Source organism: Osmerus mordax, chromosome 1 (genome assembly GCF_038355195.1).
Source record: "Osmerus mordax isolate fOsmMor3 chromosome 1, fOsmMor3.pri, whole genome shotgun sequence".
In the NCBI taxonomy this organism is placed as follows: domain Eukaryota; kingdom Metazoa; phylum Chordata; class Actinopteri; order Osmeriformes; family Osmeridae; genus Osmerus; species Osmerus mordax.
The window spans coordinates 11,178,580-11,239,527 of NC_090050.1; the positions used below are offsets into that span (position 1 = coordinate 11,178,580).

A 60,948-nucleotide genomic window follows, 5' to 3' on the forward strand; every position below is an offset into this window, starting at 1 on the left:
AACCATGTGTTTGGTCTTTCCTATCTACGTCTTGATCTAAATACTGTGAAATAAAAGGTGCGTGCCGTGCTCACATGTTCCAATCTTTCAAGGGTAAAATCCCCATGAGCACTCTGAAGTGGAAGCTCTGTGTTTAGATTCCTTATGTGTATGTGTGTGTGTGTGTGTGTGTGTGTGTGTGTCTGTGTTTGAGAGTGTGTTGGTGTGTATATGCTGAATCCATGATGCATATTTTTTGATATTGTCACATGGCAGGAACCATTATATACTTTGTCTCATCCAGGCTCTGTATGCCTTTGAAAAAGGAGGACTGTACTTGTGACAGTCTTGAGCTTTTTCAACCTTTCTTTGAATCTTCCATGTGGCATCTGAGGCACTTTCGTACCTCGTCTCATAGCATCAGGACTTGAGAAGGCCTTTTTGTCTCCATCACTTGAACCCCCCTCTTCTTTGTAGAATTGTGTTAAATTGAGACATTCATCTTGATCAAGCACATAAATGCTTTATATAATATGAAAACGCCTTACAAAACTTTAAATAATAAAATACAAACGCTTCAAAGGAGAGAGAGCGGAGATGCCAGAAGTCAGTTTTTTGTTGACTTGTATGGAGAGATGTCTTAGTGTTCCCTGTAAAGGTAACATTTTTTAATCAAAAAACTCAGAATGCAGTATTTTTGGTAAAGCTGAGTTTAGTAATAAACATTGAACATGGCGTTCATGTGATAAACAACAATGACAGTCAAATAGGCTCAGCAAGGTGATGAAAATTCAGCTGCATATTTCTCCTCAAGGGTTATTAATTCTCCTTAGCCAGATTTTTTTCAAAAAAAATTAATTCTGCTGACTGATTTGTTTTTGTAATAACCTAATAGTATGCCACTAGCCTGCTCATTCAACTGGAACTGATAGAGAAGAATATATCGATTCAGGAGCCTGCACTGCAACCGGTATAATGGAGAGATTTAATTTTGTTTCATTTTTCAATTTGTGAAAGCGTCTTTGATGAGAAATAAAATAGAAATATCACAAAGACCAAACATTCTCATTCTAATCATAGGGGAACTGTTATGTTGTGGGCTGTATTCTTAGGGCTTGATCACTTTCATTCCAAAATGCCCAAATCCTTTTATTTATTTTCTGCTATTTACAACAGCAAAAATAGTACAGTTGGTTAGTTTTAAGTTACAAGCCTGTGAAATATTTCAGCCCTTGGGCCAGCTTGGTTTTAACACATGACAGAATGACATCAGATGATTAAATGTGAGCACTTTAGCTTAACAGTGGATCAGCTATATCAGAAATTACAAAATATAATTTTAATTCTGCATAATTCTAAATGTCCATAGACTAGAACTGAGCATGCAGATGTATGGTATTTTGTTGACCAGGATCATCTTGATGAATGGAATTGGAACTACTTTTATGTGGAACATTTTTAAATCATTAAACACTTCACCAGCCCCCATACTGAGCTGAGTAGGTTTGTCTGATTTGACTTGAGCAAAGGTACCTTTTTCTCAAGAAACTCTTTGCTATCAATAGGCACTTGTGGGTTAAAGTTATCTAACTGTATTGTTGAAGGAATTCTGAAAATTATGTAAAAAAAAAAAAAATTCTCTAAGAGTATATCTGAGTTTAAGAGGTTTGAATCCCATGCCACCAGCCCTGTGTAGTGTATTTCAACATAGCCACAAAGCTGAAATGGGTGTAGCAGCTATGTGTTGGATAAACCTTGGTTGTGCATCAGTGTTTGGATTGCTCTCACTTAAACGTCCTTTCTTTGAGGCTTTTCACAAACATGAACTCATCACCAAACACAAAGTGTACTGAGTACATTTACATTACATTTATTCATTGATAAGATGTAAATTCTGGAGAAGGCAGGCCGGAAGGAGCCAAAACATGAAGCACACATTGTGAACAACCAAAGTAAGTGCCAAAGGGAAGAACCATAAGAGCATGTAGTTAAACAAGTTACAATTAAACAACATGAACCGCTATACGTGCAAGTGTACCTGTGGAAAAAAAACAAGCAACAATAATAAAAACAATATATCACAGCGAGTACAAAAAATGTAAATCAGTTACCACTAACCACAAGAGCAACAAGTCTCTGAGCAAGAGTCATTGTGATCCTTGAGGAAACTAACATCGGGTCAAGCGAACCATTCCTAACTACCGTTGTACTCCAGGAACAAGTGCGTCTTGAGCCTTTTCTTGAAGGTGGAGAGACAGTCAGTGTCTCTGATGGAGGTGGGGAGTTGATTCCACCACTGGGGGGCCAGACAGGAGAAGAGCTTGTGTTGGGACCGGGCGGTCTTGAGCGGTGGGACCACCAGGCGGTTGTCTGAAGAAGACCGTAGGTGACGGGTGGGGGTGTAAGGCTGCAGGAAAGACTTGATGTAGACAGGTGCAGTCCCGTTCACTGCTCGGAAGGTCAATACCAGGGTCTTGAATCTGATACGGGCCATGATAGGTAGCCAGTGGAGAGAGATGAGGAGCGGGGTAACATGGGAGCATCTGGGTAGATTGTAGACCAGGCGGGCCGCTGCGTTCTGAATCCTCTGAAGAGGGCGGGTTGCACATGCTGGGAGACCAGCGAGCAGCGAGTTGCAATAGTCCAACTTGGAGAGGACAAGTGCTCGGACTAGCAGCTGGGTCGAGTGCTCAGACAGGTATCTCCTGATCTTCCGGATGTTGTAGAGGGTGAATCTACACGACCGGGAGACCGCAGCAATGTGGGCCGTGTGGGAGAGCTCGTCGTCCATGGTAACCCCAAGGTTCCTGGCAGAGGATGAAGGGGTCACCGTCGCAGATCCAAGGGTGATTGAGAGATCGTGGGAGATGGAGGGTTTAGCCGGGATGATGAGAAGTTCTGTTTTGGCGAGGTTCAGCTGGAGGTGGTGCTTGGTCCTCCAGGCGGAGATGTCTGTGAGACAGGCCTCTAGTAGTGACTAGGCCCTAAGGAAAAATGAAACTTCCCACTAAAATGTGAACTGAAGACTTTTATGCCAACAGAGCTGAACCCTAACTGTAACATTCACGTAACACTGTAGTGTGACTTGTCATAAGTGAAATGTGAAAATGGTATTGCTCTCATTTTCCCCTCTAACACATTAATTTCATGCTTATTTTCAACAGCCATGTGACTGCGACATAATATACTGTAGTCTGTTATGCTTCTGGAGTTCTTACCGACTTACAAAGACAGAGATAAACACTATCAGAAGCCTGTGTTTTTAAATGTTGATCATCACAGCATGAATCCCTGTCTATCATTAAACAAATTATAATATTAGCATAAACCCATATGAATATGATCCCAAATCTACACAACAAAATGACATGTATTTATAAATATAAGCATCTAAAGGTATGTTTTTCTTTTAGAATATGTTTGCATGTGTGTATTATTAGATATTGAAAAATAACAGTATTCATCTCAGCCACTTGGTCTATCTGGGCCACAGCATACCTGGAATCACCTGTCATTTGAAAGAAATGCCTTACAATACCACAGTTCCTTGGCAAACCTTCAGACACACCTGCTCACAATATCCTATTCATAATTTTTCATTTGGACATACCATTTTTAATCCTGGGGATTGTTGCCTGTTTATTCAGTGCAAGGTACAATACTGTACTTTTTTTCAAATCTCTCCATCTGTCTGCAGATCAATCTGTCAGGTTGCCCGCTCATGTCAGCCTGTCGCACAATGGCCATGTTTTGGATGAGCGATGGTTGTCTGTGGCGCCGTGAGAGGGAGGTACTGCCCAGACGGACCCGGTGTGGTGAGAGTCAGTAATCACACACGTCAATCAGCGCTGCCTGTGACCTTGTGTCAAATCAAACGCAGCTGCCATGGTAATACGGAAGCACTCGCCTCTGTAGCCTGTCCTTTACAATCCACCTCTGCAGACAAGGGTGAATTTGTTCTGGATTAGTGCTCAGCCCCCTCCTTGAACCACATCACACAGCATCTTCAGTGGAGAGCATGCAGGAAAGGTTGGTATTGGAATGGTGTGTGGTCCTTGTGCTCCTTAGTGCAAAGTGGAAAGTGATTGATGAAAGTAGTTGGGGTTGAGGCATTGTGGGCGAAGAAGATGTGCATGTGGGCGATTGGAAGCGTGTAGTTTATCTTTTTCTATGCCGGACCGGAGGACTGGAGGACCTGAGAACCTGAGAACCTGAGGACCTGAGGACCTGAGGCCCAGCTAAGAATCAACAGACTCCCCTAGTCTGTATTCTACTTGACCTCTCTGTGACCAGGTCATGTGGAGAGGAAGCCTGTATAAGTAAAGCTCTCTGACCACTGCTTTACCTGAGGCTTCAGGAATCAAAATTCCTTGAATCCCTCCCCCGGTTTGCCTCCCTACTCAGACCTCTGCAACGTATCCAAAACACTGCAGTCAGTCTGGTGTTCAAGCTCCCTAGTTTCTCCCACATTACCCCTCTTCTCAACTGCCCCCTCCCCTAAGGACATGCCGTGTGCCATATCAGAATTGTTATCAAAGAAGTGAAAGTTTTTATCCAGGTGGATTTAAAAAAATATTCCCCATCTGTATGAACAGGTGGTGATAGATCCTGTCTTCTGTCTCCAAAAAGAATGACAAAATACTGTAGTCTGGAGGAGAATAGCAAAACCTGTTTTGGGTTTGAGAAAACTGTTGAGGGAAAACACAAATATAATGTTTGGGATCACTTGTGGAAACAAAGTCTTGCCACTAACAACAACAAAAAAAGCTGACAGAACCGCACAATAAATGATGACAGTGTCTGTTCAAGATGGAACATGTTGAAATGAAATCCCTTTTCACTATCTCTGACTTTAAACCGAGTCCAGTGTTTTGTTGAACAGTTCATGGCCATACCCTTGCATTTCTGTAAGCGTATATACTGACACCTACAACATAGACATTCTGTGTCACACTGCTGCAATAATCTCTGGCCAGATTCCATTACTGAGCCCAGCCAACAGACACTGTGTGAAAGCTGTCTCTGCCACCCTGTGTCTATCAGTCCCCACCTGTCAATAAGCAGCAGCCAGTAGATCAAAGGCTACGTGGGGCTCTGTGTGCTGTCAGATAAAGAGGGGCTCCTCCACCCTGACTGGGAGGTGGAGCTCGCCAGCGCTACTACAGGTACCTCTGCTTATTCAGCTGCACAGGTAGTCCTCTAACTGTCGGATTCACCAGAGCACCAAAGGGATGGCTGAGAAGATCCTGTTACTGCAGTGCAGCAAGCAAGCCAGCTTGAATGAGCCTCATTCGTCTGTTATAATGAAGCCCCTCCCCCTCCCCCATGGTGCAGCCTATCAAACAACAGCCTCTGTTGAATTATTCAAAGCAACAGTGAAGAGCCACAGGCGACTGGCCCAGTCAGCCAACAGTGGCCAGTGAATGAACATGTTTACCCTCAGATACACCCGTGCATCATGTCTAAATTAATGAAAATGCTACTGGTTACATTGGCTCAATTTTGGCTCCAGTAGCTTGGAAACGGCAGAATTCAGTCAACCTGCTGTATATTTTGCATATTTGTCTAGAGGCAATCGCATAAAATGAATCATGAATTATTTTACATCACCAGGCAGCTCAGATATGTACCATGTGGTGACATCTTAATCATTTTGATTCAACTGTACTAAGAACAAGTGTGATAGTACATATTATGCTGTCTGTATAATACTAAGAATAAACTTTTAATAAGGCATGGAATTTTAAATGTGTCTGCATTACCAAGTCTGAGGCATGGTCTAAATTCAAAGTAAACTTTAATATGAATATACTTTTATTTGAGAGAAACAAACATTGGCAAGTATTATAGCCTACTTATGGTTATATACTGTATATATGTCCAATATTAAAACTGTAAAGGCTTGGCTGGTGATGTGTAAGAAGAATTATCAAACTTTCTAATAACTACATTTGAGTAGGATGTGACAAAAGCAGTTATTTTCTTTCTGTTATGATCTAAATTTTTTATTTGATATTAATCCTAGAAGTCGGAGCCTTAGAAGCTAAAATCTGCATTATTATTTGTGAGTTCCTCCTTTTACCAAATTCAACTAGTACATTTATAGCTCAAATAGCCTTCAGGGTGAATATCTCAAGGTCATCACCAACTAAATCTAGCAGATAAAAAATACATTTTATACAATATGTCTATCAAACAGAATTGTTTCTCAGTAATACAGACGTGAATGACCGAGGATGGGTACTACGTTTTGACCAGCGAGGGATCTGTGGGAAAGCTGTCTAAACAGACTACCTAGACTCTCATCAAAGTTCAGAACTACATAATTGCCTTTCATGAAAAAGGGATGACCCCGTCAGTCCTGTCTTTCTCTGAACAATTCAATCCAAAAATGGACCCTCTTGCTAAAAGAATCACCGGAATAATGACGACCGTAATTATTTACAATTATTTTAATGCTCTAATTGAAGGCAGTGAAGCAGTGTGCAGCTCCGTGGCAGGTCTTTTAGGAGAGGCAGAGAGGCCGGTTGCCTCGATTGCTACTCAGAATTCTTGCTACTTTAATTAACTGTGGCGTGGATCTTTGGTGCTCCAACCCCAGCATTCAGTCAACGGCACTATTCTCTCTGACCTTGCTTTGCTGAGGCAGCGTCCTTATCTTCTGCCATCCTCCATCCTATAAGACTCCAGATGGGTCTAATAACTTACGCTGGTGGCATATAGGACTGCCTGAACTTATTAGTCAAGAGAGGTTTTAAATCCAATTCTACTTTTCAGGAGCTGGTTGTATGAAGTCCAGATGGATCATTTTATGTCTACCTCTTTCAGGCGAAATATTGCAAAAGTGCCAACTTTTCGGTTGTTTTTATTAATGTCCAGCAAAACAGTCATCAACAGCTATACAATGGGAAACCAAAAGTAAATTGGGATGATTCCCATTTCACTCCGCTAACAACATCACTTTCAGTCTTACATGCGATATATATGTACAGTAATTACCGTGTCAATACAATGTTTGATTGAAGACAATCATGGCGAGACCGTTGCCAAGATCTGGGATTGATCTGGGTGCCACACCCTCGTCTGGGCACCAGAGGGGTTACATGCTCACCCTGGACATTCCCAGTGGTGATACAAAAGCATCTTTACTAGAGTAATTCTAACAAACCTCAAACACAGGCTACATTTAGAGAATCATTAAAGGTGGCAGCGACCAACACCTAATTATTTATGAAGGTATTTCACGAGAAGCAAGTCGATCCTGCCGTGGAGTAGTTTAATGTGTGCTGTTGGTCTTATATCTGGGTCTCAATTATTCAGCGGCCAGCCAGCCCTCAGAGAGGAGAGCGCACATTGGGCTTTACATTACCTTTCGGCTGGGGAGCTGTGAGATGGCCGCTGTGCACCTGAGCATCTGTGTTGGAGCTGGTTAAAAATGTGGCGAGGCGTCGGGCCGCTAATGACATCATCCATTTCTGGCTTCCTGATAGATGATTATGACTCTGAATGTATCCTTGTCTGCTGTTTGCTTTCTGTGTTGCCGCGAACCTTTAGCAGGCGTCCGTAGGCTCTATAATTCATAAGGCTATAAACCACCGGATGAAATGCACCTTTTGTGAATAGTGCATTTTCCCAGTTAAAAGCACATATATGTTTTATTTTTTATCAGTTAGGTGCATCCACTACATAGACAGGTCTAAACCACCTTAGTCTGGTTCCTTTCTATGACACATCATGAACCAGGTATGTTCGGCTGACCCAGCTGAGCCAGGAGCCATCCTAAACCAGAAGACATGCATGAGATGACCTTAATGTCAATTCTAACATAAAGTCTATAATCCAGGGTTTCAATCTGTCTAAATAACATGCATTTGTTTTTCAAGATATATTTTTGGGGGCATTGTTCATGCTGTATTGGATAGTTTGTAAGTGAAGTGTAACAGAAAACGCTAGGAGAGAGAGAAGGGAAGGAGTTGGACCTAGGCCGCCACAGTAAGTCCTCTGCCTACATGATACATGCACTTATCCGGTGAGCTACCGGGGCAACCGGTAACATGGATTTGTTGCACTGTATCAACCCTCAAAGCACCTGACTCACGATACCATTAAGTCACATCCAAATTGACAGCAGATGGTGCGCTAGTCAAGATGTTCCTCCTACAGGCAGTTCTAATCAAGACAGCCGTGTGTGTGTGTGTGTATGGCTACACCATGGCGCTGCAGAGTCATTTGCATGTTGTTGACGGCAATTGTGGAGTTCACCTTGGGTGACCTCTGCTGTAGAGACTAGGGTGGGCCCCGCATCAAGTCTAACGCACAACACACACGCTGGCTCTCGTCCGAGACACCAGGGCCAGTTGGTCGATTTCAATAATCTCCATATCTTTCTCTACACTGGCCAGCTACAGTGCATTACAGTAGGACTGAGTGATGTGTAGAGACTGGTGCAGAACTAATTTATATTTTCATATTGCAAAGTGGAATGTGAAGGCACCAAGCCTGGGGGTTTAGCAATGAATACCAAATTCATCTGAGGATGTACCTCATTCTGTACACTTATTTCTACTCCCTTATCGCCCTGGCTGGAACTGATTGGTTAAACGGGCGTGCTGACTATACGTTTGGGAAAAGCTGTTTACGGCATGCAGGGAAGCGGCAGGCTCATTTCATTCTCCCCAGACACTCGGGAGGAACACGAGGTTAGAAATGTAACACATGGCCCAGATGAACAACACTAAATGGATAAAGATATTATCAGACATGTGAGTCACACCCAACCTGTCCGTAACCATTTATCAGCATTCAAGAGGGAGATTGTTTGAAGGATATCTAGGGGATATGGGCAATCATTTTTAAACATTTATTCTACAGCCAGCAATGTCAGCCTGTGTCAGTACAGGACTGTAGGGATTGTTTCTCACTATTTTAGTCAGCATATAAAGGACCACTTTTGTATCTCCTGAATGATTTTAATGAGAGAGTCATTGTTCAACTCTAAATTGTAGAGGACGACAGAATTTCGATGACATTGGTATCATTGCAACACTGTTTCATGTATTTTCTCCAAAGGGGCCCAGCCAGGCTACAAAATCTAAAGTTATGAGATGGATAGCACAGTTGCTCTCAGTCCAGAGTACATGTGTGTACTGTAGGTGTGTGTGTGAATGTGTGTGTGTGTGTGTTGTGTGTGTGTATATGTGTGTGTCAGTAGCGGCTGCACACTTCAAAGAGCAGTGGTGGGGCTCAGCAGGGAAATGACTCAGGCTCCACAGAGACTGCAGGAGGAAATCAAACAGGCTGGCATTTCCTGTCCAGCCACCCGTACCAGAGGTTGCTTCCCTCTCTCTCCTCAACGTTGTGGCACCAGTCCCAAACCGAGCACGGCAGATTATCTCCCCAGCAGGGCCCTGTGGAAAATAAGCACACACAACCAGCGGTGAGCTCTAGAGTTTCACATCACAGTAAAAATGTAGGTTAAAAATCATTAGATGCTGTCCTGAAGTCTTCCCTCTGACCTCCCATCAACCCACGAGGGGCTATGCCGCAAGTGATCTTCATCCTGTATAAACCTTCCGGGTTGTTCTGTCATCAATTCCCCAACTGTTTCACTGTATGTAACGATGATGATGCTCTCCTCTAGTCGACTTTGACCACAGACATCCAGCGGAGAAGAGTACAACCCCTCCGTAGATTTCGGCTCCATAGGGGCGGCTCAGGTTGCGTGGTTTTCATCCAGTCTGCTGTGTTTTTGTCAACTAAGATTGGATGAGTCCCAACTAGCTTATTAAAATTCACAGGCATGGCATGCACTGGGAGGTATTCCATTTGAGGAGCTAAATCATTTCTAGCCTTTAATGTCTGGGAACAGGCAATGCTGTGCCTTTGATCATTGTAAGTGGGACCATGCGTAAATGCCAGCAATAAATGAGGTAAAATTATTTTCTCAAAACATGTTGTATTACACACAAAATATCCAGGCCTATATTGTGCCTTGGATATAAATTATTAAGGAAGACTCCTTCAAACATTTAACCTGAACTAAAATATGCGTAACTCAAGTGTTCCTTTTATCTTTCAATCTCCAATGGAAAGAACTTTGCTCAGTTGTCTCTTAGAAATAAACAACTCTCTCTCTCTCTCTCTCTCTCTCTCTCTCTCTCTCTCTCTCTCTCTCTCTCTCTCTCTCTCTCTCTCTCTCTCTCTCTCTCTCTCTCTCTCTCTCTCTCTCTCTCTCCTTGGATGTCTCTCTCTCTCTTTCTCTCTCCTCTACCTTGCCTTACATTTTCTATTCTACCTCTCCATTTTGCCAGCCTCTGAACACCTGCCCCATTCTGCCAAAGAGGGCAAAAGAGGATGCACTGGAATTATCTCCGTCAAGCAGATACAATTAGTATTGATAATAAATATCCACCTGCAGCCCCGGAGTTTCTATTATCCTCAGTCCTCGATGCTCTCTGCTTGTCCCTGTCCTGTCAGAGGCACACAGGGAGTGTGACGCGCTGATTGGCCAAATGAAGATAAAAGCCCCGGCAATCACGGAGGGCCTCCGACATTAAAACCTTTTATGGATTTTTCGCATTTTAGTCATTTCTGAGAGAGGGGGGGGGGGCATCTCAATGGGGTGTGATTACCTCTGTCAGAGCTTGTGAAGCACAGCTTATTTTTTTACTGCATTCAATTGGATCATTTCTCTGTCCTGTGTAGGGTGTCTGTCCCTTCTGTCTCTTGAGATGAATACTCAAGATACCCAGACAATACTCGCACTGACGCCAGAGAGTCTTTTTGCTCCCCATTGCTCTAGTAATCCACAAGTAAGTCTGGAGAAAAGCAAACAGAAGTCAGCGCATGAGTAGATTAGAAGTCTCCTGCAAGGCAAAATTATTATTCAATTGCACGTTGCCATGGTAGCCATCCCGACACATTTCAAGGATTTTATAATTAATGGCTTTAAAGAAAAATGTGCTCCCAGGTATAATGAATATATACAGTATACATATGTATGTACTTTAAGTACAGAGTAAATGTATAAATGTTGTATATATCTCAGCCTGTTTAATTTACTTTTCATTTGACAAGCTTGTTCCTTGGCAGACCCTGAATTAGCATTGAATTCCTTCTTTCTGTCGATGCTGTACTGTACACGTGGATATTGTGGTAAAAATAAAGGCTGTCCTTGGTGCTGAATTGGGCAGACCAAAATAAGGCAATTGTGTGGTCAGAGTCACTGGACTGAAGCAAAGAAGACGCTGAGGGGGAAATCTAACTGTAGCATCAATAACAGTCAGACTCAGTCACACATCAATGAATGAAATGCCCTTTGGAACTTCAGTGAAAACATTCTAGGGGGAGAGGTGATTAGGGCACAATTACACTGATTGAGTCTACAATTTTACTCGGAAAAGCAAAGGAAAACACAGCCTTTGACGAGTGACGCGTTCCTTATGCCAGAGCGCCATGTTTCAGTCCTGACATTCCTTTTAAGGCTGGTTGACTAAGATCAAAGTTCTGCTCCTTCTACTCCTGCTCCTTCATATTCCCAGTCACACAGAGCACTGACAGTCAAGACACTCCGACAGAACCAAGCTCAGTAGCCGGTCAAACATATTCACAGGCACTCAGTCACTCCCTATTGCATTAGTAACTCCAGAAGATGCATCTTGATTAGATGAGATTAGGGTTTTTTTCCCCCAACAGCAAGATAGTCATGAGAATACATGAGAATAATGCGAATGCACTTTCAATGTCAGTAAATTCATTAAACATTCCTCTCCATTGGGTGCTGTCCACATTCCTTTTCTCCTGTCTCATTCGGTCTCATTAAAGCTGTCAGAATCCCTCATGTGTTATCCAGCACTTCAAGTGGAAACCCTGTGAGTCTGTCTGGATCCCTGTTAAGTGTAGGTCTTCTACCTTCTCATCCTCTCTGTGTGCAGACTGCACAGGTTCAACTCTCGGACGGGGGGCATTATAGATAAAACTCTACTATGCTCCCTCCCTCTCTCTCCCTCCTCCCCTTCCTTCTTCCTTCTCCCTCTCCGCCCTTGCCCCTCCCTCCCCTCCACACTGGGCCCCAACCCACTGATCCTGAGCTGTAATTCCATATGGTTCCTCCATATGCATAATCCTCACGCTACCCAGGAGCCCATTCAGGAGGACTGGGGGGAGACGAAGCTGTAATCTGCGCTGAATGAGTGGGGCTCCTGTGTGTGAAATCCTCAGACGCCTCGCAAGCACAAGGGGTCTCTTTATCTCCACCGCAGGGGATCCGACCGCCCGCCGATGCCAGCCAGCCCTTATCAGTGCCTCCTGAGACCTGAGGTCAGCGCCCGACGGTGTCCATCCCCAGATCCACTGGAAGGACTCCAAATGTCACTCTCTGTCAATAGGAACCTGTCCATTACCACGGTCCTTTCCATGCCCCTCCATGCCGAGAACCAAGGAGGCCATTCAGGCTGGTAAGGCTGTGGCAGGGGTACCTAAACCCAGGACTGTGCGTCCAAAGCACCTTCGTCCCATTTGGACATGCCATTGCCTCATTGTCATTTTGATAGCCTCATTGACCTCGCACGGTAAAGGTTTGTAACTTGCAATTTTACTCAGGCCCACTTCTGTACTTCACCTCATTTAGAAGGGAAAAGTGTCCAATAGTGTAATGTCACACAATGCCATAACCTTCTGCAGAATCTGTCTGCTGTGTCTCTGTTTTAAAATGTTTATTGTGTGTCTGACAAAAGGGTTTGTACGCCAAAGTAATCTGGGGGGTGAGGAGGGCAGGGTGATGCCATGGTTACGAAGCTCTCATAGACATGGCCCCATGACGCTCCCCAGAGAAGAAACTACTCAGAAGCCATTCTGAGTAAAAAGTGTTAAAACTGTTTTTCTCCTCTCTTCCTCTTCAAAACTCTTTCATTGAAACTTTATAGGTCAGAGACGGAAGGTGAAGAGCGGCGCTGGCTGTGCTGAAGCATATCGCAGACGAATTAGAAAGAGCAGGGTACTTTTTTGGGGTTTCAAAATATGGGCGTAAATAGCAGCCCACTGCCAGGAAAATATCATCACTTTGTTAGATGAGACATTCCTTACCGTCTCTTATCTGACTGTTGCTGAGTATCTGGTCGACGCTGGCGTGCGAGTATGTCGACGTGAGATGATCAGGACTGTCGTACACCTCCCTCTTAGCCGTCTGAGGGGACTGCATCCTCATTTCTGGAGGGTACGTCCGTGCTACACCGGGGTTGCAATGAAAGAAGAGCTTGTTCTCACGTGGTCCATACAGTTCCGTAACATAACCGTGTGATAGGACACATGCCAGGAACACATCACCGGTCAGCCTTTTGTAACACGTTGGGTTCCAGTGGAGCATGCAGAGGGCTCCACTATCTGGCCAGAGTTGAACCTTTCCACTGTGTGCCCTGGGGCCCACGAACCTGGAGGCCCAAACACACGCATGCACACGTGCAGACACAACACACACATACATGCACACACTCTCACAGACACACACCTCAAGGGTGAATACACAGTCACTACAAAGTGATTTCTTTTAACACTGCGAGTGTGTGCAGCCTAAACTGCAGTAGCCTGGTGTGTGTAGTGGTTCCAACAGTTCCACACCAGGCAGCAAGCCTTCAAAGGCAGCTTCCTGGGAGGATTGGGAAACCCTGTGTACTGCCCAATATCCTTACTTCACATTTCGGCCCGCGAAGCTGCAGTTCATTCCAGGATAAAAGCAAAGCTACTGTGACTCCTTCACTGTGTTGTGTGGCCTGGTACACACAACACAGTGAAATGAAAGTAGTGAATTCTGTCATCTTCCAAGAGATCATCGTCAAACGGAATCTTTCTTCATTTGATAAGAATATCCCTCATGATAGTAACAGTTAGTGAGTAACAGAGTTTCTTTTCTTGAATGGTAAAGTTTCGAAGGCATCTTCTCGTGACAACTCATTCTGCACAGACAGAAAAGATAGCCTCCAAGAAGGTTTGGGAGCAAAACATACATTACGACAGGAGCCAGCACAACATGAGTTCAACAAGGGTGGAGAATTATATAATTGTTCATATTATTAGCTAGACCTCCTGCCATTTCACTCCGATCCATACATCCCATTCACTGGGAGGTTTTAGACAAATCAATATGAACGATATGCATTTGGACTTCTCAAGACAGCGTAGCGCCTCGCTTTTTATCGTCAGCATCTCCTCATGGAGAGCAGGTAGAAAGATCATTCGTTAGCCCTCAATCGCACAGCCAGACAGCCGGTGGAGGGTGGAGGGAGGAGGAGGAAGGGTTAAAGTGGGGATGAGGTATGACGAAGGAAGTGCTTTTAATATCCCGTACCGTCTGCTGAGAGCTCCCAAGCATACGAGGACTCCTAAGATGGATGTTGGTTTCCAGAGATTCAGCGAAATGTAAACAGGCCGCCATCCACCCACCCACCCACCCACTCTCTCTCTCTCTTTTTCTCTCTCTCTTTTTCTCTCTCTCTTTTTCTCTCTCTCTCTCTCTCTCTCTCTCTCTCTCACCAGGAAGTGATCAGGAGGTCTCGTGAAGTCCCTCAAACATTACGCACCCTCTACAGCACACCAGACAACAGCAAATCTTGTTTCTTCCATTGGACATAAAGTAACCTATTGTGAACTTTTGTTTACGTTTGTCTGCTGGTGAGTTGTGACAGTTTGAAGAAAAAAACTGAGCAGTTCTGTTTGGGTCTAGTTCTGAATGTGGTTAAGATTGAGAGATTGACAAGAAATCAAATCAACATTTGATTATATCATATAATCAAATGTTTCTGTTTTCACTTCCAACCACATCCTGTCACTTGACTACATTTAATAACTGTACAGACCCGCTCTTCATCTTTTAATCTGACTGAGGCTTGATATTCAAAACACTTGACAATTTACAGTAAAGAGTTACAATTTCAGTTACAAATGATTAGCATTTGTCTTCACTGTCTGAGATTGACTATACAGTCTGGTAAATTGTTATGTAAACACTTCTGTATAACAGCAAAGAACTGCTACAGAAATCTTTAATGCCACTGAATGATAATACTGACTCGTAAAATAAAGTGACAAATGAGCTGAGTGGCCAGTCAAGCGAGAAGGCAGGTCACAGTTCAAGTGAGGTGAAGCACCAACGTCAGACATACAACACACACACACACACTCATCCTCATGGACATCTTGTGTAGTTATTACTCTTTACTGCTTTTCAAATGGATGGGATTCAGTTTCTCCCCCTCCAGTCGACACTTCTGTGCTGCATCTACAATATTTTATAGTGACTCGTAGGAACGAAATAAAATGTCTTACAATGAGTAATGGGAAACCAAAACAAGCAACAAACAATTCGGTGGTGAGTCATTTCTCAGGCCACGGCTTAAAAGCCTCCATCCGGCCCAGGACACTGCTCTGTCACCTGCAGTTTAATCAGACCTGCAGAGGCAAGCGGCGCGCCAAGAGAGAACTCAGACAAATGTCTCAGTTTAGCATGATTGCGGGGAAATCTGCCGGCATCTTTGTCTCAGAGCAACTTCGCCTTGTTTCGCTGTTCCGAGGATTAATTAGATGCCCCGTACAAAAGTGAAAGGGAAACGCTGCAATATAAATTACAATCATCCTCTTGCACATCTTGTCATTTATCTTTTCCTTTCAGGGTAAACACAATGCCTGGAGACCCAGTCTGTCCATGGTGTAGCTCTGAAGAACGGAGCATGAACACACACACACACACACATTGTATTTTTATACTGTATTTGTACAGTACATAGTATATATACACATATACATACACAGACACACAATATGTCATCTTCACGCTACATTATGTATTCAATAGAATGAAAGATGTACATGTTATGATTTTGAGTCGTGAATATTAGCTTTCGGTGAGAGGAAACCCCATGAATAATCAGCATCTACGCTCTCCATAAAGCAGTGCTTAAGAGAAGCATCTCAGGGCATCAATCATTTTGTACTTGTACTAACTAAAAAACTCAACCCCGCTGGTTAATTAACAAGATGTGGTCTGATTTACACATGCACACTACCATGCACACATAGAGCAAGAACAGTCGGCTGCATGGAAGTATGACTAGTGTTGGCTGTCAAGGCTGTATTGTGACTTTATCCCATATGATCTGACTGTGTCAACTCTTCCTGCCTCTCCATCTGCCAACCTGGCCTACTGTGAATAACTCCAGAAACACAGATCTCCTTGGACGACAGAGAGCAGATACCAACTCCCTCCCAGATCCTAATCTCTAGCTCTCTGTGCCCTGCAGACAAACTAGCTTCTGCCACAGCGCTAAGCAGCTCAAAAGCATCTGACTGGCCTTAGTAAAAGAAAGAAAAAGAAAAGGAAAAAGGGAAAACCACAAACAAACAAATGCACAACTAACTGGTCCTGCTTTCCTAAGCACATGAGTGCCAACTGCCTCCAGGAGAGTGGGACTGAGGGATTCCCTGGTTGCTGTCAAAGACATCTATCAAGTCTATTTTTAAGGGACTTAGAGCTGAAGCTGAGAGGGCCTGAGGGGTTTCCACCAGACAAAGTAAGCAGGGGCAATTCATTCATTTACTGTAAGAGCACATTGGCAAAGCGGCAATGAAATGTGAAATCTCGGGCTTTTGCATTTCGTCTCGCATTGTTCACCTCTAAATTAGTTCTGCGTTGCATGTAGTATCTCCCTGTGTATATCTGCTTCAGCCCTACAGTCCCACCCCGAACCCAGACATTTTGTAGTAATACCAAAGTAATGTCAGACAATACATAGGCTATATTTGGTACAGTATGTATGGTATATTCTAATCTAGTTTGAGGATAGAAATGTTTACTACCTGTAATTACATACAAATGCTGACCCATGAGCAAAAAAAGGGATAACGGAGAGGCATGAAGGCTATACTTCAACCCTGCACAGATGTTTTTGAAGCCTGCGGCGACACTTTCTTATGAGAATCCTCTGTAGAGCAACTGTAGATGCTCAGGTCATTACCACGTGTGAACAGAATGTCAACTACTGCTCTGCTAGTGCTCAACAACACATTAGTGATGGGATTAGTTGGTAGTCGTTTACCGTTTATTCATCGTTTCGAAAGGATATTTTGTGACATTTTGGACCATCAACAAATGAACTGAAAGGAAGTGTACGAACAATGTAGTTCTGTTGGAGACGCGCATGGATTTGAGCAACGTGAGGCAGGGCCTGTCGATCCATCAGTCCATCTGGACAAGCGAGCAGCTTCAAAGAAGGGCAGAGTGTCACATCAAAGTTGCCTTCATCTTCTTGAGGTTTGCTCTTCCTTGTATGGTCCGTGGTAAAAGTGTATGTTTTAATCTACAGCCCTGAAATTCCCCATGCTATATTCTGGATAATTAAGGGACTTTTGTGTTCATTGATATGATGTTCAATCAGAGATTCATCAAAAAGACCGTTTCCATTTTGACATGTCACCAAGCATACACAGTTCTTAGAATTGAGAATCCATATCTGATTGGATAATAATATGAATCTAGGTGTAAATACTACCCCCTGTCCTTCTTGGTTGAATTGGAAATCATGTCTGTCCTTTGGCAATGTAATTATTTCTGATTTGCATATTAGTGATTATGGAAGAACACGTACTTGTCGAATTGGCTTGTGAAATGAAATATTCAAATAGAATTTACGATGGACAGAACCTGGTTTCAATCCTTTATTGTATTGTCCTGAATAACAAAACAAAAAATGCATCTACAAAGCAATAGTAGCAATTCACCAAAAGCTAACAAAAACAACAGAGAAAGACATTTACAGCCAATAGACATTATAGCACTAAGCTAATTAATGCTTAGTTAATGCTTAATTAAATTAATTTGTCATTTGTAAAAGTGAATAGTTAAAAGCTTCAAATAAAGCTGAGCGGACAGTCTGTGCAATTGCATACAAATTGTGTCCAGATAGCTGAATAGAGACAGTATGTGGATGGACACAAATGATTCAGCCTCCCCTGTATCAAGCAGCATAAGCCACATACTGCTCCTGACAGAATAAGCCTCTCACACAGCCTAAGCATGTTCTGATTTTATCGGTGATTTGGAAAAAAGGCACCCTTTGATTTGATAAAGGATGGAAAGTATTCATGTGTATAGCCTACAGATAAGGGGATCAGTATTGTGTTCGCAAACGCTAGTTTCCTTTACCACATTAAGTCCATGTTTGGATCCTTGAGCGGGCAGGCAATATAAACCAATGTAGGTCCTAAATATTTGGTGTCAGAACCTTTCCTTTAATACATAGCAGTTGCAGACAGGGAATAAATCAAACAATAAATTTAACATTCTGGTGTCAGGCCATGAACTCATTTTACACAGATCCAGGTAGATTAGAATTCAACCAGTGAACAAAGAAAACCATGAAGCCACAGTTCCACAAACAGACTTGACATGTTTACAAAAGCTGTTTGTTTCTGTCAAATATTGTGAAGCAACAGCTGGCTGAAGTGCTGCTGACTGCTAGCTCTCAGGGGAAGTGTCATTCTCTCTTTCCAACATCAAACCAGGAAAAAAAAGATACCATCCGTGGTTGCAGATGGAGTAATTGTTCTTTGCGTGGCAAACTTGGATGAACAACAATAGCAAGATGGCTAACTTTACACACAAGTGTAATTGTGTGGCCAAACATGCCTGCTGTGTCGTACAGTAGGTCTGTCTAACTAGTATGAATGTCCAGTGAAAGGTCCGATCCCGGTGAAGACTCCCACACTGTAGCAGGACCTAGAGGAAATAGGATCCATACAGGTCTGGCCTCCATTGTTCCCTCAGCTGTCGTACTGGAGGGTATAATATTCCATTATTTCCATTTGAACGCTTGCTTTAAGATGCAGACTCATTAACAGACCCACAGGAGAAAGTCCCTCTGCTTTATATTTATATTAATATTCAAGAGGCTTTTTACAGGCTCTGCTTGGGTGAACGTGCCAGATAGTCCCTCTCTCCCACTATGAGCCGTACAAAAGAGACATTAATTAATGGAACAAACAAGCTTTTTTGGCAGGATATGGCCAAAATAACATTATCTCTATGGGAACAGGCCATGTTTTATTATGTTACTGTAGGGGGGAGAGAATGTTTAAAATGAATGTTCATGAGGTGTACAGTATCGAATACATGAATGTATACTTATTGATGTATTTAATTTCCAATGTTTTTAGATGTTCATAGACCACTTGATGGGCTATATCACGTGTCAAGCACATCAAGATTGCTTTTCGGCAATCGGCTGAGATCAGAAACATATTCTCATTTGCTTTCTTATACCATAACAGACTCTCTGATATGAGCCCTCACCCTCAATACAGGGCACTTGCATTAGGGAAGCAATATGTGGATATTGCATGACGACCGGAGGATCGGCACAACGCAATCCAGGCAACAACACACACCACGGGCCCCACCCACTCCATAGAGCCAAACCTTTATTACTCCAAGATTCTCTGGGCCCTAAGTGATTTCTGCAGTGTTTGTCATTTCATTGACATGAAATGTCAACACTCTTCACAGTCCTCCTCCATTCTCCCAGCTCTCCACCGCCGCGTCCCACCCCCCTCCCAAGGTCACAGCTCATCCAGTAATCCAGGAGGAAGGAACAGCAGAGTGTGCCCTGGTAAGCAGCCAATCCAGTTAGAGACCCCCTTGTCTTCCAGGCAATTTACCTCTGATTAAGCAATTCATCTCCGGGACCATTTCTGAGCCGTGCATCCCTCCCTGTTCTGCCATTCCAGGGGGGAGAGGGGGGGGGGGGGGGGGCGGTTAAGTCCTGTTGCCATGAGTAGCTCTCCAGAGAAGTGTTACAGAGAGAGACAGGGGGCCTACCTGGGGAGACAGGCCAGGATTTGGGGGCTTATCTCTGCTCTCCTCCTTCTCCTGGCGAGGGGGAGACAAGCAGGGGAAAGCTTTGAAACATCCCTCAGCCGTATGGACGATTGGAACTCAAGTCTCAATCAATTTGCTTGGTCTCCGAGAGACAAAACTTGCAGAAATACCAGTGTCCTCCTCGAGGAACAGTTGCACCTTCCTCTCTCCTCAGATCTTCTTAGTTGTTTGGGGCAGCTTTTTCCACTTGCAATACATTGCCTATTCACGGCATGACTCTGTCAGTTGTACAAATACTGTTATTTACTTATTATGACTTTTGAATTGGGAGTTATGGTTGTGGAGTGCTTTGTGACCCATAAATAACCCCAAATCAGAACAGCTTGGAGATATCATACCAAGACAAGTTAGTGGACTTGTATCCCAATAGTATCTTTGCAAGCTGTTCAATAAAACAGGAGTAAAACAAACCAATACTGGGGTAACACTGTGTAGTTATTATAAGAAGATTACCAATATTGGTTCTTTACAGACACTGCACAATTTCCTGCTGGGAGTGTGGCTTGATACTACATGTGTTGGCTAAGTGGCACACTGTACACATCAACCAGCTGCTGGTCTGCCAGATCCAATCGCTTAGACGAGCCACGGGGAGGCTGACTGCACAACTCGTCCTGCAGCTCCACCGTGTTACCAGCCCTCTGAGAGGAGCCGCTCCTCCGCTGGAATCCTTTCCACAGAATGGAAAAAATGAGGGCAGTATTCTGAACAGTTTTGAGTCCCAGAAAATGAAACGAGTAGCAAAAAATGTTTGCAGCTGTAAAAACAAGTGAAAGGAAGTGTACAACAAATTGAACAAATCGAATGACTAACAGGGTATTTTTGTTTGCAAACTATTTAGGCGTCTTTTTTTTTTGTCAGACAACACTGAACCAAATTGCGGTCTTTTCCTACCCCATAACGATGGCGCTCTGTACAAGAGTATTTCATCACCATTTAACAAAAGCTAATGTTTGATCCTGTGTGTTCAGAGAAGTATGGTCTGTTCTATGGGGGCGTCAGATGGCTGAGCGGTTAGGAAATCGGTCTGTTAATCAGAAGGTTGCCGGTTCGATTCCTGCCATGCAAAAAAATGACGTTGTGTCCTTGGGCAAAGCACTTCACCCTACGTGCCTCGGGGGGAATCCCTGTACTTACTGTAAGTCGCTCTGGATAAGAGTGTCTGCTAAAAAAAAGAGCGTCTGCTAAAGAAAAAGAGGCTAAAAAAAGATTCTCGGCTATAAAGAAGCTACCTAAACCCGCAGATCACAGCCAATTCACGAGGGTGGCTTTAGGAAAGCAAACCCGTTTAGGTGCATTGACAGCTACTTGTTGGTTTGGGGCGTGCTGTTCTCTCTTGCTGCAGGGCCCACGCGGGACACTGATGAGCTTGACGCTAATTTTCCAATTATGAAAGCAATATCTTAAGAGCTGCTGAGCTCCGTTTAGAAAATCAATACAATGCACTTCCATAGCAGTGTGCCTCATCTCACATCACGTCTCACAGTGCTACCTTCAGCAGGAGATGTCCATGGTATGTCGGGTAGAGCAGTGCGGGTTATACAGCTGGTGTGGAGCAGGGGCGTAGCCAGGACATTATTTCTGGGGGGGCCAGCTCTGGCCAGTCTTTTATTTGGGGTGGCACTTGATTGTCAAAAACTACTATTTTAAAACTCACACACTGCATCACTCAGAGCAGCAGTTTTCTAACGGTATCCAGTGGTTAGCTGCTAGTCTCCATTGAAGCACTGTCAGAATGCAGGCACGTTGGTTTGTGTCTTGCGCTGTTGATGGGGGCGTGTCCCAACATGTTGCCCAACATGTTGCGAAAATGGGGCTTTTAGTGTAAGTGACAAATTACAATATAAGACGACTTAATAAAACAAAATACTAATGCATTTATTTTAGCTTTACACCGTTTCTGTTCAGGAGGTTTTTTTGTTTGTTTTTTTTGTGCCGTTGGGGGGAGGGGGGGGCGGGGCCGACAGGGTGGCCATTCTGACCAATGGTGGCCGTGGCCCCCCCTGGCCACCATGTGGCCACGCTCCTGGTGTGGAGTCTGCCGAGTAGCCTATCAGCGTTCAACAACTAGACACTACACTGTCTGTACTTTGATTTGGAAAAAATATGATATCCCACAACCTGAAGCAAAACGCTGAAAGTTGACCACTTCTCAAAAGCACCAGCTTAGCCAACCACACTGACAGCTAGTCCTTCATTCTTTCATTCATTTATATTATTATTAATATTGTGTATTGTGGTGTAGTCGGTATGCTGTGGAGTGTGTTTTACTACAGCATTATATTGTCAGTATTAATGCATGCATCTCTATACTCATAACTCACATTTAACCATTCATCCATCAAACTATCTATTCATCCGTCCATCTGTAAGGCCAGGTGCTGATTGGTCAGACAACTACTCATGGTGCCACCATGGCTATTAAGGAAGAATTATTTGAACTGTCAAAAAGACAGCGGGTCAGATGGCTGAGCGGTTAGGGAATAGGGCTATTAATCAGAAGGTTGCCGGTTCGATTCTGGCCGTGCGTAAATGACGTTGTGTCCTTGGGCAAGGCACTTCACCCTACTTGCCTCGGGGGAATGTCCCTGTACTTACTGTAAGTCGCTCTGGATAAGAGCGTCTGCTAAATGACTAAATGTAAAAGTAAAACCAAAGATTTCAGAATTTCCAGCAACCTCATCCATCCTTCCGTCCTAACTTTCTTTCATCCATGAACTAATCCATCATGCATCCATCCTTTCATCCATCCATCCCTGAAGAAAAGCATTACCACGATGGGATAATAACCCAAACTGTTGATAAATATAAATTGGGCCTTGCCTAGAGAAAGGGAATGGGTTATACTGGACGGCTTTCGAGTTTTGTTTTGTCCTACTGAGCCCACAGAGCAGTATGGATGGCATTGTCAATACAACCCACTCTTTGTTATATTGCCATAACATCTTCTCATCCATCCTTTGCTAGCAGGTTATTGATCACCATACAAACAAACTCAACCACATGTGAATGAGCCCTCCTTCAACAGATTGTATGGACCTATTGGTGGATATCTATTATGCAAGCCCCAACCACAGTACAGACATATCCAAAGACAAAATAGAATATTGATGCACTACAATAATTTAACACGTGTCTTTATTCTGCTCTGGATATTTCATACTGAAAGTACATTTTGAGTCCACTTTTGGGGACTGGTTTGATTATACAGGATTCTAAAGCATGATACTTTTTTCCATCTTTGAAAGCAGCATGTTATGTAGATCAGCCCCACACTGCAGTACAGTGCGGATTCAGCAGATTCAGCACAACAGCCTCAGTCACCTATAAATCACACATTAAGGCAGCTGGTTGTAGGGCCTCTACCAGGCCAGAAGAGAGTCACACACAGGGACATATGCGCATGCATGCATACAATAAAATCCTGTAAAGTAACAGACTTGGCTACATCTGTACACAGTGTTGGAACACTGACTGGTGTGGCCCTCCAGATGGTAACTGTGCCCCAGCGAACAGCTCGGGCAGGGAACTCAAACTTTTGTGTGTGTGTGTGTGTGTGTGTGAGCCGCGACGCTCAAGGGAACGTGGCGAGGCTGCCACCAAGGGGACCGAACCACCTGTGCGGGCGTGGCCAGGGAGATCCACAGTGATGGGTATGTTGAGATGCACGGCACAACAAATGGGGAATGTCGCCCAAAGCCTCAAACCGAAACAGTGAGAAAACTGCAAAATGTACTGTATACTTATAATGTATACATATAATATTTGGGGATGGTAACTCTTTCTGTTTGGAGGTGTCATAAAGAATGCAACATTCTGGTAAGTTGATCAAAAGATTTTTGTACATCTTTATGGATGTGAACTGGATTTCAATTAGTTTGTTATGAGGTCTAATCAGCTCTAAACGAGTAGAGAAATCGAGCTATAACCCAGCACAGAATCAATACACAGTTAATGTTTCAATTAAACTGCAACTATTTGCGCAAATGAGCACACACAACAGGAAGTGAGCACAGATGGGTTTCGAAAGCAAGGGTTATACACCTCCTCATCTGAGAATCACACCATGCTCTGTCAGGGAGGAGGAGTGGAGGTTTGGCTTCGTTTCAATCCCTCAGTCCACATAGACCAGCACAAAGAAGGTTCTGTCGTCCTCCTCATCCAAAACACTGAAAGAAAAACGTTCACAGTCAAGGCCATCTCTTCCTCTTTCTCCTTCTCGTTCCTTTTCTTGTTTCTTTCTCTCTCTCGCTCTCTTTCTCGCTTTTCTCTCTCCTTCATTTGTTCGGATAAATGGGGCAGATTACGGGCTACGCTCTGCAAATGTAAATCAGCTGGTGGGGAGATCAAACGTTGAGAGTTGATTTTGCCCTTCGGTCCACACCACTTGCCTCATATCAGAAATTAAATTGTTACAGTTATTCCTCGGTAAACCTCAGGAGAATAAGAAGCAGAGTTGGCTGGAACTCAGAGATCCTAGGGCAGCTATGGTACGCTATGCTATGGTTCTTTCTCTCTCTATCTACTAGCGACCCGACCTCTCTAGCTTGAGAGAATGGTCGAAAGAAGGGGGAGATAGATGGAGAGATTTTGCTTCCTTTTATCTGGTTCCCTTAACTAAAGTATTCTGAACAGAGCGAGGTGAGTTTGTTTGTGCCAAATAGAGTTGGGGTCAAGCATTCATTCAACGGGGTAAAAAAATAAATAGACGAAATGCAGATAATTGTGTGTATATATTTGCGTGTGTGTAGTATGAGTGAGCATGTACACGTGTGGTTTATTTTTTTATTTCTCCATTATGTTTATACTGTGGTTTTACTTTTCTTTTTGCTTCTTACTGTTGGGAGCATTTGATTTGCTGTATTTCTTCCACTGCCATAAGTATACAACCAATCAATATGCTCTAAACAGAAACCAGCAGGTGCTAGGCTCAAGCACAGGAGATGTAATGAAATGTGATGCATGGAAATAGAGAGATTTGTCATAGGCATGACCTCCATTTACTAGGAGTCTGTTTTTAACAGCATTAAGTGTGGAAAGTCACTAACTGCCAAAACAAATAATCATGAAATATGAAAAACAAGTGCCTCTTTTCATCAGCATGAAAAGCATCGTTACTTATGGTTTGTGCAGAGAGATGGGAGAGATGTGGATGTCATGTGTCTAGGTGAGGTGACTGCAAAAGGAAGTTGCTTTAGCAGTTTTCCATAGCTTGGTTGTTCAACAGTCGAGCTGCACCAACAATGGAAGATATTATGTTTGAATTATTCTTTCGTTTGAGCAAGTTTTTCTCCGCTCCGTTTTTTTTGCCAGGAGTTGCTGACTTTTTTTGGCTCAGTCAATTAAAATGCAGAGAATGTTGTGAAACACAAAGGTTCAGGGGACTGGGGGGTTGAATATATACGCACATCTGCAGTCTGCTGCATTTTACTTTTTTTTATTCCGATTTAACTCGGCATGCTTCGGAGTGCTTTCTCTAAAGACCTCGCTCCCAAAGACACTGTGACAGTGGCAGCCCACAGACTTTAATTTAAAATACCTTCAAGGGAAAGTTTTGTCTCAAATTGGGGCTGTGTGTACTCTATCGGTTGAAGGTGATGGAAGAGGAGAGTCTGCCCAGTGGGTCTTTAAACTGTAGGACCCCATGATAAGCAAATTAAAAGACAGCTATTTATTTTTGAAACCGATAAACCATGATTTCAGGGGAATAGTGCTGACACAAGGGATCTTCCTTCACAGCTGGTTACATCTGACTGGTTTACCTGTGCCTAAAACATATCTGACCATTCACAACCATGGCCTGTCTGAGGCCCGATCCCACAGCTGATTAAAAACGATGATGTCTCTCACCTACAGAGATGCATATATTTTCAACATACTTGTACACAAAATAAACAGATTGTCTAACATTTGCCTTTGCCGACATTGTGTTGTATGTTGGCTACCCACAACACTCCTGTTTCAGTGTGTAGAGGGCTTTGTTTGCATCATCCGGTGTGCTAGCATTGAGATAAAGTACAAATACTAGTACTTGTGTATCCTTGAAATTCCTGTAGAGAGACATGCAGATCTAAAATACTGGCTAACATAGTTCTCCACTGCCTGGGCTAAGTGTGACATTTGGTGCTCTATGGCTGTCTGTCTGGTACCTTCTTGACAGGGCCATTAACCTCAGTGTCTTGGCTCGGATTCACTGCACACAGAAAATATGCCTCATGAGAATTACCCCCTTTGGACATTTCAATAATGAATGACCCTCCCCTCTCAACCTCTCCCGTGGGCCAGAAGAAAGCTGATGTATAGTGGCCCAGAGGGGACATATAGGGGGTGTGGCTGGGTTCTGTCCATATCCTTCAGAACATGGAACGGGAACGGATTCAATTCAGAGTAGAAAAATGTCACGTCCTTTCAGCACCCTGACAGAAAAAGCACTGTTGTCAGCTGTTGTCAAATTTCAGTCACACACCTTCCAGTCATTAGGCACTAGCCTTTCTCTGCAGAACCGAACATTTCCAAAGGGGTTTCGTGTAAGCAAGGGATAGGACTCCGCTAACATATTTTCTCACTAACCTTTGGACAGCAGTGAAATGTTTCAGTAATCATTCATTACACTCCTCAGTATTGAATTCCTGTTATACTGTGCCTGCTTTGCATAGTGGAGGCCAATTAATCCAACTTGGCTATGGTCCTCTGAGATGCCCCGCTAATGCGATTAATGGGATTGTGGGTAAAGCTGAAGGGGAGTGTGGGTGACCATGTACACATGGCTCACACAGCCTCAGCCAGAGACTGCCTTATCTTTGTACTTCAAACCCAGCCCCAATGAGGTAGAAAGAGAGAGATGTTAAGTTGCTTTGAAGATGATCTTAAAACAGAGAGGTGCATAGAGGGCACCGCCATTTCGCTGCAGAAATTTGCAAGCCTTTTACATGCTGATATTCCTGCTGAGAGTGGATTCACTGAGGCTAGACGTGGTGCCCACAGAACCGGGTTCAACTGGTTCAACTTCTCACCCGAGAACTTACTTCTCACACTTACCAAACACCCGAGCCATTAAAGAGCTAGCTTTTCGGTCGTTTAGCTGGTTAAAGCAGTGTTTACAGAGGTGGTCTTAGATTGGTGGTAAATCAGAGGACCCGAGTCCAAACCCCTGTGAAGGCTACATCGGGAGGAAGCAAGACTGACGGGTGATGCGATGACACCTCTGGCACCCCTCCCACTTTAAAAGCTACCCAAGCTTGATGACGTTTGAACATTGAACAATTCATGTTTTCTCAGTATAGCAGGGATTCAGGCTTTCAGTATTATGCCTAATTTCTCAAACATCATGCTGTAAAATTCGACAGGATATGTGACGCTTTCATTCTGAGCAAGTGAAATACGTGAACAGAAATCTAAATGCACATTCATGGCTTTTGGGGTCCTGTGTGTTTGGCCTTCTCAGTGGTTCCTATGGAAACATTAGTTGCAGTGTGAGGCATATTTGTTGAGAATTCAGGCCAAACAAAATGTCTGTGTGGTACCAACAGTGCTCATCATCAGCCAAGCAAGACCGTCTGGCCGAAACTTTTCTAAAAAAAAATCTGTGAATTGTAGGAAAGTAGCTTAATGTTAAACAATTTGAATATCAAGATTTATTACAAAATATGTATTTGTTGATAAATAACAAAGTAAATAACCCATAGGATGTCATACATAATTAGCTAAATTCTTCTGGAAATTATTTTTTCCTTTTATGTATGTGAAGTACCCCCAAAAGTGTACTAGAAAACACAAACACTGAAGGGGAAGAAACTTGTTTCTACAATTCTGACATTGTGCTTTGTATTGTCACACTCAATTGGGTTTACATCGCCCTACACCCTCCAAACATCAGAATGCACTCTAAGTACATCCTTTTTTATGGTTTTCACAAAACAACAGGGATTTTTAGACTCATTCAGATTTAACAGTGCAACCTTGCTTCTGGAAATAGACTCAAACTGGGCCCACAAATCCAGAGACAAAGGCAGTGAGTAATTCACAGCAGACATCTTTGTGGGAAGCTGCGGCCCACACAGCCATCCAAAGGGCCCAACACAAGCCAGGATTAAGCTTATCAAGAATCAACTGTTAGCAGACAAAGACTTATTGCTTTGGGACAACTTTAATGGCCTGTGGCTGACCGTCAAGTGTGTCTTTCATATTAGAGAGCACAGCACAGAGAGGTCCTGAAACACTTTCGCCACTGTAGTTAACAATGGAAGGAAATTAAGAAAGGTTGTTGTGACGCTCGTGGAATTATCTTTCTGAAACAGAACGAGTGCCAAAATGTGAGCGGGCAAGGGAATGGGAGGCTTTGTTTCCTGTTATATTTTCTTCCTTTATATATGACATAAAGAGGGTGACTATGCTCACCTACATATGACTGATACTGTTCCAACACATCCATCAGATACATGCCATTTTGACTGTAATTCAATGTCCAACTGAAATGTAAATCCTAGTCTTTTTCTCTATCTCCCTGTCTCTCTCTCGCTTTCTCTCTCTCATTTACTCAGTCCTCTTGTCCTGCCGAGATTCCCAATCCACCCTATTCAAGGGTACATAACTGAGTTTGAATAACACAATAACACACTGCAGCTCCTCTCCTAGTTTTTTCCTCATATCCGGCTAGTAATGCTACTGTGCAATAAAAGGGAAGACTGCAAATTCTATTGTGTTATCCGGTGAAAGTATGGAGATGCTGTGCACCCTCTCATGCAGATCTAAAATAAGATCCTAGGAGCAATTAGCTGCCTGGCACCATCTGCCTTTATCCAGGGTGCACATACGATCCAATGCCATGTATTCCACCCTGATATTTATTTCATAGTACAGTGTACAGTGCGCAGTTCGCTCCTATCATTATGAAAAGTTGTTGGCAAAAAGTGTATCACACACAGTGGCAACACCAACTAGGGAATTTGTCTGTAGACTACGAATGGGTGTCCAGGTGTTAGACCTAGTGAACATCTAACGATTTATCAATTTAGATTTATATGGGTTAATGTATGACGTTGATTCTGTATCTGACTGATCCAGTAGCGTTCCAGTAGTAGCCCATGCAGCAGCTTGTGTCCCCATATTCTGACACCCTTCCTACCCAGGGAGTCAGGTGGCTGAGCGGTGAGCGGTGAGGGAATCGGGCTAGTAATCAGAAGGTTGCCAGTTCGATTCCCGGCCGTGACAAATTATGTTGTGTCCTTGGGCAAGGCACTTCACCCTACTTGCCTCGGGGGGAATTTCCCTGTACTTACTGTAAGTCGCTCTGGATAAGAGCGTCTGCTAAATGACTAAATGTAAATGTAAATGTACCCCGTAACAAAACAATATCGCCCTTAGGTAGTTCTTAATGTGGCTAACAGCTCCACAGATAGATCTTCTTTTGTGCTGCTTTAACGGGATCCCACGAACCCACACACCATCACTAACGGTCATTAATATCCTTTGAAAGTCCCATCTAAAGATGTTGCTAGTATGATCCCCCAGCACTGTGATCCGGATGTGACAGGCTCCACAGTCACAGGCTTGGTTCACCAGCCAGCAAGCCTGCTCGTCACATCCCGGCTGAGCCAGGCTGGCAGACAAAGAGTGGGGGTCGATCTGCTGTTTGTTCCTCACTCTGTGAACCTCCTGTGAAGCCTGGTGCCTGAATACTAAGGAGGAGTTAAGCCTCAGATGTGAACCAGCACGCTGGTCTCAATCACGTCCCCTGAGACACGGCGCCCAGGCTAAGTCGGGACTTTATCCATAGATGCCGCCCACCAAGCTAAAGAGTTTCAAATGGGTAGAATTACAGGATCAATAGTGTGATTAGCAGAGGCCTTGTAGCTATTGTGTGTTGTTGGCAATCCATCACATCAGTGCCAAGCCCACGGGACACAGCTGTACATTTAGGGCTACAGAGAGGGAGATAAGGGACTGGGGGAGAGGGAGCTGTTTAAGGAGACATCGGCAGGTGGCTGCATTGTAATATGCAGCGCCAGTAACACACTGCATGTAGAAAATTCTGTGTCTTATGGAATGTTGTAACCTTGACTTTGTATGCGACGATAACTTTGACTCAAACAATGCATGGCTGCTGCTTGTCGAAATTTAAGCTATTATGAATTATAAATCATTATAATAGTTGTGAATTATAGTAGTGTTTCTGTGTGATCCAGCCCAAACACCACAAACCTTACCCTTAACCTCAACTCTTACATTGTGGGTTTTAGGTGACTGTGTAGATGAGGTAATGTCCACATTATCATGAACCAAGGCCCAAGCCAATTACCATTTAGACTTCTCTCCTTTATTGACAACCACAACAGATAGGTTTATGGAACATTGGTCTCTTGGGTGCAGTAGAGACAAAAAGTGTGCACTTAATCTAAACATAAACTAGACATATAGAGGTGTGTGTAATGGTTATCTGCCTGAACATTGTGGGCTAATGAGGTAAAAAAAAATATATATATATAAATTATATATATCTTTGGTCCATAAATTTATGAGTGTCATTTGAGTTTAAATCAAAGCACAAATTCAGCTACTTGGTAAAATATGTGTATTTGTAGCCCAGATGACAAAATGAGTTACTTGGCCCCATCATCTCTGGGAACAGACTGTCCAAGGACTTCCTCGTTCCCAGGATTTGGCATCCTAGCTAAATGTGACAGCCAAAAAACAAATAGTTCTCACAAACAACAGCAGAATTTTTTTTACACTCATGTCCAACACAAAACGGACCTCAAAAAAACACATATTTCGCAGGAGGCAGCAGCTTTTAACCCTCATTTAAAGTGGCACGGCCCTGTGCTTCCCCACTGCCTCCCCCCTCTGCAGTTTAGCTCACTTCAGTCCTTATGCACTTAAAGCCGCTGGCTCTGACTAGCTGCTGAAATTCATTACTGCATTCCATTACACGGCCAAGCAGTTGGACTGGCCCTGGGATGAGAGGCCAATCAATAGAGTCAGTATCTGCCCCTTCTAATCTCTGTCGCATGTGTCAGGCCTGCTATCTGTAATAGATCTGTGGGATTAGGAGCTAGTCTTAAGACACTGCGCCGTGCTCCAGGGTCGACCCACTGTGCCGCCGGCCGGCCGGCCGCTCCACCGTGAGCCGAATGGGGAATGCCGAGGGTGAGGAGGAGCTCGCTGAGGCATTGCTGGAGAGAGAGTGAGAGAGAGAGAGAGAGAGAGAGAGAGAGAGAGAGAGAGAGAGAGAGAGAGAGAGAGAGAGAGAAGAAAGAGGGGGAGTGAGAGAGAGAGAGAGAGCGATAGAGAGAGAGAGGGGGGGGGGAAGAGAGAGGAAGGAAGGAAGGAAGGAAGGAAGGAAGGAAGGAAGGAAGGAAGGAAGGAAGGAAGGAAGGAAGGAAGGAAGGAAGGAAGGAAGGAAGGAAGGAAGGAAGGGAAGGATGAGAGAGGTACAGGAGGATAAGCACTGGGCCAGGCAAGGCGAGGGCCCATGTCATTTCTCTAATCCTCCTGGCATTTATACTTTCACTGGTAGATAATGAAAATGAAAAATAAAATGGAAAACTTCCTTGGCTCCAGTTTTTAATCTGTTGCATGCTTGAACTCTTTTCCTCCCTGGTAAATGACTGCTGAGTCAGTTGAGACATCTTCAGGTGTGAGGCGTCCAGCTCCTGGAGGGTTTAAACAGCCATCTGGGACACAGGAGGGTTTTAAATATCACACCCAGACACCTACTTCCATCATGGCCAATAGTGAATTGTCCCTGGGCTGACTGCATGATTCGCCACCTTAAATGACATGTCCTCTGATAACCGAAGCTGTAAAATGTGTGAACAAGTGTTCACAATTGGGTTTAGGGTTATGGTTAGGGATTAATCTTGTGTGAACGGTAAGAGTTGTGAGTTTTAGTGCTGGACTCGAGACCCTTATTTTACAAGCAAAGTTGATTCTAATCTCCCCATCTCCTTGTGCAGGATGTCTTTATTATGCATAATGATTGTGCTAGTATTTATTTTACAAGAACAGGCTGCAATACCAGAGCCCTATTTATAACGGGCAATGGTATAAAAAAATAAAAAAAAGTTTTAGTTATAGATATATTGTATTACCAAAACACACAACTGTGATCTGTGATCCTTGCAGGTTCAGCTTAATACAAACTTAAGATAGATATTAATAATTCTGTATTCCCACATTCTCTCCAACTCACTGCTCAACTATTGATGCCATGTCCAATCAGAGATAACTTGCCAGGGCAAAAGCAGCTCATACCTGTATTAAAGCATGACCAACTGACAGCTGTCAGCTATTAAAAAATGCACTGGTTTTTGAGTGTGTTCAACTAAATCAGAAATTGACATTGTGGTCATAATCAAGCCTTATGATTAAATTAAAAACTAAACAAATGACACCATTTGTGGGCAGTTATGGCTTGTGAAAATCTCAAAGGAAATTCACACAAACACCCACAAAAAAAACAAAAGATATATGCACTAACAAGGCTTTTACATCATACAGCTTTGATGCTTGTCACAGCACTGTAGCTTTGATGGTCGACTATACTTCAAACATCATGTACTCACCACTGGGCAGGTCACTTAGGATTCGAACCTCTCAAACAGCCTCATTCATACTGTAAGAATGTGTGTTTTTACCCATTATATAACTAGGACCGACTGTGTGCAGGTGGTTCACAAAGCAATTCATAGCACTCCTAATTCCTCATTGATTTTAAATGGAAGTGCAACATCATTGGATGGACATTATAGAGGACTGTAAGGACTGTGTATTACCTTTTACATTTACCAGGAAATGTGTTTTATGTAAAAAAAAACTTCAGTGAAAAACAAGATGCATTTGACTGCTGCGTCTCACAAAGGTTCACTAAAACCATTTGACATGAGAAGAGTGTCATGGACAAACGTGAGTCCATCAACATGTTTATCTACCAGCTCCTGAAATACTTAATGACTGCATAAAGTACCTAGGTGAAGAGATGAAATTAGTCAGATAAATAAATAATGATGTCATGTCATTAAAATACAGCCCTTTGCTAACCCATTGGTGTAGAGAGAGGCTACAAGAGGCCTGTCTCTTTGAGTGGGAGATTAGCAGGAAAGAGAATTGCAGTGGGCTATGAGGTACACAAAGCACTTCACTCTCATCACCAACCCTGACACCCCAACAAACCTGTCCCTTTTCCTAAACACATTGCAATTAACCTCCTGCCCCTGTGGGTCAGACAGAAGCGGAAAACATACTGGAGTCCAAAAGTCATTTCGGCAACTCTGATGGCTACGTTGTCCTCATCGCAGACTTAGATCCTGCCCTCCATGTCTGGCCTCAATCCAGTCAATGTTGGATTAATGCATGTATATAACCTAAGGCGAGGAAATGCAATTTAGTGGGGAAACTTAAGGACAAAATGAATTACTCCAGTCGTGTTTTGTATGGTGGGAGCTTAAATCAAGGTGAGCGTCGAAGAGACGTCGCGGGTTGTTTATCGCGTGTAACCTTGAACGCGTCCATAACTGACACCCGAGCTTGGACGTCCTCCACAATTTTCAGGAACCGGACACCGAGTTTTAGTTCTTGTTCATTTTCAAAGTGGTTCAGTTCATTTTTTCATATTGTGGCATCTTACTTAGACGGATATAGTAAATAACATAAAAAGTATGACACTATTTACAACCTCCCTGGGAGACAGAGGTCTAAACTGTTCACAAATTCTGACCAGCACACCGGTCACAGTTGGCTTGTGTTATCTTATTCCTTACCCCGCTCTCTCTCTCTCTCTCTCTCTCTCTCTCTCTCTCTCTCTCTCTCTCTCTCTCTCTCTCTCTCTCTCTCTCTCTCTCTCTCTCTCTCTCTCTCTCCCCCCCCCCCCCTCTGCCCTTGGCTCTTCACAGCCTTATAAACAAACAGGTGAGAGAAGAGCTGTCACCAGACCGTTTTGATCTGCCACAGTCGCTAATTGTCACCTAGGTTTTAGCAGACGGTGTCACTCGCATGCCAACCCTGTTGCCACAGGGACCCCCTCCCCCCCCCCCCCCCCCCCCCCCCCTTTCACCCGTCAGGGCGGTAGAAGGGGCCCAGTCAGCTCCCGTGGAGGTGTTGGGGGAAGTGTTGTTGCATCAGTGAAAGGTCTGACACAAGGGTTTCTGGGGCCCAATTCGGGATCCCAGCTCCCGAGGCTTCCTCAGCTGTTGCCGCACAATGCGACTATCTGTAGCTGTGCAGCTGCTGTCCCAATTCATTCTCTCCGCTTCCTCAAAGCCCGGGGTGTTGAACATTTGTACTTGTTTCTTTTTTTTCCTCCACGAAGGAGGAGGGAAATACTACCTCATGTGGGGAGGCCTGTGAGCAAAGAGCCATGGCGCGGTGCTGGAGTTCTCGTTTGTTATGTTTCCACACCAAGAAATGGTAGCTACCAGTGAGCGTGTCTGCCTCCCAGTCAGAGTGCTCACGTGCGACATTGTGTGCTTATATCCTAAAGAGGTTCATCATCATCAGGTAATCATTCATAATGGCTAATTACGACCACTTACCCGGATCCTCTCAGCCCTCCACTGTTCGTAGCCGGTCAATGTGTCTGACTTTACATGTCCAAGGTTACCTGTCTGTCTGCACCCCTCTGGCTGTTTCCACCCAGCCCAGCCTGGAAAGAGTGGTGGGACAGACCCCGGTCAGCCAGCCCCGCTGGAGCTCCCGCTGCTGACAGTAGTAATCATCTCCTCTCTCCCTGAGAGCTTTAGCTGCCTTCACGCCTGTGACCCGGGCTACAACAACACACTCTAGACAGGCTTAGAGGGTCCACAGAGGTCCACCCACCGGTCTACTAAATTGCTTCATGTGCTTGAGAACGCTAAAACAAAGTGAGGTTCTCAAAGCTACTGTCAGAAATGTGTGCATGCCCATGTTACTCCTCTCCCCGCACAACCCCCGACCTCCCCCTCCCCCCCCCCCACTTCCCTCCCACTCTTCTTATTCCTCCGTGCTCCATCTTTCATCCCCTGTTTTTTGCATCCCTCTCTTCTTTTGGGGTACCTTTCTCTGAATAAAATAATCACCTAATGACATCCTGTCAGTGGCACATCACATTAATCTTGACATAAACAGGCCTATCGACGGAGCCATTTTTAATGAAAGGCAGCGAAAAAAGAAAGCCGGGGCGGCGGTAATTGTTCTAATTTGAATCGGATCGATAGCTTTGGCAGTGTGCAAATCACACTGCCACACAGGCATACAAAAAGCTGACGATCGCCAGCGTGGGGGGGCCACCTGCCACACAAACGCTCATTCAACATCCCTGGCAGCCTTCAGCCAGGGCTAAGGTGATGCATCCAAGTTCGAAATGTTTTCTCCAGGTAAAGGCGGCACATCGTTTGTTTAAAGGTTGTTGCCTGTCCGTTGGACAATACTTCACAACAGTGTCATAATATGGATTCATAATGGCACAGTGATTATTCGAATGTTAATCATACAGTAATATACCACCTCTGAGATTGTAGCCAGCCGGAGGAGAAAATGCATTAGATAAGCATTATTTCCAGTTTCGGGGCCATATTTCACTGGATTTTGAGCCTCCACAAACCTCCAACCACCACATATTCTGTAAAGCACATATGGTGTTGTATTAACATTTTTGAATTAAATCCAATGTTATGAAGCACTTGGAAGCCCATAGCAGCAAAACAAGTTAATGTCAGTCACTAATCCAGTTGCAGGTGTTCAGAAACTGAAGCTCAATTAAACTAAATTGGGTTTCAGAGATTTATTCAAATTAGTTTAGAATCATGTACACCGAACACACCAGGTGTCAAAATATGCTTACCTGGGCAGAACACGCCTTTTTTTTACCACCACTGTCAGGAGACGCTCATGGAAGAGGTTGAAATAATAATAAATTAACATTTAAAGTAGCGCTGAAACCTGAATGAGAACCTGAACCTGATCAGAGCCAGCTTTTCCCCAAGACTTAATCAAAGTTTGGATGTGTGGTGACATGTGCTCCACTGGGTGCAGTCTTGCAAGCTCCTCAGGAGAGGGACAAGCTAATGAGTGGTTAATGTACTATCCTCACTGTAATTAGGCAGCTATTAGATTCTGACTTCATGCAACAGCAATATCTTAAATGCTGAACCCATCATAGCCACTATCGGGCTCTATTGTGTCAGTGTTTAGAGGGCTGTTCTTAGTGTTTCTGCATGAGTGGGTTTACAGGAACACTGTGAAGAGGGGGATGTAAAGCTGTGTTTTCACAGGAAGCACCAAGAATCTAACTTTTTTAACTCCAGAAACCGACTGTGGGTCGGTTTCTGGAAGGGTAGAGAATGGCGAAATTCAGACACAGGCCAGTGAACAAAGGCTGTAATTCAGTCGTGGCGGTCAGTGTGAAGATCCCATCAGAAGAGCTCAAATTGGGAGCGGAGTACAGCTGTTGATTTAACAAGTGACACTCCTCCCCTCCCTTCCTCTCCAAGTCTATCTCCTCTCCACACACATAGTTACTCATACACTCACTCACTCTTACAAACACACACATGCATACATAAAACACACACACACACCAAGCCAGAACAGTATGGGAAGGTTGATGATACTGAGAAATAAAATCTCATCCATCCACAGCTGAAGAAATTGCCCGAGCGGCTTTGTATTTACACAGTGGCCTGTTCTTTGATGTTTGGCCTGTAAGAGTTAACTTGAAGGCACAGCTCAGAAGCAAACATTTCTTAAGAGGAGCTGAAATGATAGATGACTCTGTGCACCCTTTAGAATATCCCCAGTCCTCTGCAGTGCCTCCTTTGGTTCAAGTCTGTTTCTGGAACCCTAACGCCATACAAACTGACAGTGTGGCATCCGTTTCTAGTTTGCTTGTGTTGTTTTGTCTGCTTGGTATTTTGACACTATAGTCCTCTCTTTTTCCCTGCCGAGAGCACAGTTTGCATTACAGCTGGGTTTGTGACAAGGACACATTCATCATGTACTAAAGTGATGCAAGCTGCTGCAAAACACCCTAAATGAAAGTGGGCTTGTGAATCGGAGGGATAGGGGGTGAATTGTAGCTTTTTAGGCTCAGAGTCAGGCCCTGCCTCACTGCCAGGTATGTTATCTTGTATATTTCGGTGACATCCTGTTATTGCCCAGGTGGCAATGAGTGAGAGAGCAGGGGAAAGTTGCTGATCCTACCATGCAGTTTATAACTCTGCAGCGCCATGAGTAAATGATGCAGAAAGGATATTGCAGGATTCTCTCCATCACAATGCAGACCCTCTTCCTTCGAGGTGTGTATAGCAACTCTGGTCATATCTACCTACCTGCAAAGGAATCCCAGTATTTTCCACAGGTACAGATAGATGGCCATTCTCTTTACGCAGTCGGCTTCCTCCCTCTCTCTCTCTTTCCTTCTCTCTTATTTTTCGCGTTCTCTCCCCCGACACACTCTCCAGCGACAGTCCTCCGATCAAGTACTCGGTATTCTCAACACATGTTTTGGGTGCCGTCTACACCACATTACACTACTGAGAAGAGTGTTTACTCATGAAGAATGTATAACTACGTATGCGCTTAGCTCTTCTTTCAAACCTCATCCTGTCGTGTCAAACTGAGACTGTGCATGTGTCATGTGAGTGTGTGTGTGCGATTGTGTGTGTGTGTGCATGCATGGCTAAAGGGGGAAAAACAAACTTTAGATCATAAGATAAATCGTTCAGATTTATTCTATTTGTGCAAGATGAAAGAAAGTGTTTCAAGCTAGTGTCTTTAGCCAGGCCGACAACAACACACTACTGCCACCCTCTGGTTTAACACACACATTCAGGATCTCGTTGTTTCAATCCTTTATTCATAATGACACCAAAAAACATTAAAAAAAACAATGACAAAAGACACTTACTTGACATTACATTTACATTTAGTCATTTAGCAGACGCTCTTATCCAGAGCGACTTATAGTAAGTACAGGGGTATTCCCCCCGAGGCAAGTAGGGTGAAGTGCCTTGCCCAAGGACACAACGTCATTGACATGGCCAAGAATCGAACCAGCAACCTTCTGATTACTAGCCCGATTCTCTAACCGCTCAGCCACCTGACTCCCTTAAATACCTTGCTGATCGATACAGAGAAAAAAGTTGTTTCATGTGTAATATTTACTTACTGTAAGTCGCTCTGGATAAGAGCGTCTGCTAAATGACTAAATGTAATATAATTGAATACAATTCTTTTAAAACATACATTTCAGAAAGAAATAATTTTTATAACAAACTATAATTAATAACAGCAAGTTAATGCCAACAAAGCAGAATAACAATCTTCTATAATATGTTTGATAATAACTAATAACGGCAATCAATCCATCAACGATCTTAAAGGAGTCTCATTTGACAGCTGACTGGTAATACAGTAACTTGCTAGTTGGGGCTGGAAGACCCGCATGCATACAAGAGTTTGCTTATGATGATGTTTCTTCATCTTACACATTTCTCTATCTAACCAAAGTGATTGAACAAGCCTTGGTTGAACATGTTATTTTCATTAGACCAGGCAGCATGTTGTGCACCATCCATCTCTGTTGCTACACTGTTGCCAGCTGACAGGGTGTGATGCTGTCCACCAATAGTAGCACCACACTCTGGGCATGCCCGGCTAACCGTAGCCCCTCCACATTCACCAATAGCATAGACATGACCATTAGGGCACTTGTACCAATGTCCTTTGGCCAGCTGCATGGCTGAGACAACCATCTTCCTCTCCTGGTCAGAGAGCCCCAGCCCTGTTCGAGGCAGCGTCTTGTCCAGTTCTTTCAGCTCCTGTGTGACCCACTGCTCATCTTGTTGACTGAACGGCCCCGGAGCATCTAGAACCTTCCGTATGGCTGTGACTTTGACCTGTGCCTTGTTAAGGTCAAGCTGGGCATGGTCTGAACTCATTGGCCCCTTGCACCTGGCGTTGAGGTTGGCCAATAGCGAGAGCCTCTGCAGTTCGCTCTGCAGGTCGGAGGCTTGCTGATCAGTGAACTTCTGGCTAAGGTCCATGAGCCACAGCAGGAACTCCTCCACTCTGGCCTCAAAAAGGACCCTCTCTGTGCTGGACATCTGGCTGCTGCATATCTTAAGCAACTCATCTACCTTTTCAAGGAAAGCCATTTTATTCTCCAAAACCCATAAATCCTTCACAGTGAGATTGGGATTTTTTAGCTGATCTCTAATTTGGGAATATTCCACAGGCAGGTTCCCTGGTATTGTATTATTGTTTCGCCACTGTGTGATCAGCACCTTCTTCTGTTCCTGGATGTCTGACTGTTGACCGTTGATCTTCTCCTTCACTTTCTCGATCTCGGCCAGACACTGGTTGATCTTCGCCCCGTAGCGGAAGTTCCTACGGACGGGGGTGCGACACCTGGGGCACTCCTTCAGTCTGATGTCCTGCCCGTCGTCCTCCATCAGACGGTCCATGGCCGTGAACTCCACCACATGCCCGCAGTCCTCCAGCTGGATGAAGCGGGCGTCGGGCTCGTCCTCCGTGCCGAAGAAGATCTCCGTCACCTCCTCGCGGTGGCAAACGCGACACTTGTCCGGGCAGCTGCTTCCGCACAGGCCCACGCAGGGGTGGCCGCAGGCCAGGGTCAGAGTGCACGGCTCGTCGCACGGCGGCCGGTCGCAGGGCTCGTGGCAGAGCCTGCTGCAGCGCTGGTGAGGGCACTGCCTGTCGCAGGGCTCGACGCACAGGGCGCAAGGCTGGCCGCACGCCTTCTTACAGACGCTGTGGACGCAGCGGTTCTGGCAGGGCATGCGACAGGAGGGGCAGTCGCGGGTGCACGGCTCGCGGCACGTGTGGGAGCACACCAGGAGACGCTGGCACCGGTGGACGCAGGACACGTGGTAGCGGCCCTGGTGGCATCTGTGACAAGTGCCCGCACAGGCATGACCACATTTCAGGGCGTTCTCACACGGGACCCTGCAGACTGGCTGCATGGTCGACCCCCTGTAATGACAGGCATCCTCTTGCCTGTGGCCACACTTGAGCTCCAGGGGGACTTTGACCAGGCAGTTGATGGTACAGGGTTCCCCGCACACGGACACACAGGGGTGCCCACACAGCAGTGTTTCCACGCAGGGCACCTGGCACACGAACGTATCTGGGTCTTGGTGGCAGGGCACCATCTGCTCGTGCTGGCACTTTGGGACGGTCTTCTCCACCTTGACATTGCACGCCTCAGGACACTTTTGGTTGCACATGCGAGGGCATTTGTGACCTCGCTCGCAGAGAACCTTCTGGCACGTCTTAGCACACTCGTACTGCTTGTGCTCCTGGTCATACGGGTGGCACACGCTGGCACACACGTGGCCACAGTCCAGGCGGTGCTCGCAGGGGAGAATGCAGCCTCCCTCGGGGGCTTGCAGGAAGTCGTCAGGGCCCGAGGCCCGGATGTGTCTCTCGGGGTGGTTCTGACAGCACAGGGTCAGGGCCGGGCCCACTTGGTCTTTCTCCTTCAGCGTGTGGAGGATGTTGCTCCACAGCGGGACCTTGCTCAGCATGGCCATGTTGCCGATGCAGTAGAGGCCCTTCTTGGCGCGTGACAGGGCCACACAGACACGGTTGGGGATGTTCAGAAACCCTACGCGTCCTGCTGGGTTGCTCCGGACCAGGGACAACAGCACAATGTCATTCTCCTCCCCCTGGTACTTGTCTACCACGTGAACTTTGACCCCTGTGAACTCTTTGGCCGGCATGTGATTGCGCAGGCAATGGAGCTGGCCCGTGTAGGTGGTTAGGATGGTGATCTGATGGGGCTTGTAGCCCTGCAGTAGGAGGTAGCGACACAGAGCTACTACAAAGCGGGCCTCATGGAGGTTCTGGTGACTCTTCCCATCCCTGATCTCCTCCTCATGGTACTTGTGCTCCACAAAGAACATGTTGGTGAGGAGGCCCTGACAGAAGCAGGAAAAGATATTCTCCGGTTCAGTTTCATTCTCATTTTCTCAAAATAACGCAGGATTCCAGGAGGTCACATGGTAAATTTGCTATCACTTATATAGACACAGAAAACACACAGAAGAAGATAAAAACACACACCTTGATGTTCTCATACTCCATCACAGAGGGGTGGTTCTCAAGCTCTTTATAGATGTGAGGGGTCAGGAGACGGGCTATGTCAGGTCTCATACGGTGCTGCACACACACAGAAAGAATGTGAGTTGGGAGTGAAATACCGGATTTAGTCCATTTTTTACTTTCTTTACCAGCCCTTTATAGCTTGATTGACTGTCTTAAGCAACCAGCCTGTCATCAGTTTTACTCCGAACTCTCCTTGCCCCATACCTGGTAGTTCAGTCTGACGTAGGGAAATTTCATCTTGACCAGCCTCTCAAACATCGACACCTCCAGACTGTAGTTCTTAGCCAGTTCATAAACATTGGCACTGGGGCGGAGCTACGAAGCAGGCAGACAAAACAGAGATGAGTAAGGAGCAAGTGTACCTTTACATCACATGGCTAAAAGTGTTCATGTCATGATCACAAGTGACACAACTTCATTATTTCAGTCTTTGATCTACTGTCTACTTCCTTCTGCTCATTAGGTTCAAAGAGAGGCTTGGATCAGCTGATAGTGGAACAAAGACCCAGAGCCCTGGTGAATCTGCCCCAGGGGTCTACTACCTTATTTATAACCTCTCTCTACCCTGGCATGGCAACATAAATCTTGTCATTACATCTTGTCTTGTACGTAGCACCAGGGTCTGATGGGTGAGATACACACACACACACATGTAGAATTTGTGTCTTACTCTTACTACAGTGTGAGAGTTCCTTATTCTGTCCTGTAGTAAAGTAGACTCTATGACTTCTCCTCCCTATACTGTGGAATCATGAAATGAGTAGATGTTCTCATTTGCATCTCGTCCGCACAGATCTTGTTCTCCACATACTGTACTGGTCCGTGACCAGATCGGCACTTTCTAACTTTTAGGATGGATCACTAGACCATCTACCTGTGACTCTGATGAACAACCCACTGTTGTGTCTGGTTCTGCCTCAACCACAACTGAATACAGAGCAGATGCAAAAAGGCTCCAACTTAGTTTTGCTGTCCTCTTTAGTTTTGTTGTTTCACACTGTTTGTTTCCAAGTGTGTGCTTTATTTAGCTAGAGGACAGAGCGTGTTTTTTTCTGTGTGTATGTGTGTGTGTATGCGTGGGAGGGATGCGAGGGAGGAGAGATAAACTCCCATACAACGTGAGGTATTGTGTTTCGCCAGATTCAACACCAAACTTGTGATTAATGAACAGCGCTACCAAGCCAAAGCTTGTTACACTCTGAAAGTGTGATCCATCCACCTACATTACATGCCCAGATTCAGGGAATGTGTCTGATATGACAACAAGCACACATTTTGGCACACAAAGAGAAGCCTAAAGTGAACTGAGTGATATCAAGATGTAAGATAGAGAGATAAAACCGAATTTCCCAACTATCAATACCGAGGATCGACGATCCGTTTAAGCCCAAAGCATAGCTTCAGGTCCATTTCCTTTTAATTCAAGCCGATTGAAAAAAGTATGAGAATAACCATTGAATTCCAATTGACAAATGCCCAACTCACATTACAAGCAATTTTCAAGGGAATCTTGTTCCAGATAAATGATTGTGCTGAGTGGATTTGCAATTACATGGGTCTTACAGTGGGGGATGCTAGGATAGTCCAATGCCTGTTAATTTCCGTGATGTATTAACTATAAATAATTGATTCAAGTCACATGGGTGTTACCACTAGCCTGTCCCATTGACCAGTCTGTACCACTGGTATGTACCGAAAGCCCTTGGACAGTAACACGTTTGATTGTTTTGGTTCTGTATAATAAGATTTTGGAAGGATACAATGATATTGTATCTAGTGTCTGCATAAGTGCAGAAACTTTGAACAGTAAAGTATAGTATTAGTTTAGCATCAGCTTAAAGGGAACAGCTGTTAAGAGACCCAGAACCAGGACCTGAATATGTGTCGGAGGTCAAAGACTTCAGTCAGTCATTGCATATGAAGGATATCCAACCTAAGTTATGGAACATGATTACTTGTTTGTACGTCATGTTAAACTGCCCAAGAAGACTTGGGTCACTGGTGCTAACTGTGTTGCACCAAAGGCCTTGCAGATGTGTGGACCGGCACCTGTTGGTGGTCTCCTATGAGGATGAGGTGCTGGCAGGCCCGGCTCAGCGTGGTGATGGTATGGGCTTCCAGGACCTCCGCCGCCTCCTCCACAATCACCAGGCGCGGCTGCACCTCCTGCAGAACCTTACGGAGCCTGGCCGCCCCCGTGGTTGTCATGCCGATGACCTTGGCGTCCTTCAGGATGCACATGGTCTGTCGGAGGCGCATCTCGGCCAGGCGCTCGGACGCATCCTGGTAGGCCTGCTCCGATTCCAGAACATTCTGACGAAGCTCCAGGCGGTAACGGTTCACCCACAACCTGCGGAGACGGAGCGGGGGGGGGGGGGGGGCGCAGTCTGGTCAGGCCCTGCACCACGAGTGGAGATCCAGCCCCCGTTCATTGACAACATGATGTTGCAGTGCACTGACTATTAACTCCGCGTGGGCAGTATGCAGTGGGATGTTGGTGAAGCAGTTTGTTTTTTTTCACAACAAGCCCAACGACTACACAGCCGTGTTACCAGGGCGTCTGAACACAACAGAGCAAAACCTGGCCTCTTAGGTAAGTGAATCACTACACGGCTATTCTGAGATCCATTTTCCCAGTGATTAGCTGGTGTAATTACGCATGCTGGGACTAGACTAGCTAGACAGGGGTTGCCTAGGGGATGAAAGAGAGGAGGAGGAGGAGGAGGAGGAGGAGGAGGGAGCTCTACCGATACAGTCTCCATCTGTCTGCCAGACTCAGAGCCCAGACATCCTGGATGGCCGCCTCATCTTCCACGCTCATGGCAGAGCTCTTTCCCAGCTCCTTCCTGGTTCGCTTCTTCATCCTCTTCCTCTGCTTGGACTGAATCTGAACAGCCACACAGAAAAGCGGGAGAATTGCCATTTACTGTATTGACACACTCACGGTACCAACAAGTTTACAGGTTCACCAGAATGATTAATAATGCAATTAATAATGAACAATGCTTCGAAGTCTAATTTAAGAAGGATGCTGCAAAGTCAACATCAATGGAAAGAAAATGGATGCATCAAGCATAGTTATTCATTAAAATGCTAATCTGGTTTATTACAAAAGTCCAATATACCTTCAATATCTCATACTATAACACCATTAAAACCACCCCTTATAGATTGGCACAGGGTAATAACATGCGACGTGATTGGTTACCTCCCAGCCATCCTGGTCCTGTTGTAGTACCACAGTGTTGTCCAGGTTCATGGCCAGCATTAGGTCGGCCACCATCTGGGCGCTCTCGTCCTGCCTCTGCTTGTTCCCCCGTCTCCCCTGGTGGTCCACCTCATCGTCAACATAGCGCTCAGCCTGGATCAGGTCAGCCTCTTCGGCAATTTCAATCAGGTCATCCACCTCCATGTCTTCTTCCTCCTCCTCCATGTCTGTCAGGATTAGAGGTGTGAAGGCATGAAGATGGGACACTGGTGGACCTTCGTATGTTGACTTTACTTTGGGATTTAAGAAGAATTTTGATGAACCCGATTTTTTTTTTTCTTTGACCAGGTAAGACACAATCCTTCCTGTCACTGTGGCACTGATCCTGAGCTCTGGGTTTCGAAATCTCTTTGCTCTGATAGGATCTTCTCACCTGCAAGTCCATACTGAGGTTCTGCTGCCCTCTGCTGGAATCTGGAGCCCATACCCAGCCACTCAACAATCAGTGGCTGCTTCTTCTCACCATATACCTCAAAGCCACCCATCCCCTGCAGGTCAGACACACATCAAGATGAAATAAGGAGGCCTGTACATAAACAAACATATTACCAGTGCTTGTTATTGCCACAATCTGTTTTATCTCTATTCCCTGTGGTGCTGTAGTTTGTCTGGGACAAGGCCCAGTGTAAGACAGTGGTGCTGTAGTTCGTCTGGGACAAGGCCCAGTGTAAGACAGTGGTGCTGTAGTTCGTCTGGGACATGGCCCAGTGTAAGACAGTGGTGCTGTAGTTCGTCTGGGACAAGGCCCAGTGTAAGACAGTGGTGCTGTAGTTCGTCTGGGACAAGGCCCAGTGTAAGACAGTGGTGCTGTAGTTCGTCTGGGACAAGGCCCAGTGTAAGACAGTGGTGCTGTAGTTCGTCTGGGACAAGGCCCAGTGTAAGACAGTGGTGCTGTAGTTAGTCTGGGACAAGGCCCAGTGTAAGACAGTGGTGCTGTAGTTCGTCTGGGACAAGGCCCAGTGTAAGACAGTGGTGCTGTAGTTCGTCTGGGACATGGCCCAGTGTAAGACAGTGGTGCTGTAGTTCGTCTGGGACAAGGCCCAGTGTAAGACAGTGGTGCTGTAGTTCGTCTGGGACAAGGCCCAGTGTAAGACAGTGGTGCTGTAGTTCGTCTGGGACATGGCCCAGTGTAAGACAGTGGGGAGCTGCATGACAGTAGATAAGGAGCCATTGGCTTCTCTGCCAGAGACCTTGACCATCCTCATAACTGAACAGCACCTGTTTAGTTCACCCAGATATCTGAGAATCGCTTTTAACTGCGTCCCATTCTGGCGTAAGCTTGGATCAAAACCATTCCAAAGTTTTCACCGTGTCACAATGGAAATGCCTTTTTTCCCCAGCAGGTACAGACAGTAGGTTCGGACTCACTGGTGGGAGGACCAGGCTGTCCCAGTGGGTGTCTGAGATGAACTTCTGTAGGAAGTGCTCCCTGAGGACTCCCTTCAGACTGCACTCCAGCTTGGCGCCGTGCTGCATGATCCGGTCCTCCTCCATGCGTAGCTCGTCGTACATCTGACAGGAACACACCACCCACAACCATGACCACCTCAGCCACGAAGCTCAGCATTAGCATGCCTTTTAGACAACGTTCACGTTCATCGTGACCGCTAGCGGGTCGGCCCAGTAGATCACACAGCACGGCTGAGTCTCTTACCTGGGCAATGCCGCGGCGCAGGTGGGACGGAAATCTGCGTGTGAGCTGGAATCCCTTCGACAGCTCCCTCAGAGAGAAGGGCTTCAGAACCTCGCTGGTGCTGCGGCCTCCCACCCTCACTATGCCCTGGGGCAGAAACGTCTGGATCCCTGTGGAGCCAAGTGGATACAGCAGGTTGATGACAAGCAGGCTCACTCCATATGAGTGTAATGGTAGAAACACATTGCATGCCCGATTAGTGATTTTCTTATGTGAGTCTTTAATGTGCTGATTATGCAATCTATCATCAAGTACCATACTCCCAAGTTGTCTTGTTTGTCAGTGACAGTAAAGAATCCTTACCCTCTAAGAACTGGTCGAGAGCATGGTTGGTGTAGCACACCACGAGCATCGGGGATTGGTCATTGACATCGTTCCACACATTTCTATTGGTCAAGAGGGCCTGTGCAATCTTCAGACCGACATAGGTCTTTCCTGAGAAGGTCAGCATGGAAAGAGAAATAATTTTCCAATGTGCTGTCTGAGCACACCCTCTTTTGTTCTTAAAATAACATCAAACTACACACCAACTTCACCTGGGTGCTGCTGCCTACTGACCTGTGCCAGGGGGTCCCTGTATGATGACCAGCTCCTTGGTGAGGGACATCTGGAGGGCCTTCATCTGGCTCTCATCCAGGCCCAGCTGCTCCATAGGAGGCCAGGCATCAGGGTCCAAGGTGTTGAAGGGCTTGATGCTGCTCTTAAACTCAGGAGCTGCTATTTCGGCTAGGTTGTAGGTATCATTCCTGAGCAGGTAGGCTGGGGGGTGCACGTCTAACTGACACTCCACTAAGTATCTGCAGCACAGAGAAACTTATGTTGACAATACAAATATGTTGAACATCACAGTATTAATATTTAAAAATATATATATATATAACTGGTTGTTTATCACCTGTGAGTACCTGCACTTGAGGGATTGTTAGAGCGTACAGGACTGACTGGCTTACTGCAGTGATACTATTGATAAGACAAGATGCCCACACACACCTCTGGAATGGCAGATCTTCTTCCTCCAGCTCCTGCAGGCCCTCCAGGACATATCGGTAGGCCTCAAAGTAGGCAGTGGTCTCCACCATGCAGAACACTTGATCTGTCTGTGGAACAGGTGTGGGTGTTGTTCAGCTTCATGGAGTAATAAAGAACTAGGACCAAATTGAGCTGACAGTTGACGGGCTCTATGGCCACATGGATTTCGCAAATGTGTTCAGTGTTTTGCCACACTTATGGACTGGCCAGACGGGAAATCATATTTATTTGCAAAGTATGCAATCGAAAATCATCTCAAACAAGTAGAACATCACCTCTATTATTTCCAGTGCAGCTCTGCTCTGCTCACAGAAGATGAGCTGAACAAAGCCCTTCTCCAGCTCTGTAGGCTCACGGTCCGACACAGTGGCGAACAGGAAGTTCTCAAAGTTGTCACAGGAGAGACATACCAAGGAGCCATACAGAAGACGCTTAGAATTCTGCCAGCGAACAAACTGTTGCAGAAGAAAGTAGCAAAGAAATGTTATGATGATATTGACATTTTAAACCAAGTCACATTCCATATATTCAAGGTTAGCTTCAATGAATTCTACTTCAAATGGAGTGAAGAATGATTCATAATTTTTCTCAGTGTACACACCTTGAGCGGCTGCGAGTCAAACTGGACCTTGTACGCTATCCCAGAATGGGTGCACATAGGAACCACCAATCGGGTGTCAAAGTACACTCTGATGTCATCAAAGTGCTTCTTCTGAGGGGCGTCTCCTCTCCCCTGTTCCTGCTGCTCCTGCAGAAGTTGCTGAATCCCTTCACGTAGAGGCCGGACAAAGTCCTCCCTGAGCAGCCGGAAGTGCGTGTCCAGATAGGCCAGCACGCTGGCGTAGCGCTCGGAGATCACGTTGAGTGGGAGTAAGGGCCTCTGGTCCAGGTGGAACTCCTCTGGAGCGGGGTATATAGGGAGGGTCCTGTAGTCCTGCTCCCCAGCCGGGGTGTCCCCTATGGCGGGCAGGAGGGAGTAGCTGTCCTTGTCCGAGCGGAGGGTGCCATCCCTGGTCTTCTCCTGGAGGTGACCCACCAGGCCCTGTAGCCTCTCCAGGTTCTCCTCCGTCCGCGGCAGGATGTCCACGCCGGACGCCCGCAGCCCGTTGATGGCTGCTCGGAGCAAGGCCACCAACATGGAGACGGCCTGGACGGAGCTGGCAGGGAAAATGCTGAGCACTTCAGAGAGAAGGGTGAGGATGTGGTCCAGTTGATTGGGGTACTGCTGCCGCCTGGCAGGGTTAGGCTCTGAGCCCATCCCTGCCACATAGTGGGGCAGCATAGTCCGGGTGAAGCCGGAGTTCTTGACTATCCCAGCCAGGTGTTGCACGGTCCGACGGTCGGTTCTGGCCTGGAATGCCTTGCACAGGACCTGACAGAGGAGCTGGACCAGGTCCTGGCGCATCTCTGGCTCGTTCAGGAGGTCTTGCAGAGCCGTGCCAGATGATAGGGTGATGGCTACCTCTGATGGCTCTTTACCCAACAGCTGCTCTAAAGATTTAAAACCCAGCCTAAAACCATAAGGGGAACCATTTTCTGTAGACCTCCCTCTTCCTCTCCCCCTCCCCCTCTCTCCTCCTCCTCCGTATTCGCGGCCTGCCTCTCCACCTCTTCCTAATCCCCCTCTCTCACCACCTCTTCTCTCTCTTTCCCTTCTCCCTCCACCTCTTGGTCCTCCCCCTCTTCCACCTTCTGCCCCCCTCTCCCCACCATCTCCACCAATCCCTGCCTGTGGACCTGGTCCTCTCGGACCTCTTACACCACCCCTCCCTCTTCCTCTACCTCCAGGATGCAAACCTTCCCCGTCCACTCTCTGGCCAGTGTCTCCTCTCGTTTCTCCCCCGGGCCTTCCTCTTCTCCTCCTCCGTTGTTCTGGGTTGTCCATGGTCTCCTCACCTTCAGGATTCCAAAGTACTTTATAAACCTTTAAGATTAAATACAAACCCTTCTTTTATGTATAGTGAACATTAATTTCAAATTCAGAGACTCACACTGCTATAGTATCGAGGAAAATTGGGGTTGGAAGTGCGCCCCTAGATGTCACAGCGCGCTCGCACTGGAGTCAGTTTCATTTATCGAGAAATTGCGTCACGGTGACTGAGACATTGTCGAACTTCCATTTCCTTTATTTATAGGCTACAGTCATAACGCTGTTGTATAAATACAATACCCTGTGCCCAATAATTAAAGTATTTAATTTTTAGGCTAATTTAAAACGAGAAATACATTTAGCATATGGAATACAACTAACTGCATTCAGTACTCTCAAAAGCAGGACATAGCCTATTGCATGCAGTAGAAAGGTGCGATTTTGCACTAGTGTTTCCTATAGCTTAGATCAAACGTCTAATTATAGAATCAAGAAAAATGCTACCGAACATTTCAATCGTTTACACTTCATTCAAACTTCATGGGAACATGAAATGCTATCACTACCCAATTATAATCCATATAGAAATTGCTAATAAACATTAAGAATCAAGTGGATTTACATTACCTGTTTCTCAACTTCAATGTTATTCAAATATATAACCTGCGTTTCAGGGGGGAAAGTTCCCTTGATGAATGTCAGTTTTGTATTCCTAATGCAAAATCGAATTTCTTGTGTTTCCTCAATCAGCTGCTGGGAGCGACTGACTCGCGACGCGCTTTTTATATGCCCTGCCCCGTTGACAAAACGCAGTTTCGTTTTCGTTGTTAACGTTGAGATAAACAAAACTGTAACTATGTGCCCCGAGTGACAGGGAAACTACCGTACACCGAATGCCACCTACAAAATATGTCGAAAGGTTTCAAATACGCGTCACTGATTAAGAAACCTCAAGCTTTAAATAAAAGCAATGATTTAGTTTCTGGATCTTTATTGAGTACATTATTACACCTTCTACTTCTGAATAGATCAGTTATACAACAATATGCTCGGCTAATCCAGGCCACTGAATATTGATTCCTAAAGTATTCAATCTTCTTAAAAAAGATAACTTTACAAGCAATGAATGTGTATGGTGTCAGATAACATGTCATGAGGCCTTAAACCACAAGGTAGTTACCTCAGCCAGATACAAAGTAAGACAGGTTTGGGTTGGGTGTCAACAACATATCACATCCTCATACAGCTCTCTCATTTGTATGTCTTCTCCATCATGTCAGACAATCTAGCAAAAATAATTGTGTGAATAATTCATCTTGTGTACTGATGATGAACCCACAGATCCTCAGTCGATTGCCACAGTGCCTACTTTCTCCTGAACCTGAAACAAAGAAATGATATTAGATTGTTCAGGTTCCAGTCCTCTTAGAGAATTTCAATTACATGTGTTTCATTGATCCAAATGTAAATTCAAGAACAATTAAATTATCGATTAGCTTTGCTGTGTGTCAGCTATCTTATCTGGTAAGCATGCTCCCATTCATAGGTCATCCACTCCAGATTCGACTTCATTCAATGAATTAAATCCATCTTAAAGGAATGATAACTAAATGCATATTAGCCAGAAATATGGCAATGGGATGAATTAAATAATATCATGATAATCAAATCCATATTGATCTATTATTATAGGACAAATGTCATGAAGTGATAAAAACAGGCAAGGCTATAATAATCTACTCTCATTTCACTTACTTGGCTTGAGACTTGAAGCGGCCTCCCTTTTTGTTGGTTGGAATCCCCAGCCTCTTCTTATCCTCAAAGGAAGGTCTGAGGACGACAAAACTCAAGTGAGACTGCAGCAACATATAGGTAGGCCTTTTAATAGACTACTCTCTCTTTGTCCAACCAGAGGCACGGCCATGTGAGGTCCATGGGAGGCTTGCTTACCCTGCTCTGTACTGCTTTAGGGCTTTCTTGCTGGTGTTGGTGAGCTCCTTGTCGAACACTGACTTCTTGGACGGTTTATTGCCTTTCTGGTTCATCGCTGAGTGTAAAGACAAACAGAATAGAGGGTTGGATACGTTCTGAGGAACCTCTGATGACAGTACCGACGTGCACCACAGATATCAAGGTCACCTTTCTGTACTGGCTCGTCTTCGGGCATGGCTCGAGCACGTTTGGGCTTGCGGTCTCTCTTGGCCGCTCGCTCCGCGTACATCTGAGACTTGAGCATCTCAAACTGGGCCCGGTCCTCTGCCTGGGGAAGGAGGCCCGTTACAGGTGAATGATACCCAAACTGTGCGTCTGTGCGTGTTTGTGCTTAAAACCACGGGGAGACCGCATCTGTATTCATAACAGGAAATGGGGTTCTGTTGTGTGCAGGTTTGGAACGAGAAAAAAGCGAGTTCTTACGGATAGCTCTTTCTTTTTGCCCTCCTTGATGAACTTTTCCCTCTTCTTCTTTCCCCTTAGGGCGAGGTCAAAGTCCTGGAGCGCCTTGGTCACTGTCACACACACAGAAACACACAGAGGTTAGACGGTCTCGCCTTGGTGGGGGGGGGTCAGATAACGCACGCGTGTCGGCAGGTCCAAAGCTCACTGCGCTCTTTCTTGCGCTCCTCGTGTGTTTGGAACCACGTCCTTTGGGGGTCCCGCTCCTCGGCGTTCTGGGCCAGTCGCTTCTGGGCCACGCTGATCTGTAGAACGCGCGCGCGCGTGGAGACAATGAGCGCAAATCAGGAACCTCTCTGTGTATGCTAAAACGCACAGAAACGTCTACACACGCACACGCAGAAAGGTCTGCGCGCGCACACACACGCACACACACACACACACACAGAGGGATTGTGAGGAGGGGGTGTCCCTACCTGGGCCTCGGAGGCGGACATCTCCCTCTCTTCCCTCTCCAGCCTCATCACGGCATACACGTCCTTCTCCAGCTTCTCGATCAAGTCTCTGAACTTCAGAATGACATCTGTGGGAAAACATGCGACGACAGACGACGGCTTCGTATGAGAACAGGAAGGAGAGGCGACGACATCGTACGGGTACCTCATGCACCCCGTGTCTGTCACAGAGCTCCCTGGCAGGGGTGGGGGTTCACCTTGAGGCAGGACGCGGGCCTTGACGGGGGTCTTGGCCTTCTTGACGATGTCTTTCAGCATTCTCCTCTCCGTCTCTCCCACCAGGGAGACGGAGCGGCCGACCTTGCCGGCGCGGGCCGTGCGCCCCACCCTGTGGACGTAGTGCTTCACAGTGTTGGGCATGGTGAAGTTGATGACCTGGGGAGGAGAGGTCATGTATTTCATTTGGCCCCACCTTTTTGTCTGGAGCGGCGTACGCGAGGAGATTTGAACCTGCAATGTCTTGATCGGCCATTAAAAGGCTCTACCACTGAGCTATTCCCACGATGCAGGTACAATCCTTAATATGTGGGTATGCAGTTTGGATACAGAGAGGCTCTGGTAGACAGAGTTGTAGAGGAGAGTATGTGTGAGTCTGTTGCTGGCACTGGGCACTCTTTCCATTTGGAAAGAAACCTTAGATTCTAACAGGAGATCTAACAGATTACTTCACATTCGCTCCACCCGAGCTGGTCTGTTTAAAATGAGTCACTCCCCTGTTTTGCCCAGATACTGTGGTGCAATTATCCGTTTTGACACCATCCCCACAGGCATGTTTTGACACAGAGAGATAACAGACATGGTTTATAACTGACCTTAATAACACATAGGAGAACTCGGGTAAGCTCCTTACCGTCTTGACTCCGTCAATATCCAGTCCTCTGGCGGCTACATCGGTGGCTACCAGGATATCAATCTGCTCATCCTTAAACCGCCTGGGAGAGAAAGAGAGGAGGTCAAAAAACAGTATGTGAATGACTGACTATATATCTTTTATTTGTACGCGTGTGTCCGTGTGTATGTGTGTGTGTGTGGGTGTGTGTACTGTACCTGAGACTCTCCAGTCTCTGCGTCTGGGACAGGTTTCCATGCAGCTCTCCCACCTTCAGCCCCATCAGGCCCAGCAGAATGTGCATACGGTGGGCCTGCTTCTTAGTCTGGGTGAACACCATCACATGATCCTGGAATGTCCGCGTAAGGAGAGCTGGCACACACACACACACACCGTTAGTTTGTGTGTCTACTTTCTGACGAGATCCAATTTAGATGATGTACGAAAATAATTTAAACATAAAAAGCAAGAAAGATATTTTACAACAGCATAATCTTCAAACACAAAGTCACATGAATGATTGCCAATCATCCTGAGACTTAAGGCCTGTGTGCACAACGGCATGTGGACTAAGAATGACAAACAGTGATTTCTAAATGCGCTTCTGGCACGTGATCGCAACACCGATGGAAAATAAAGAGCCCAGGTCTGCATTTGAATGAGCCAGGATGGAGCACATAGGAGGCTAATATCGTCAACACAGGGGCATGGCCTTGGCCTCACAAACTCACCAGCAACGACGGCCTCCCTGTCGCCCTCCCTGGCCGGACGAATTCGGACAAACTCCTGGCGCAGGTACGGAGCAACGTCTGTGTTGCTGTTCACAAAGATCCTGACGGGCTGCTTCAGAGACACGGACGCCAGGTCCTTCACCTGCAGGTCCAGACCACACAAGCCAACACATTCAGAGACATGGGGGGACCTTCAGACAGGCCAGGACATCCCAAAGTGTGACAACAACAGCAAATGTGTTGGAGGGGGAACACTCAAAATCTGAACGAGGCAGGCCTGCAATACCCAATGACATAAGGCAGTTGAATGGAGCCATGAAACCGTGGCAAAAGATGAGGATGTCTGATACACTTGGATTCGAGTCAGGAAGGACCTGGATATAGTTGGGTGGGGGCTCGGGGGTACTGAGCAAAGCCCTATTCTTACCTCCTCGCTCATGGTGGCAGAGAACAGCATGGTCTGTCTCTGGTAGGCACACATACGGATGATCTCTTTCATTTGCTCCTCAAAGTACTCATCCAGCATCCTGCAAACACACCCATAGACCGTGTTGTTTAGTCAGCATCGAGGAAAGGCTGCACAGATGCTTTCGAATCCGCATGATGAGGATGATGTTTACTAGATGCATCCCACGTTTCAGAGCCACGGCATTGATATAGCTCCTATATTATTCAACCTTTCTCAAAGTTCTCTAGATCCCCCTCCAGGGTTCTAGACTTCTTCCGGGGTTCAAACCCCCTAGTCCAGGGTTCTAAATGTCCTCCAGGCGTTTCAAATGACCTACGACCTATTGCAGTAAGCGAGACCTCCACTGGGATTCCAGAATGTCCTCACTGTTCAAGATTAGACGTGTTCAGGATGACTTCCAGACTTACCTGTCGGCCTCATCCAGGATGAGGATCTCTATCTGGCTGAGTTCGAAGGATGGCGTGTTGTGCAGATGGTCGATCAGTCGGCCAGGCGTGGCGATGAGGACGTCAGGCCCAGCTCGCAAGGCTGCTTCCTGGGATTTGAGATCCAGGCCGCCTACAGGGAAACACAAGCCGAACCGTCAACGGTTCACTCAGCGCCCAGGATGACTCTCTTCATCATGAGACAGATTCGAGTGGCTGCGTATCTGTGGCGCGTGCGTCCGCATACATGTCATCCATTGAGGGTCAGTGAGAGGCGTGCCTTATGGCGGTCTACTGACCTACGGCCAAGCAGGTGGTGACGCTGGTGAACTGTGCCAGCTGGCGGGCCACCGCGTGAACCTGGATGCCCAACTCCCTGGTGGGCAACAGGACCAGCACCCTGGTCACCTGGTTCTGTCTGGGTTTATAGACCAGTCTTTCCAGCACGGGCAGCATGAACGCAGCCGTCTTTCCTGAAAGGAGAAGGAAAAAGATGGAGGAACGATGGAAACGGGTGTGAAAAATGGCAGTTCATGTGATGAGAAGGTTGACAAATATGAAAACACGCGTGTCTTTCCTACCAGTTCCGGTTGCAGCGCAGGCACAGATGTCCTTGCCCATTAGACCTACAGGTACACAGGCTTTCTGGATGGGTGTGGGCTGCTTGAACCCCATGGCTGTGATGGCCTGGTAATGTGGTGATGACAGACATGAACATGAAGTTATTAGAAGGGCAATCAGGAAACAGGCAATTTGAGATGTTCCATATCTACAGACCTGACCACATGCAGTACAGATTTCCATGACACTGTACATCCTCACATTCAACTACGTTCTACAATATATATATGGTATCTTTTTATTTGACACACACGCAAACATCTATGATGAGTCAAATTTGGTACAAAAGAAAACACACTCTTAAAAGATAAAAGGTGTGTGTGTGTGTGGGTGTTTAAAACAAGAAGCTACCTTTAAAATGGGCCTGGAGAGGTTCATGTCCTGAAACATCAGCTTGTCATCGTAGCTGGAGGCGTCTTCAAAGAACTCTTGAGGAGGCTGAGGGAAACCGTACAGAAGAGGAGAGCGGTTTGAAAACGTACTCGATGTGGGCAATGCTAATAACACCAAGCGTTTGTTTCATACTCACTTCCTCTCCTGTCTTCTTCTTCTTGCCTCGTTTTGCTTTCTCCCTTAAGGTATCTGTTACAAATGGAATCACATCAGCCGAGGGAAGTGTCACACTGGCCTTAAGACAAAGAGCAAAATCTTGGCCCTATGAATCATCCTTAGAGCAATCCACAGCCTCCATGTCCAGTGTGCCACCCACCTGCTTTGGTAAGAACCTCCTCGTCTCCTGAGGTGAACTCCTCCCCATCATCATCATCATCATCCTCATTGGAATCCTCACTCCCATCTCCAACGACTGGTTTCACATCATCGCCTTCCTCCCCCTCTTCCTCTTCCTCCCCCTCGTCTTCATCATCCTCCATCTCCTTTTCATCAGCAACCTTATCCTCTGCGGTCCGAGTGACTGTCAAAGCCTTTTCCTGTTTACAGTCAAACAGATACAACATGTCGCCACATTCAAAGTAAAAAACGCTTCATAATTCCAGTAAATAACAGTACAGTGGAACTACAGCCATGTTTATATGTCCTCTCAAGTGACTGTGCGTCATACCTCGGTTTTACGTTTCTTCCGAACCTTCTCAATCTTCTCGTCCAATGTGGTGGGGGCTTTCTAAAGCACAACATGAGAGAGCATCACAATGTCAGCTTGGCAACATTAATCAGATGATTGGCATGTTATCTTGCTCACATGGTTACATGATGTATCTTGTTATGCTTCTATGGACTGAGATGCAAAAGAGGATGAGAATGAGAGAAACAGAGGGGGGGGGGACCTCAGAATGCAAACTTTTAGCATTGGTCTGACAATGACCTTGAGAGCATCAAAGTATACAACATGATGAGTATGTAAGATTCACTTGAAAAGGTTACCAGCATACCCTCTTTTTCAGCTGAGCCATAACATCAGCCATTGCCCAGTCCTCACTGTAGAGTCCATCTCTCTCTCCAAACTCAAAGTCGGTACTGAAGTCTCCAGCACCTCTGCCCTTCTGTGCAGCCTTTCTCTTCTTGTTCAGGACTATAGGTTGCTCCTACATCATGGAGAAGAAGCATCACCATATGAGCTGCATGTATCAAGAGTCACTGGATACTTGATCAGTTGTTTGAGATATGTTTCAATAGGAATGTGAACATCATGGTTGGCAAATTACAATTCGATACTACTGTGGTAAGTATGGAAAATATTCTACTTAGCTATAACGCGGACACCCATGGCATTATTAAATAATCTATCTACATCGAATCGAGCCTTGACCTTTAAATACATCAGTTTTGAAACTTTTTTTTTTTTAACTATATCCCACACTTACATCTTCGTTGTCAGATTCTGAATCAGGATCTTCTGGCACATCCTCGTCATCCTGGATGGTTCCGATTAGGTCTAAATGAGACAGCATGCTGCCACTGTGGAGCATGGAAACGAAGGTACCTACCTAGCTAACGTTACTATAGCTTAGATTGTCTTGGCAGTCCCTGCATAAGCAGCGAACCCTCTTGCGTTGAACTGTTCGGCGAAACAGTCCGCTCACGGTTTGTCTGTTTGAAACACGTATTTCACAACTTCATTAGCGATAATCAAACTTGTATTGGAGATGCCACTGCTGTAGTGTTCACACGTGTGTTGACGGATGGGACGTCGCTACAGAACTACGACTTCCGGTTTGTTCGCAGAGTCGGCGTTCCACTGCTGCCCTCTATCGACCTAGACAGTAAGACCACTGTTTTTTCATGAATCTCAAGTATTAAATTGTTTCTGAAGACTGACATCTCATCTCTACTAATGCAGGGACTGCCAAGATAATCTTAGCTATAGTAACGTTAGCAAGCGAGATACTGACATCTCATGTCAGTCTGTACTGAATTTAACTCAAGGACACTTACAAAGCAGTGCCAGTCCAAAGGTTGACTGAAGTGTGATGTGGAGCATAGTAGCAAGCCTTTCAAAAACTTCATTAATGCCACATGAGATGCATTTCTTAGCAGATATTTATTAAACCACCAATCTGTACAGGCCACATTTGAATATGAGGCTCATTTGGCCACAGTCAATAAAGCAGGAAATAAATCATTGTTAAAAACAAAATTGTCCATCAGACACTTTATTTAAAAAAGCAAAACACAAATACAAAAGTCGGAACTATACAATAGCTCAGTGTGACAGATCTGGAAGGAAGGGCGACGGAAAAAACAGCCCTTCAGTCCAGTGGAGGGGTTCAGGGTCTAGGAGGGCGCATACCTGGGGGTGGGGGACCTAGAACAGAGAGCAACAAGTCAGCAAGTTTAAACGGCACTGGGTGCTCATGTTTGGAACACATCTCATGAGACCAAGCAACACTAGATGAAGGCCATGCTTACCTCTCATGCCAGGTGGGGGTGGTCTCATTCCTGGAGGAGGCATGCCCATTGGTGCACCTCTGCCAGGGGGCATTCCCATTGGTGGCCCCATTGGTGGTCTCATGCCTGGGGGTGGGCCCATCATGCCTAAAAACAAAAAAGATTACTTTATGCTCTAGTACTTATATTGAGCCTGATAACTCAGGGTGTTGAGTATTGGTTGAGGGGCTCAGAGTAATCCTGCTTTCAAATAGCTTCAACATCATCGTTCAGCTGATGAAAATCATCACTGCCAAATCAACCAAGAATTATCCAGTGAGCACCTTTTTAAGAATGTCTAACCAGACACCAAGGAGGCCTCTGGGTACAAGTCTCTTACCAGGAGGAGGTGCACCACGGCCCATTGGGGGAGGCCCTCCCCTGCCTGGGGGGTACTGTGTCGGGGCCCCAGCAATGCTGGCTCCAGCTGCTGCTGCTGCCACTGTTCCTCTGCCCTGGGGGGTCATCACCTTTGGGGAGAGGAGGAAGGGGGGGAATTAACGCAGACAGAAATTGAATTACAGAAAACCACAAACTCCCATGGGTAATGGCCCAAGTAGTTCATCTTGGCTCAGTGTAATCCTGCTTCAATTGGCTTCAACATCATAGTTCAGCTCAAATGAAATCATCCCTGCCAAGGAAAGTGTCATGACCAAAAAGCCCCACGATCTGAACTCGATCCCCACCACACAAGTTAAACAAAATTGCAGCCCAGATTTCAGATCACGTCACTCAAACCTCAGTCGAGAGACTCGTCATGCCAATGTACCTGCTGTGAAGGCCCTCCTACTCCTCTGACGGGGCCTGCCAGGCCTGCAGGAGCCTGGGGCATGGGGGCGCCAGCAGGGACACCTCTGCCGGCTGCCCTGCCCACACCTGGACCTCCTGCCACACCAGCAAGGGGCACGCGGGCAATACCAGTCTAGGGAGAACAGTTTTGAGTTAGTCGCGCACCTCAATATTCCATTTTGGCCCTCATATCAAATGTATATAGACACAGACACACTACAATGGCTACAGTGTTGTGATTTTATAGAAGCGGTTCTTGATAAGACATGACCATTTCAGGAGAGGATATAGACTTACATCTTTAGGTGGTGGTCCCTCAACAGTCATGGAGACCAAGTTTTCCCCTCTCAGAAGAACCAATCCCAGCACTCTCTTCTCCTCACGTTCAGGCTGCTTTGAATTTTTAGGCCTAGTTAAACACAAGAGGGATTGGGTTATTGCTGATATATTTCAGGGAATTGCTCCTAGAACAACACAAAGAACAACCGTCCAAAACTCACACTTGAGTATGCTCCCCAGATTTCAAACCCACTTACTTGATCTTTCTGAACTCATCACAGTCGCACAAAATGAGGTTCATGTGTTTGTCAAACGCCTTGAATGTCCCAATAAAGATGCGCCCATCCTGCAGAATGCACCGCATTCTGTAGTCGATGTGCTGCAACATCTTGCTACTCTTTCCAACCGTCTGAAAAGAGAACAAACACAAATCAGTAACACCATCGAACAAGGTCATTTCCTTGTGTCCAAATGCATCCGGATTGATTTTCGACGACCAAGATGATTAAAGTGGTTAAACTGCATTGTTTTAAAACATGGTTCAGGGCTCAGTGTAATCCTGCTTCATTGGCTTCAACATCATTGTTTAGCTCAAATGAAATCATCATTGCCGAGACCAATTTGATATAACGTTACTCATTTGCGAGCAAGCTAATGGGAGCTAGCATCTGGTAGCTAGTCTACTAGTCTACTGGTGTAACTGGTTAACTTGCTAGTTTTGTTATTAACCATTCCACTTGTACACACGATCACCATTATGCACATGGCCGTAGTTCACGGAAAACTATTAACATTTAAGCTTAGCTTACTGCAAGGATTTGCTAAATGCTTAAGGTAATGGGAATGAATGGCTGCAACAATGGCCCTACGTTGCTCAGACGTTCTCAATCCCACCGTATTTTCAGACATTTTAAACTTTTGTAAAACAAAAATATCACCTTAGACAAGACAAATATATTTGAATTAGGTCACAAACGACGCCTTACCATGGTTGCAGTTCTGATGGCTCCGATGTAGGTCGGATCACGCCACACAAAATCAAAAAATTGACCCGCGAAGCTCCCTGTTTAGGGCTGCCTGGTCCGTCTTTATCTCAAAGTTGAAGGAAATGACGACAGCGGTGCGACCGAACACTCGTCTGTTGGTCTCGTTTAATGGCGTTCGGGAACCACACTGATTTTCTCCACACCGCCACTATGTGGACAAAAGAGCAACCCGTAGATTGGAAGTTACAAGGTATGCATTTAAACAGGATTTCAGACACTTTTAAGTAAATAATTTGTTAACGGAAATATATCAACGCAGGAGAAACATTTAGCCTATTATTTGCTCACATGGTAGGCAATTTGGTTCCGGGCTTGTTCACTCTTTCTTTGCAACTATGTCCTTCTCCTTAAATGTTTTTTACCTGCTGAACTGGCATCGCTAGTGGTGGAAGTCTTTGTAGCCGATATGTGTTGTGGTAAATAGTTGGTAGGTGTTCATTTCTGGTTTACAGGTTTAAAACAAAGGAAAAGTAGCTCCAGTAATGTTTTTCTTTGAGGAAGTGTTTGTTAGAAATATGTGGGCTACCCTACTGTGAACAGGACCAACCTAAATCGCGTTTTGTGGTCAAAACCACTTTGCTTATCTGTAAAACTTCACCTGGTGGCTGGAGGAGGCTTGAGTATGAATAGGTTTTCTATTTAAAACCAGAACATTGAAAAGGCCATCCTATTTGGCGTAGTTAATAGGGCAAGTTAATAGGTATGTTTACTAGAATGAAGCGTGGGCAGTCCTTTGTTTATATGATTGACTCTAAAATCCATATTGATAGGCTGCTGTTGCAAAGCATACGTCGTATTTTCCAGCATGCACAAAAACAGACGGGGTTAGGTCTAGCAATATGCACAAAAAAGATGAGTGATGGAAAGGTGTTATGAATCAACAGCACACATGCCTGTCTGTGATGTAGGGCCTAAGTAAATAATTGACATTTATTGGGATACCGCAACCATAGGTTGTCCTATAGGTTATAGACTGTTCAAGTCCGTCGCAGCTTGCACTTGTAACTGTTGCCACAGCAACCACTGAGGAGAAATCTGTGCCGGTCCTGATGCTACCGCGCGCTACCGCATTGAGGGGGATGTAGCAGTCAGACTCGGACAGATGGGA

At 45.5% G+C, this 60,948-nt stretch overlaps 3 protein-coding genes across 4 annotated transcripts; all 3 read right to left on the reverse strand.

Annotated features, from left to right (window-relative positions):
* Positions 1-37,724: 37,724 nt before the first annotated feature.
* On the reverse strand, positions 37,725-48,538 carry znfx1 (zinc finger, NFX1-type containing 1). 2 transcript variants are annotated; one of them, XM_067241473.1, is made up of 14 exons: positions 47,591-48,538; positions 47,265-47,444; positions 46,951-47,057; positions 46,519-46,757; positions 46,264-46,395; positions 45,922-46,070; positions 45,636-45,779; positions 44,641-44,755; positions 44,208-44,434; positions 43,747-43,886; positions 43,049-43,349; positions 41,204-41,314; positions 40,958-41,053; positions 37,725-40,812 (listed from the first exon to the last, which is right to left on the reverse strand). In XM_067241473.1, exons 1-14 carry the CDS (start codon positions 48,392-48,394, stop codon positions 38,371-38,373), a joined length of 5,187 nt encoding a protein of 1,728 aa, XP_067097574.1. In that variant the 5' UTR covers positions 48,395-48,538; the 3' UTR covers positions 37,725-38,370. The 2 variants fall into 2 exon arrangements, with proteins under 2 accessions (XP_067097574.1, XP_067097582.1); XM_067241481.1 differs by lacking the exon at positions 47,591-48,538 and having other exon boundaries at positions 46,951-47,105; positions 47,265-47,384.
* Positions 48,539-49,833: 1,295 nt separating this feature from the next.
* ddx27 (DEAD (Asp-Glu-Ala-Asp) box polypeptide 27) lies at positions 49,834-56,956 on the reverse strand. Its single transcript, XM_067237061.1, has 21 exons — positions 56,664-56,956; positions 56,232-56,384; positions 55,904-55,963; positions 55,553-55,772; positions 55,373-55,425; positions 55,195-55,281; positions 54,804-54,909; positions 54,522-54,695; positions 54,205-54,355; positions 53,756-53,855; positions 53,329-53,470; positions 52,816-52,969; positions 52,619-52,700; positions 51,966-52,143; positions 51,730-51,836; positions 51,462-51,558; positions 51,275-51,366; positions 50,999-51,119; positions 50,810-50,906; positions 50,615-50,689; positions 49,834-50,240 (listed from the first exon to the last, which is right to left on the reverse strand). The coding sequence occupies exons 1-21, from the start codon at positions 56,766-56,768 to the stop codon at positions 50,225-50,227; spliced, it is 2,370 nt and encodes a 789-aa protein (XP_067093162.1). The 5' UTR covers positions 56,769-56,956; the 3' UTR covers positions 49,834-50,224.
* A 365-nt stretch (positions 56,957-57,321) lies between these two features.
* On the reverse strand, positions 57,322-59,899 carry snrpb (small nuclear ribonucleoprotein polypeptides B and B1). Its single transcript, XM_067238278.1, has 7 exons — positions 59,781-59,899; positions 59,052-59,203; positions 58,813-58,924; positions 58,496-58,648; positions 58,067-58,196; positions 57,709-57,834; positions 57,322-57,604 (listed from the first exon to the last, which is right to left on the reverse strand). Exons 1-7 carry the CDS (start codon positions 59,781-59,783, stop codon positions 57,567-57,569), a joined length of 714 nt encoding a protein of 237 aa, XP_067094379.1. The 5' UTR covers positions 59,784-59,899; the 3' UTR covers positions 57,322-57,566.
* Between the last annotated feature and the right edge of the window lie 1,049 nt (positions 59,900-60,948).

Coding starts and splice junctions, on each gene's coding strand:
- znfx1 (XM_067241473.1), bottom strand. CDS start 48,394: ATGCGCCAGGACCTGGTCCAGCTCCTCTGTCAGGTCCTGTGCAAGGCA. Junction 43,350..43,746: donor GACAGATGGAGACTGTATCG/GTAGAGCTCCCT, acceptor CCGTCTCCGCAG/GTTGTGGGTGAACCGTTACC. Junction 41,054..41,203: donor ACGTCAGACTGAACTACCAG/GTATGGGGCAAG, acceptor GTGTGTGTGCAG/CACCGTATGAGACCTGACAT.
- ddx27 (XM_067237061.1), bottom strand. CDS start 56,768: ATGCTCCACAGTGGCAGCATGCTGTCTCATTTAGACCTAATCGGAACC. Junction 55,282..55,372: donor AGAAGAAGACAGGAGAGGAA/GTGAGTATGAAA, acceptor GGTTTCCCTCAG/CCTCCTCAAGAGTTCTTTGA. Junction 50,907..50,998: donor AGACGAGCCAGTACAGAAAG/GTGACCTTGATA, acceptor CTTTACACTCAG/CGATGAACCAGAAAGGCAAT.
- snrpb (XM_067238278.1), bottom strand. Junction 58,925..59,051: donor GATGAGTTCAGAAAGATCAA/GTAAGTGGGTTT, acceptor GTGTTTAACTAG/GCCTAAAAATTCAAAGCAGC. Junction 57,605..57,708: donor ACCCCCACCTGGCATGAGAG/GTAAGCATGGCC, acceptor TCTCTGTTCTAG/GTCCCCCACCCCCAGGTATG.